Source organism: Tiliqua scincoides, chromosome 4, assembly GCF_035046505.1.
Source record: "Tiliqua scincoides isolate rTilSci1 chromosome 4, rTilSci1.hap2, whole genome shotgun sequence".
Classification (NCBI taxonomy): Eukaryota; Metazoa; Chordata; class Lepidosauria; order Squamata; family Scincidae; genus Tiliqua; species Tiliqua scincoides.
The window spans coordinates 104,742,138-104,814,226 of record NC_089824.1 but is presented as its reverse complement, the minus strand read 5'-3'; the positions used below and the strand labels follow the sequence as shown (position 1 = coordinate 104,814,226).

At 42.6% G+C, this 72,089-nt stretch overlaps 5 protein-coding genes and 3 pseudogenes across 5 annotated transcripts; all 8 read right to left on the bottom strand.

Annotated features, from left to right (window-relative positions):
• Positions 1-12,695: 12,695 nt before the first annotated feature.
• On the bottom strand, positions 12,696-15,080 carry LOC136648387 (protocadherin alpha-3-like). The gene has a single exon (XM_066624495.1). The coding sequence runs from the start codon at positions 15,078-15,080 to the stop codon at positions 12,696-12,698; it is 2,385 nt and encodes a 794-aa protein (XP_066480592.1).
• Positions 15,081-18,518: 3,438 nt separating this feature from the next.
• LOC136648386 (protocadherin alpha-5 pseudogene) lies at positions 18,519-22,851 on the bottom strand (annotated as a pseudogene).
• On the bottom strand, positions 19,331-19,450 carry LOC136649794 (5S ribosomal RNA; annotated as a pseudogene).
• Positions 22,852-28,621: 5,770 nt separating the features above from the next.
• On the bottom strand, positions 28,622-31,055 carry LOC136648385 (protocadherin alpha-8-like; annotated as a pseudogene).
• Positions 31,056-40,102: 9,047 nt separating this feature from the next.
• On the bottom strand, positions 40,103-44,930 carry LOC136648384 (protocadherin alpha-3-like). The gene is made up of 2 exons (XM_066624493.1): positions 42,585-44,930; positions 40,103-40,159 (listed from the first exon to the last, which is right to left on the bottom strand). Exons 1-2 carry the CDS (start codon positions 44,928-44,930, stop codon positions 40,103-40,105), a joined length of 2,403 nt encoding a protein of 800 aa, XP_066480590.1.
• A 3,668-nt stretch (positions 44,931-48,598) lies between these two features.
• LOC136648383 (protocadherin alpha-5-like) lies at positions 48,599-50,977 on the bottom strand. Its single transcript, XM_066624492.1, has one exon. The coding sequence runs from the start codon at positions 50,975-50,977 to the stop codon at positions 48,599-48,601; it is 2,379 nt and encodes a 792-aa protein (XP_066480589.1).
• Positions 50,978-58,251: 7,274 nt separating this feature from the next.
• LOC136648382 (protocadherin alpha-5-like) lies at positions 58,252-60,669 on the bottom strand. Its single transcript, XM_066624491.1, has one exon. It carries the CDS (start codon positions 60,667-60,669, stop codon positions 58,252-58,254), a length of 2,418 nt encoding a protein of 805 aa, XP_066480588.1.
• A 5,834-nt stretch (positions 60,670-66,503) lies between these two features.
• On the bottom strand, positions 66,504-68,891 carry LOC136648381 (protocadherin alpha-3-like). Its single transcript, XM_066624490.1, has one exon. It carries the CDS (start codon positions 68,889-68,891, stop codon positions 66,504-66,506), a length of 2,388 nt encoding a protein of 795 aa, XP_066480587.1.
• Between the last annotated feature and the right edge of the window lie 3,198 nt (positions 68,892-72,089).

Here is a 72,089-nt window from a genome sequence, read left to right as displayed (position 1 = left end):
CCGCTTCTCCTGCTCCTGAAATCACACCGGGAAGGAGCCGCTTGTCCTGGGAGATCAACCACACCGGTGAAGCTCCGGGCAGAAGGCGGCAATGGGACGCAGGAGGGGCCGTCGTCGCCCCAGCCAGTCTCTTGGCTGGAACAGCAAGTCCAGAGTGGGTCGCGCCGCCTCTGGATGCACAACCGAGCATCTCACAGGATAGCAGCGCTTTTCAAAGGACTCTGGTGGGGAGGCACTGCCTCACCTCCCTCAACACCTCCCTCTTCCTTTTCAGGCTCAGTTCAAGGTACCAACAGCCCAGCCCCTGGGCATGTCTACTCAGATGTAAGTCCTATTGTGTTCAGTGGGGCTTACTCCCAGGTAAGTGTGCACTGGACTGCAGCCTGAGTTAAGGTACCTTGAAAGCTATTCATGACTCGGGAAATGTATATAGTCTAAGAACCACTTTCTCTCCTATGTACTCCACTCTGCTCAAGATCTGAGGTTGTGCTCCAGCTGTCGGTGTTCCATCTCCCACTGACTTTGTTAGGTAAGTACAAGGGGCAGAGGCTTTTCCATGATGGCACCCACATTATGCAATGCTTACCTCAGTTGATCCTCTCTTTCACTCACACCCCTCTGCCTTATTTTTGTTTGGTTTGCTGCCTTGTGCAAATACTTTTCAGGAAAGCCTGGGGCAGAAGTTGATGGAGTCTGGATTTCTTTGTATTTGCTTTGATAAGCAGTTGATTCCCTTTTGTATCACTACTTCTCTTACTATTTCTATTTTTTTCATTTTTTGTTCTTTAATTATTAATTATTGCAATTTTTACTATATTTATTTATATTTATTTATTTATATTTACATTATTGTATTTTATTATTTACATATATTTACTTATTTGCATTTATATCCTACCTTTCACCTGAACAGATCCCAAGATCCTAATAGATCCCAACAAATGGACTTAGGCTGCATTCCTATACACATTTACCTGGGAGTAAGTCCTATTGATCACAATGGGATTAACATCTGTGAAGACATGTCTAGGATTCTAATGTTAAAAAAGCAAGGCAATGCAATACAATCAAATGCAAATCCAAAAACCACAACAACAGAGATTAGGGGAGGTTGCAATAAACAGCAGCTATTCTTCTCCAAGAGCTCAAATGTCCAGAACAAAAGATGAGATTTCAGTGGCCTCTTAAAGGCAGAGTAAGGAGTGTCCCATACTGTGCACGGCAGGGATTATCTGTATCCTTTTAAATAAGCCACTTTTCACTTTTATGAAGAAAAGCAAAGTTTCCTGAAGTAAAATAAAAAATTCTGGAGATAGGAGTTTGGTCACAGCTAGAGGATGCTTCTCTTATGTTTGTAAGTGAAAATGCATGTTCAAGATCACTGAAGACAATTAAAAAATAATTAAACTTATGATATCCTGATTATGTGCTCTTGCTGTGTATATGTAAAACATATTGGTAGACAGGAGATTTCAGCTTTCTAGAAAAAAAGTACCTCTCCTCCATGGAGGTAAAAAGATGAAGAAGTTCACCCGGAAGCAGAACACATCCTTCTGAACCATCTTAGTAATTGAGCCACAACTAGTACCCAAGACCGTCCTCTGGAAAGACCACTGAAACAGGACTTCTGTGCACTGAAGTGAAAGTGAGCAACATCCTTCCATGAAGCTACACTTCAAAGCAGTGAGCATATTAAGACGTTAACTCAAAAACCAGCCAGAATGCCAGAAATAACTAAATCCTTGCAAGTTTAATTCTGGTCTCCAGTTATCTCACAAAATGCTTTAGCTTGCCAGTATTATTCTGATGTGATTTTCAGCACCAAAGCGCTACATTAAAATACTGAAGTAACGTGTACCACATTATGAAGATTACAGGTATTCAATAACAATGACATGGAGATCTTTTCTTACACTGCTTCTTGCCCCCTCCAAGCTGCTCGTGATATACTGCCCTTGAGAGGAAGAGTCGTAACCCAGGGCTAGTGTTTTATATGAAGAATGTGCCAGATTCAGATTTCTGCATTTCCAGTTAAGTGTCCTGGTTGGGGTGATATGCTAGCCTCCAACACCCTGGACTGGAAAAGGAAGATGGGGATGGAACAGAAGAGGAGGTGTAGAGGAGAAATGGTGAGCTACAGTGTCGATGCTATAACCCCTCTCTCCTTTTCTCCATGCTTCTTCCACTCTGCCCATAAGAAGAGCCCTGATGGATCAGGCCAAGGGACCAGCTTTCTATACCTCTCACAGTGGTTGTTCCCACCACATGCCTCAGGGAGCGCCCAAAACAACATGATACCTGTATCCTTGCATCTGGCATTCAGAGATAGGCTACCTCTAAAACCCAGAGGTTGCATATAGTCTTTTCAGGGAGGAAGAGGAGGAGCAGTGGCAGCAAGTGGGTAGATGGAGGTGGGTGCTTTTCACCAACCTGCTGCCTTAGGTGGCTGCATTAGTCAACCTCAATTATGGGTGAACCCTGGCTTAACAAGTAAAGACTTTGTTTGAGTCCCTGGAAAGCTTCTGCCAATATTTTAAACCAATACTGAGGCTAGATGACCAAATTACCTGCTTTGTATGTTTTTTGGTATGTAAAATAAGACACATATATATCAAATGCAGCATGATTTTTCCCACTATCACAAAAAGATGGGTTGTGAAGCTGAGGTTTGGACTGGTCTATGAAACAGTTGTAGTAGTGGATCAACAAGGTGGAATGAGAAAAAAGAAAGCATATTCTTATGAGGCAGCTGCAGACTGATGGGCAACCCAATCCTGAGCTGCCTGGGGTGCCCAGCCTCGGTGGCACCGAGAATGGCTGCCACCGCATCGTGTGTGCCCCAGGCTACCGATTTTCATCCCCTTCTCCCAGGTAAGGTAAGCAGCCCTACAATGGGGCTACTCACTGTAAAGGCACTCGTATAGGGTGCCAAGCCCTCCACGAGCACCTTGAATCCTGCAGAGACCCACTTCCTGCCTCCCCGCTCTCTTCCCCGCCTCCCCGGCATGCCTCCCCTGCCTCCTCTCCGCCCCCCGCCCCAGAATGCCTCCTCCCCGCCCCGCTTACCATGCCACGACACAGTGGTCCAGGAGACCACCAAGCCGCAGAGGCTGGGCACCTGCCCCTCACTAGCCCAACGCTGGGCTAGCACAGGTGCAAGCCTGGTGGTGAGGCTCGCGAACATGCCTTATGGCACTTTTGCGACAGTGCTTAGCGGCACAAAGCCATGCTACCAAGCACAGGATTGGGCTCTAAATGGCAAATGTTACAAATAGGCATCTGAGAAGAGAAAGGGAGATTGATCTAACAGAAAACAACCCAAAACTTTAAAAGAGTTTATGTACCTGTCAAAAGAGTTTATGTACCTGTCACTGAGAATTATCTATCTCTTCTCATCAGCATTAGCCCGCAAATTCAGTAAATGCTCCTTGGTCTTGGGTAAGAAGCACCACCAGGAGTTAAAGTGAATTAATAACTCCAGATGAAAAGATCTAGATCTGTTCTTTTGCATCAGAAGTCCCAATGCCTTTCTACCTCCTGAGATGTCTGAATCACTCTGAGAAACTTTGATCATGTGTGACAAAAGCCTGAGAAATGCAGGCCTTCATTGGAACTCCCATGCAAAGCAAGCAAATTTACTCATGGTTAAGGAAAATTTACTCATGGTTTCACTCAACAAATTTACTCATGATTAAGGAAAAGGAAAATGCATGTGCAAGATGAAGGCACTGGAACAGAACTAGCATGTGCAGGCTGATTGACAGGTAGACATGGCAAATAAAGACAAAGCTTGCCAAAGCAGTAACACTGCAAGAAGAGAGTATGTCTCCAGCATTCAGAAATCCTGGAAAGAAGCAGCAGGCTTCTGATCTGCTGTTCCAAGACAGCCTGGATGTTGACTGGGGAGAGTCTCTTGCTTCCGGGACTTCGTCACAAACAAAAGCAAGTCAAAAGACAAAGTGGGAGTCAACCATCTTCTTATTCAAAGACATCAAAAGGCTAGCACAAAGGATGGGATAACAATTTCTAGCTAGCCCAAGTTCTCCTTCCTTGAATTATTCAGTGTAAATTAGATATGTAGATAAATGAATTGTATGCATGTTTCCTACAAAAAAATCTCACATCCAATAAGATTATAATTTTAATAGGATGTTCTTAGAAAGTGTTTGTTCTAAGTTCTGCATTCTATGAAATAAGCCAGTGGTTCCCAAACTTTCTCAGCTGGCAGCTTCCTTGACCTACTGGGCCATTGGCTGTGACTCTCCATTAGGGTTACAATCCTATGCATTGAATAGAGAGGTGAGTTTTTCACATGGCTCCCCAGGGAGCCATGGCTCCCAGTTTGGAGACCAATGAATTAAGCCAATGAGACTTCTGGACCCCAGTACGGAGCTACCAAGCTTATTCTCATGGCTCAGCCATTAAGGCAAATATAGCATTATGTAGCTACATTGTACTACCATGCTTTGCACTGACAGAACATGAAAATTGGAATCCACACAGTGGAAGAGAAATATTCATATTAATTATATGTGTATGCATATTCACCATTGCAGACCCTAAATTACTACAGACAGGCATACAGTGAAGATTTCTCGACATACAGAAAAATATGGCATTTGAATACTGCTCTGTCACCATGGAACGAATGTACCAAAGGCAATAAAGGACAAGGAGGACACTTTCACATGCTATTGTAGATTGTATCAGAGTTCATGTTAAAAACAATTAGGAGAAACTGCTTGATAACATGGAAAAGGAATAAAGAGAAAAGGGATGGCACTGAGCCATGTGACCAAATATACCCAGATGAGAAATTAATTTCAAAGAACACTGGAATTATGGAATGAAAAGAAAACATATTGATTGACTTTGTTTCGGGGGAGTTATTATATGTGGCTGCTTTTCCACAGATGCTGTATAGGCTTTGTGATTTGCAACACCTTTATGACCCATTTTGTCAATAAATATGGGCACAATCCTGAGTCACCCTTGGGCCAGCACAAGTCCCTTGTGCCAGCCCGAGAGAGTTGCACCTCTTTGTGAATTGGCTGGGCCAGATGTGGCCTCCGCACTGAAGCAGATTGGTAAGTTCATGCCGGCCTCTCTAGGCTGGCGTGGGGGAATGGGGGGTAGAATGGGGGCATTCTGGGGTGGGGTGAGGGCAGGATGGTGGGTGGGATGGCCCAGGAAGGGAGTTGGCTCTTGGACTGGATCCCGTTCCCTGCCCAGGTGGCCTTACACTGGCTGCTTGGATTTGTGCCAGAAATTTTGCTGGCACAATTTGCTGGCACAAATATGAGCAGCTCCATAGGGCTGACTGGGACCTTACTCCACGTTTTGCCCCAGCCCGCATATTCTTAGCAGAAATATTGCAATTTTTCCTTTTTCAGAATAATGGATTTTTTAGGTAGTATTTTAAAATAATATTAAGGGCAGTTGCACCTAGAGCAGGGGTCAAACATGTTTCATACCAAGGGCCAAACAGCTTTCATGGTGCCTGCTGAGGGCCGGAAGTGATGTCATTAGGCAGGAAATGATGTCATTGAACAGGTCATAACCAAAATAAGCACTTTTTCTCACTTAGGAACTCATTAGCTGCGAATGACAGAAGAGAAAATACACAAATCTTGATCATATTTCAAGATATGGGAGAGTCCAATTTTCATGTGGGCTGCCCTTATAGCAGTAACACCTCAGCACTGCTCAGCAGCTGAGAGCCTGAGGGCCGGATAGAAAGCTTCCGTGGGCCGCATCTGGCCCCCGGGCCTTATGTTTGGCATCCCTGTTCTACAGCATGAATTAGATTGTATAATTTTTTAAATTGTGAGCCCTTTGGGAATAGGGAACTATTCACTGATTTATTTTACTATGTAAACCACGTTGTGAAACAGTCCTGTTGAAAAACAGGTATATAAATATTCTTAATAGCGATAATAGATCTAACATTTGATGATAGTAATATTAATTCATAGCATTTTTGCTATTACAATTGTCTGAATTACTACTATCCAGACAATTGTAGTATTACTATTACTACTGCAATATTACCACTATTACTACTACAACTACTGTCCCCTCCAAGATTTCAGAGATGAAGATATTGTCATACCTGCAACACCATCAAGCATTGCTATCCAAACTTGACCTCCACACACACACACACACACACACACACACACACACACACAGCTCCATCAATTGCTTACCCCACACCAATGTAACATCTAAGACAGTGTTGGTTTAAAAATATCCTTTGAAACAACATTGCCCTACAATATTTTGTCAACAATTCAAAATTGGCCTCAATGATGTGTGAAATTTGTATGCACATTACACAGCACATTTACATACACAGACTCTCCTGCTTGTCCCAGGGGAGGGAGCTAAATCCTGAAAACTGATGAGACATTTCCTAAAGGCAAAAATAGAAACAGTGATTTACTAGGGAACTGGTACCACAAAATAGGGACAATTGGAGCTAAACAAGTCACACTCACAGAACTTGGAAAAGTGCTTTCAAATGCTGCCTAATATGGAACATCCCCAGATATTTGGTCCACAGATTCTGCCAAGGATATACAACAGTCCCTCTGTACAACACAGACTCTGACTCCTCTATTATGGAGTCAATCACTTTTATGACTTCCTAGCTTAATCCTTTTATAACACTGTTGGCCAACCTTTCATGTTCCCAAGCCACTAATTAATTTCAGAAACCTTTGTGCAATGAAGACTAAGCACTGAACCCAGAACCTGAATGCAGAATTCCACTGCAATTTGAGCTCAGCTCAAGTATCATATCTACAGGGAGAAGATGATCACACAAAAATATGTATGAAAACACTATTCCTATTGGAGGTAAAAAAAAGTATTGTAGAAATGATTACTGATTCAGCAGAGGAACAAACAATGCATACTTTGCTTCCAAAAATATACAGACTAGAAAAAGAAAAACATTAAAAGAGCACTCGATAAGGTAAAAGCGAGCAGCATGTGGGCAGACCCCACAGTGACACTGATACCTGGGTATAATCACAAGGCCTGATGCTGACCTGGAATAAACTAGATGTTGGAAGAGCAACAGCATTCGAGCTAGGTCTGTACAATAGGGGTGGTGGATATACAACATATGTGCTCATCTTCACCAGCAGGGGGTGGTTACCTCTTAGCACTGGCACTGAGCTCCTGCACTTCGCTCTGGGTGTAATAAACTTGCCATAACGCACATGCTATAAACACATTTATGGCACCCTCAAAGTAGAGAGCACCAGGCCAGAACCAGTCGGTGCTGAGCCCAGTGCCGGACAGACGCCACCTGGAGCAAAGTCAGTGGTGTGGGCTTTCAAGGTGGGGGGAGGAGTTCTGAGTAAGGGGAGGAACCAGCCTGGGATGGGGATGGGACCAGCAGAGCCCTGCTCCACTGGTTCCTGTCCTCCATGTCTGACTGCAAAGCCTGACACAGAGGTTCTCTCATTTGCACTGGCAAAATAGCTGGCACAGACAAGAGAAGCCCCATTGCAGGACCTGGGGCTTTCCCCCAAGGAGACCTCCAGCAGCTTCCCAGCACCCGTGGGATACAGCGGTCACTGTTTTGGCACTGCTGTTCCTCCAGCCACCGGGAAGGATAGGATTGGGCTGCCCATTCCCAGTTTAAAGGTTTGTGGGTTGTTAATCCTACCTTGACATTAGACTTCTCATGAGCTTATTTTCCTGTTTTCTTATAGGTCTCCCTGCCTAAACAGCCATGACCAGTTGTTTCTCCTGCTCTTATTTTGCAGCATGTATACAGAACACTTTGTGGAACTCAGCTTCCCTCTGATTGTGTTCGGTTTTCCACAGCTCTGCTAACACTGGACAAGTTAATGAGAAGGTTAATTGTGAAGTTCAATATCACCCATCTTTGTTGATTGGGAGACTATATATACTGAGATCAATAGAGAGAGCTAGTTAACTAGTGTTTGTTTTATAAGGGGATTTTTCTAGCAATAGATAAAAGTTCCCAGTTGCCTTACCTGACTAAACTAAATCACATTCATTTCATCCAACAGTAACAAATAACTCAGATACAATGCTAGCCTAGGGTTTTGCATGACAAATATCTGGAAAACCTTAAAAGATAAACCAATACTCAGTGTTCTAATAATTGGCTGAAGATTGGATACTACCTGAAATGTTTCTTATTCAAGACAACGTAACACACACAAATTTTGAAGCACATTACCAGATGCCAGAAGAACCGAAAAGGAATGTCAGAAATGCAAAGATGTCAGAAACTGTGGAACATAAAATTGCAGAATATGATACCCCAGTAAATCTGAATTATTTCTCAAACAAAACTGCAAAAATTGTATACAGGCCCTTAGTAGAAAAATAATGACTACTTCCTACTGAATCTGCTATGTATTATAAATGTGCTCTTATCTAGTCAGCTCAGTTCAATTTACTTGTTTTAAACTATTGTTTATCAAAGGCAAGAAAGGAAGCCATCTTCAAAAAAAAAAAAGGGGGGGGGTGTTTCCATGCTATAATCCCACATCCTGCTGCACAGAAATAAATTTGCATTTTTTTCTCAGTCCTCAATGGTAAACAAAGGCTTTTTAAATGCTATAGATTTGGTTTGATTTGATAAACAGATCAGAATTGGGTCAGTCCAATTCTGCTTAACTCCTGCTGCACCATGCAGCCACACCAATGGGGTTTACACTGCATCTTGCAGGGGAGTTTCAGGTCCTGGAGGCTTTCTTGAGATAAGGAAACATTTGTTACCTTGCCCTGGACAAACTTCTGCTGCTACAGTGGTCTTCTTGAATTTGCACCAGCTACTTTGCTGGCACAAATCGCAGTGGACCTGGGTTGGTGGATCGAAGCTGGGAAGGGAGATAGGATATTGGCAGCGTCCTGCTGCCAGTACTGCCCTCTTCCTAGCCTCAATCTAGCCCCCTCTTCCCCGCAGTCTCCTCTCCATTCCTCACCCTCCCTTACCTGTTCCACACATCCCCCACCTCTTGCCAACTGACTGTGCTGTCTTGCCAGTGCTAGGATTCATTGGTGGGCCACTGGAGCATGGCCCTAATTGCTTATCACCAGGCCATGTCATCTTTTGCAGCACCAATAAAGCACGCTGTGCCACAAGTTTCAGTGGCACAGCAGGCCATTAGGCTTGGACCTACATTTTGCCAAAAACATTTCTACCAGCAAACCTACAAAGAATTCCAACTAAGGGCGCAATTTTAACCAATATTCCAGCACTGACCTGGCTGCAATGCATGGTAAGGTAACAAACATGTCCTTACTTTGAGAAAGTACCCCTTGACTGCCTCCCACTGCAGGATGCAGTGCACGCTACATTGGCACAGCTATGCCAGTGCTGGAAAGTTGGTTAGGATTGCGCCCTGAGAGTACTAGAGGCTTCACACAATTGATAATATCTTCTACTATCTGCTAACAGAGGCCCCAACACCTATTTACAGGACTTTTCACATCTTTCTTTCCAGATTGATTGTGGGCATAGTCTGAATCTAGAGAGATATAAAAGCCTTCATGTAGCAAAATATTCTTGTTGTTCAGACAATTGTCCAGGGTGTGTTTGTATTTCAAAATTGGTACTGATACAAGCATTATACAGCGTGTACTTGAGTTGAAATATCTGGAGCTCAATCACTATTCTCGGCATAGCTAAAGGGTGCTGTGGTATATGAGTAAAATGATCTTTCAAATAATCTTGAATTGTTTCAATTTTTGTTAAATCAGTCACATCGCATAATTCTGCACCATAAATGAGGTGTGAAATTATTTTGCCCAGCAAAGATCTTTAACACTGTGGGCAATGTTTATTACCGCATGGGTTGATTTAAAAGCATGGAACTGTATAGCCACCAGCTCACAAGTTGAAGAACTATTCCTCACTAAACTGAATCCCTAGTGTTCTTAACTTGTTCAATATTTTCAACATCAAACTTCCTCTTGGTTTTTCCCCCAAAATTATTGTTTTTCATTTTTCTTCGGTTTCACACCTCTCTTACAATACATTTTCCAAATCAGTCTGTAACTTTTATATATATTTAACATATTTTTATGCTGCTTCCACCCCCAGTATTTGGGGTGCTTAAGGAGTCTTATAGTAAAAACTGTAAAACAATCATATACGAGATAAATAAAATCGTACAAATAAAAACAATGTCATGAAATAATACAACGGCCATAGTGTATATCACAGATCAATAAAATGCAGATACAAACAGCAAAGGCAATTTAAAAAAACAAAACCAGAAGCTAAACAAAACTTAGAAGGAAAAGCAAGGCAGAGAAGTTTTTAGCCCCCACCAGAAGGCTAAAACCAGAAGCCCCCACCAGAATATGTACAATGTAAATAAGGCCCTAAATCAGCTTAACTGAGCTGGAAGCTTGTAGTCTGCTATTGAAGCTTGGAAGTATTGAGGACATTTAAGATAATGTATTATCTCGTTCATATGAAAGTTAAGAAAGGAGTCAAAACACAGTTCAAATTTCCCTGTTAGTGGGAAAATAGCTGGGCAGTTGCCCACTTAAATCCACTCTAAGGGCCCAACAACATGTTACACACAATTGCATGCAAGAAACCCCAAAAAGACAGCTATTTCTAAAGATAAACCAATTGTTAAGAAAAGGAGGAAAATGCATATAAGCCCACCACTTCTCTTTTCTACATTGTCCCTTAACCTTATTGGCCACACAGCTGACTTCCAAATACGTTTGTTACTGCAAACATGCATTTTGAACACCATGAGAGAGAAAGCAGTAGTCTGAGGAGAAGAATTCAGAGCAAAAAAAGATTGATTGGGAAAATAATTGAGTACTTTTATTTCCCCAGCACACTACTTCTCCACTCTAGATCACCCCTCCTGAAGTCTCTTTGATTTAAAGGCTGTGGCAGATTAAAGGCCCCCAGTGCTGTGTAAGAATGAGAGGTGGGATGGAGATGGAGAATGGGAAGAACAGGTTGGGAAGGGAGGGGAAACAGGGAAGAGACTGGATGGAATGGGCGTGAATCCAGGCCTGGAAGGGGGCGGTATCAACGGTAATGACACCACTATCTTATCCTCCTTCAGGGACCACTCAAACTTGGTGCAAGTATGAGTAGACCAATTCTGACACCAGTGGCTTACCCCCATAGTAAGTACTAATACATGTTACTAAACATTTACTTACATACTTAACATAGTAACAAATGTTCCCTTACCCAGATAATATCTCCAAGACCCGAGCACACACTCAAGTGGTGTGGCTGCATCAGAGGGGGAGGGAATGGATGGGATTGGGCTGCATGCCTTGCACATTCATGTCATCTATACAAGTCATCTCAGCAATATTCCAAACCTTAGAGAACTGCTTCTTTAATCAGTTTCCACCAGTACTTGGCCACTAACATTTTTGCAGCTGGTAATAAGTTCAAGGTAAGCCCCAAATGATTCTATAACGCATGATCTCTCAGATGAACCAACAAAGTTACCAATGGTTATAACAGGACATAATAGCCAAAAATAAGAGTTCTAGATAGAGGTGGTTGAAAACAGTTTTATTTTTCATGGATTTTGGTGTTTTTCAAAGTTAGAAGTGCAGAAAGTAGTGTTATGTGTTTTCATTCCAAGAATGCATTTTTATAAATTAGAATTATAAATTATATTTACTTTAAAAGTGTACTAGGTAGGCGATATAGGTAGTATAATGTCAGCAGATGCAGCCACATGCATGTAGAGATGTTAGGAAATATATACAGGTATTAGAAAATGGTTTTTTGTCATAGATTTCAGGATTTATTTTTTTTTTTACAAAAATGAGAAGTGCAGAAAGCGGTGTTATGTGTTTTTATTTCATCATCACCACAAAAAACCCACCCCTAGTTATAGAATAAATCATTTTCTCCCCAAAACATTTTATTTCAACTCAGTGCTATCAGACATGTACAAAACCTGTTTTTTTTACACAGTCCACCAACTACAATCATTACAAACTTTGCTGATTTGATATGAAGGCAGATACCACTGGTACAAAAATTTAGTGGTTCTCCTACTTATCACACACCACTTCTAGTTAGGTGATTACCATGCAGAAAGAAACTTTTAAGAAAAATCTCTTCTAAGATGCTTTATGAAAAGAAGGCACAGATTTTTAATTTAGATAATGTCTAAGATTAAGGCCCAATCTGCCATTCTCTATCTCTTCCCTGTTATGCCTTTCCCTGCCACATTCAACCCCCTTCCCGCCTTCCTTCCACCCCCTGCACAGCCTTACCTGCACCAGCAGGCATCCAGAATCCATCTTCCTGCACAACCAGCCATTCGCCGCTTGCCATAAAGGGATTTACACCACCAGAATATGTGTTCCAGAACAGTAAAGGCCCTTTAGGATTGGTCTATTAATATACCCTGGCAGGGGGTGGGGAGGGATCCTCATTTTCGCAACAAAAAGTCACACATCTTCTAACAGGCAAAGTATCTATTGGTTTTGTGTCCAAGAATATACCATAGTAACAAGGTTAACTTTCCCTTACAAAGGAAAATGAAGAACACAAAATTAATCATAATAACCCTCAAAGGCACTCTCTAGAGCCATCAGGAAATTCAATCCCTAAAGATAATCGCAAGGTAAACATTCATTTTGCAACCCAACAAACCAATGCAATGGGGAAAACTAAAGTACACAAAATTCATTCTTCAGCTCACCTGACCAGATGCATTTGGGACCAGCTCCTTCCCATTCTGCACTTCCCCATTCTCTGCAAAGACAGGAATGTTGGGGCTGAAAACCATGAGATCATTCTTGGCACTGGCTTCGCCACTCACTCCTGCAAGGATGTGGCTGTGACGATTGGAATATGACCAGCTGCCCACTTCACTGGCACAAACCAGTGTGGCTGTGCCAGGACCATACATCATTGCCTCCTTGGGCTGACACTGGCATCGCAGGGCCACATATACGATGATCACCAGCAGAAACAAGCTGGACACTGAGCAGATGGCAATAATCAGGTAGACATTGGCGTTGTTCACTAAGCGCCCTGAGCTCACTCCTGATCTGGGAAGGTGGACATCAGTGTGAACGGCCTGGGCATTTGCTACCAGCGACAAACTAAATGTTGCTGTGGATGACAACACCGGCTTGCCGTGATCCTTCACTAGAATTAGCAGATTTTGGCTGCTACTGCCCTCTGCCTCATCCAGAGCACGTGTGGTACTGATCTCACCACTGTACAACCCCACCCGCCAAGGGCCACTTGTTGCCTCAAGCAGTTCATAGCGCAGCCATGCATTGTAGCCTGAATCAGCATCCAAGGCATGGATCTTGCCCAACATGTGCCCAGCTGCCACAGGGACCACCAAAAGAGTGGGGGCATCTTCTACTGGTACAGATACTGCAGGTGAGTTGTCATTTTCATCCACCACAAAGACTTGAATTGTCACGTTGCCACACAGGGAGGGTAGCCCAGCATCCTTGGCCCTCACTTGAAACTCCAGAAGCTTCATCTCCTCATAGTCCAAAGGCTGCAAGACATAGAGCTTCCCACTCTCTGAGTGCACTGAGATGTAGCTCGACAGCGGCCAGAGCTTCTCATCCAGCCAGTAGCTGACCAGGGCATTCTCCACCATGTCTGGGTCTGAGGCAGACACAGTGAAGATGTGAGCACCAGGTGGGTTGTTCTCTTTCACAAACACTGTGTAAGTGGGCTGTGCAAAAGTCGGTGCATTGTCATTTATGTCACTGATGGGCACAACCAGGCTGCTGCTTGATGACAGCGGTGGATCCCCTTGATCTTGTGCCATAACAACCAACCCATAGTGCGCCACCTGCTCCCGATCTAGGGAGTCAGCCAGCACTAGCGAGTAATAATTCTTGAAAGTAGACACCAGCTTGAAGGGGATACCAGGAGGCCACAGGGAGCAGCTCACTTGTCCATTGGCCCCAGAATCTCTGTCTGAAATGCTAAGAAGGGCCACCACTGTCCCTGGTGGAGAATCCTCTGGCACTGGGACTGATAAGGATGAGACCGACACTTCTGGAGCATTGTCATTCACATCTAACACCTCAATCAGAATTTTGCAGTGTCCTTTCATTGGCGGGGTGCCTTTGTCTGTTGCTTCCACTCCAACTTCACCCAATTTTATGCTTTCAAAATCAAGTTCTCCTTTTAATTTGATTTGTCCAGTACTTGGATCTAAATTAATCAAGGCACCTAAATTGTGTGGATGAATAGTTCGAATTGAATATGTAATGTCCTTGTTAATTCCCTCATCAAGATCGGTTGCATTGAGAGTGATTATTAAGGTTCCATTTTTTGCATTTTCAAAAAGTCTTACTTTATAGACAGACTGATTAAAAACTGGTGCATTGTCATTCACATCTAACACACTGATCACCAACTGAGCAGTGCCAGTTTGTGCTGGCTTGCCTCCATCAGTGGCTGTGAGTAATAAATTATATACATGAGCTAACTCTCTATCGAGAGATTTCTTTAATACGAGTACTAAAGACTCACCGTGCTCCTCGTTGTTTTGAACATCCAAGGTGAAATATTCATTTGGACTGATTTTGTAGTTGAGGTGAGAATTTGAACCAATATCATCATCAGAGGCTCCCTCTAGTGGGAAAGATGAGCCCGGAAGTCTAGATTCTGCAATAATCAGGTTTTGCTCAGCAGCTGGGAATATTGGAGCATTGTCATTTATATCCTTGATCTCCACTTCCACATGGAAGACTCTCAAAGGTTTATCCAGGATCATCTCCAGATGAATGCTGCATACAGGAATCTTGGTGCACAGCTCCTCTCGGTCTATCCGGGAATTAACAAATAGAATTCCATTCTGCACATTCACCTCCATATAATCCCCACGTCCTTGGGACACCATCCGGAACATCCGAGGCATGAGTTCATCCACCTCTAGCCCTAGATCCTGTGCAACGCGGCCCACAAAGGTGCCATGCTGGGATTCTTCTGGAACCGAGTAATGCAGCTGTCCACTCCCCATTTCCCAGACTCCAAGGATCAGAATCAATTGCAGCAGCCAGCTCTTCACCAGGGGGCATTGGTGCAAAACAACCATAGTAACGGTAGGTTCAATTCCTGTTTTAAAAAATTAGATCCACCATCCAGGGTTGGCATTAAACAGTAAGAAGCAATCTATTGTTACGCTGCAATATCCATGCCATCATCTTGAGCTTCTCACAGTCTTTTGCTCCTACTGTAGTGCTGGGAGGGGCTTTGATCTTTGTCTGAACTGAACATTTTGATTTTAAGTGGGTAGCGACATCTTGTGACAATTGGTAAAAATGCCATAGAGATTTTCATTTTTGATTTTTCCCTATTTGCTAAATTCATTTCATAAGTTTATTCTGAAATATGTATCCAGTTTGATATTATTTTCTAATCTTTTTTTTTCCCAAAGTTACCCTGTATGTCTCAAATTATTATTTTTTTTTTTCAAAACCCAATCAACAGATTAGGCATATTAAATTTTTTTAGTCAAAATAAATGTAGATCAATGTACATTGGCTCCCAAAGAGTTGCGTACTGAGGAACCCAAGTTAACATTGCAAAGATATACCACTTATTTCAGAAGCTCCCATAATGAATACATGCATTGGCTCGGTCATGTCGTGAGAATGGATGATGGCCGGATCCCAAAGGATCTCCTCTATGGAGAACTCGTGCAAGGAAAGCGCCCTACAGGTAGACCACAGCTGTGATACAAGGACATCTGCAAGAGGGATCTGAAGGCCTTAGGAGTGGACCTCAACAAGTGGGAAACCCTGGCCTCTGAGTGGCCCGCTTGGAGGCAGGCTGTGCAGTATGGCCTTTCCCAGTTTGAAGAGACACTTGGCCAACAGTCTGAGGCAAAGAGGCAAAGAAGGAAGGCCCATAGCCAGGGAGACAGACCAGGGACAGACTGCACTTGCTCCCAGTGTGGAAGGGATTGTCACTCCCGAATTGGCCTTTTCAGCCACACTAGACGCTGTTCCAGAACCACCTTTCGGAGCGCGATACCATAGTCTTTCGAAACTGAAGGTTGCCAACATCATCAATCATAATGAATACCTATGATAATGTGCCATCAGTTTCTATTCCTTCACTATATAATTTCAAAGAACCAAATGTACATTCCTTTTGACTTACAACCCAAAATCAGGACCATAAAGTCCACCAAACTGCATAACTAGCGGTTGAAGTCCATATTATAGAACATTCAACATGTTTTTTTAAACAGAAAATGTTGCTCTTATGTGAAGATGATTTTAGAAAATAAATTGTCATCTTTTGAATACAAATGCATAATTTGTATTTTAAAACCATAATTTTAAAACCATCAGAGTTATCTTTGCAGGGATAATTTTGAATAGTTGTTGATTATGTAGGTTATCCATGAAAAGTAAAAACATAGTTTTGCTCTACTTTAAAAAATGATGATTTTTAAAAAAAACGTGTAACATGTCTCGATGTGATTTATTTGATATTTGTTGAGAACATTTATTATAACCAATAGATAATAAATTACTTCTTTAGTTTTGCAATGCAAAAAGTGTGTTTATGCCCCCACAACACCAATTTTTAAAATGTTTTTCATAAAACAAAGATTCGACAGCACATTTTAAATAGTATATTGATCTTTAAGGATCTTTAGTTTATTAAAATCAGGTGACTAATTAGATAAAATTAGATAAAATTCATTAATCACAAAATTCATCAAAAACTATGGCTTGACAGCCATAGTTTTACTTTCATTTCAAGTAACTATTTCAAACAGAACTTTTTGTATTTATGTATGCCAAAGATGTAATCTTGTATAGATTTACATTCATTTTATTACCAGGATCAAGGAAGTTGCTTCAAGATGGCTTAAGAAAACTGGAGCTTTTATACAAGAATTTTAAGAAAAGGAATACAGGTGGGCCCTTGGTATCTACGGGGAACAGTTCCAGGATCCCCATGGATACTGAAACCTGCAGGTCTCATGCCCTCTAAACCTCTGGAGGATGTTTTGAGGGCTGGGGAGATTGCGTGCAGCCCTCCAAAGGCCTTTAAAGCAGTTTTTACAATAAACCAGAAGAGACCTTCTAAGGCCCACAGAGGCCACTTCAGAATGCTCTCCACAGTGTATACAGCTGTGATCCGGTCGCCTCTAGAAGGTCCATGTTGTGCCAAACCCACAGAATCAGGACCTGCAAAGAGTGACATCCACGGTCCCAGATCCATTGTATTCCCAAGAAGCAACTGGAAGAATCAATGAATTCATGAACTGACAGGTATAGAAAAGAGGTAGAATTATAGAATGATATCCTTATATACTGAACTGGAAGTTGGGTGAATTTATTCAACCAGATAAGCTGGCACAGCAAACTGTCATAGATGAAAAATAAATAGATTGGACCAAAAAGCAAACAAACAAAAGAACACCTCAGAAAACTTTGCTGGATCAGGCAAAAGGTCTATCTAGTCTAGCATTCTGCTTCCCATAGTGGCCCATCAGCTATCTCTAGGAAGCCAACAACCAGGAAAAAGAGGCATATTTGTCTCCATCATTGCTCCTCTGCCAGGGCTGGCTTTAACCCAAATGGACCAATTGCTGCCAAATTGGACCCACCTAAGGGTCCAATCTTATTCAATTTTCCAGGACCGGTGTAGTCATGCCATTGGGATGTGCACTGCATCCTGTAGTGGGGAGGCAGTCACAGAGGCCACCTCAAGGTATAGGAACATTTGTTCCCTTACCTTGAGGCTGCATTTCGGTTGCACCAGTGCTGGAAAGTTGGATAGGATTGGGCCCTAATGGGGCCCTAAACTAGAGTAAAAATAAAAATAAAATTAATATTTTTATTAAATAATTTCACAGTCATTAAAACCAGTGATTTTGTAACTATTTACTTTTCAAAAGTAATGCACACATTTTATTCATTTACTTGCATCTATGCAATCTGATATTAAAATATACTTAGATCCATTTGGTTCATACCCACATGCACTTTTTAAGCACACGTTCATTGCTTTCCATTTTACCATATAAATTTAAAAGTCTATAATCAATTTTATATCTCTAAGATTCTACAGACCTTGGCTGTGAACCTGGGGCCTTGAAAAAAAAAAATGTTTCCAGTTGGGTGCCACAGCTCCGAAGGCTGGCCCAGTCCCCTGCAACTGGTATTCAGACACATACTGCCACTGAACTAGGATGTAGTGACTAGTAGTCATCATGACTAGTACCCATGGATAGGTCTATTAATTTGCCCAGTCCTGCCCAAAACTGTGCAGGAAAGTAGCCGGCACCACGTTTTGTGACAATGAATTCCACAGGCAAATTACGAGCTCTTTGAAGAGGTACCTCCTTTTCTTTCAGCCTAATTTCTGGTTCATCAATTTCTTTGGATAACTCCTGGTTCTGTTTCTCTCCATGCGTGCTCATATCATGTATAATCCTATAAGCAGATGTGCAATTAGAGTGGAACTTGAGAGGAGCATGCTACACCATGAGGGGGTGCATGACGGCCACTCAGGCTCTGCCATATTTATGTAGAAGGTGCTGGTAGCTTCCTGCCCTCAGCTCCTTCACAGGATGGGTGGCACAAAGCAGCTGCAGTGAGTGCCTCTCCTCCAGGGAGAACCAGGAAGTGACTGTCTTGAGGAGGAAGGCAGTCATTTCTGGTTTTTCCCTGGAGGAGGAAGTGCTGGCAGCTTTGCGCTGCCCTTCAAGAAGAGTCTTCACAGGACAAGGAACGGACAGTATGAAGCAGCTGCAGCTCGTGTGTCATCGGAATACCCCTGCAATGCCTCCCCTGCCGTCTCCAGACCCCTGCACCAGCAGCCCGCTGCCAATGCATATTTACCCTCCGCCAGCGCTGCTGGAGCTGTATTTGGCCTCTGCAAGTCCGGTGCAAGTCCTCCCAACTTGCCTGGGGCCTTATGGCACTTTTGCGACACCAGGAGGCTGGCATTGGAGACTTGCACCAGCCCAGGGCGTTCTTTGGATTGCGTCCTAACTTTATTATGTTTTCCTGTAATTTACCTGGAATAAATATAAAACTGACCAGCTTGTCATTTCCTGAATCCCTTCTTCAAATATCAGTGTAACATTGGCGACCTTCCAGTTTTGTTAAAAGATTAACTTTCACATTTGGGTACTCAAAAACTCTTAGGTGGGTGTCATCTGTACCCAGTGATTTGCTTATTTTTAATTCAACAATATCCTCTAGAACCCTATCCCTTGCCATTTCTATTTGATTCAGTTCTTTAAACTCCCTCCCTTAGGTTGATTCAGGCATGGATAATGGTTGGCCAGCTTCAGTCTCTAAAGACTATGGTATAAGCCTACAGCACCCGGTATTCCCAGGCGGTCTCCCATCCAAGTACTAACCAGGCCTAACCCTGCTTAGCTTCTGAGATCAGATGAGATCGGGCATGTGCAGGGTAACGGTTGCTGCATACTATGGTGATGATAGATGCAAAGAATTCATTCAACTTCTCCACAATCCCCATATCCTCTTTAACCTTACTTTTTATTCCTTCAGAATCTGTCTAGCCACCTCATTGCCTGCTTCTGATGACTTTAAAGAAGTTTTTATTGTTTACCTTGATGTGTTTAGCCATGCATGCCTCGTATTCTATAACTCTCCTTGACACATACTGTACAGAGCAAAGTTGTAGTGCTAATTGAATCATGGCTCTCTGCCAGAATATGTATATCCAATATAAATGTATTAATCTGCCAAGATATAAATATAGTCACTTTGGAACTGCAAACTGCAGTTTGGAGAACAGTCCTGGCCAGTAAGGTTATGTGGTAGTCATAAATGACCAGCATCAATGAGCAGTGACTGAGGAGTAAACACCTTTATCAGTGGACACTGTGCAATGGTATGGATGCCAAGATTATCAGCCCTTGTCAGTGCAAGCAGCTGCCTTCAAGGTGCTGATTTCACTACCACTGAGGAGGAACAAGAAGAAGCCGCAAGAAACAGAGAGATGAAGAAAGGAACAGCAAGGGATGGAGGAATGGAAAGAAAAGGTGGTGGCTCCCCCAGGAAGGGGGAACTGATTTCTCTTAAAATACATGGAAGAGTGCATTAAATTAAAGCCTACATACCCCACAGATGCACTAATGCAAAAGTGCATTAAATTAAAGCCTACATACCCCACAGATCAACTACACAGGAAGAGCTGCAATCAGAAAAATCATATTATTTTGAGTTCTCTTCAATAAGAAAAGCTGAGCACGATCAACACCACCATACTACCATATTCTAACTGAAAATCTACCAAAGATTATGAATGTAAACCAAACATTCACTTGTAAGTAGGCATTGTTTGCTTTGCTTTTGGAGAAAAGGGCAGAATGAAAGGAATTCAACATATTAAATTTCTGACTACGTATTGAGAAGTACAGAGGTCAAAATTAACCCTGAGCATGATATACATGAAAGTTTCCCCACCCCATCTAATAACATAATTTGTTTCTGTATTCCCTGCCAAAAGGAATAAACCAATAAAAAAACATGTAAAAGATCCTGTTGTCAATTCATGCAACTTACCTGACCAGCTGAATTTGGTCCTGGATCCTTTATGCTTCCTGTCTCCCCATTCTCCATACAGTGTGGGATATTGGGGCTGAAAACCATAAGGTCACTCTTGGTACCAACTTCTCCATTCACGTTTGCCAGGATGTGACTGTGGCGGTTTGAATACGACCAGCTGCCCACTTCACTGGCACATACCAGTGTCGCTGTGCCAGGGCCATACACTATTGGCTCCTTCACCTGGCACCGACATCGCAGGGCCACATACAAGATGACTGCCAGCAGAAACAAGCTGGACACTGAGCAGATGGCAATGATCAAGTAGATATTGACAGTGTCCACCAGTGGCTTTGGGCTCCCTCCCATCTTGGAAAAGTGAGCATCAGTATGGCCAGTCTGGGAACTTGCAACCAGTGACACACTCACAGTAGCTGTGGCTGAAAGGGCTGGTTTGCCATGGTCCTTCACTAAAACCAGCAGCCTTTGACTGCTACTGCCCTCTGTCTCATCCAGACCACGTGTGGTGCTAATCTCACCACTGTAAAGTCCTACCCTCCAAGAGCCACTACTTCCTTCATGCAACTCATAGCGCAGCCATGCATTATAGCCCGAATCAGCATCTAAGGCATGGATCTTGCCCACCACATGGCCAGCAGCCACAGGGACAACCAGCAAGATGGGAGCTTCGTTTGGTTCAGACACTGCAGGAACATTGTCATTTTCATCCACCACGAAGATCTGAACTGTCACATTGCCACACAAGGAAGGCAGTCCAGCATCTTTAGCATTCACCTGGAATTCTAGAAGTTTCAACTCCTCATAGTCCAAGGGCTGCAAGGCATAGAGCTTCCCACTCTCTGAGTGCACTGAGATGTAGCTTGACAGAGGCCACAGCTTCTCATCCAGCCAGTAGGTAATAAGGCCATTCTCGGCCACGTCTGGGTCTGAGGCAGACACTGTGAAGATGTGAGCACCAGGTGGATTGTTCTCCTTCACAAAGACTGTGTAAGAGGGCTGTGTGAAAGCAGGTACGTTGTCATTCACATCACTGATTGGCACCACCAAGTTGCTGGTGGTTGATAGTGATGGAGCACCTTGGTCTTGAGCTGTCACCACCAGCCTATATTCAGCCACTTGTTCCCTGTCTAAAGGTTCAGCAAGCACTAGTGAATAGTAATTCTTGAAGGTAGACACCAGTTTGAAGGGGGGCCCAGATGGCCACAGGGAGCTGCTCACTTGTCCATTGGCACCAGTGTCGCTGTCTGAGATACTGATCAGGGCCACCACCATTCCCAGTGGGGAATCCTCTGGAATGGGCGTCAACAGGGACATCACTGAAATCTCTGGAGCATTATCATTCTCATCCAGAACCTCAATCAAAACCTTACAGTGTCCTGATAATGGGGGATTACCTCTATCCCTTGCCTCAACTTGTATTTCATAAAAATTTATGTCTTCAAAGTCCATTTTTCCTCTCAGGTGAATCTCCCCAGTCTTTTGATCAAGGATAAATGTTTCTTTTCCATTTGGAGGAGAAAACATGCTTGATGTGTATGAAAGTTCCTTATTTGTTCCCTCATCTAAATCTGTTGCATTGAGCTTAATTATTAGTAACCCTTCCACTGAGTTTTCTAATAATTGGACTTTGTAAACAGACTGGTTAAACACAGGAGGGTTATCATTTGCATCCAGCACTTTGATCACCAGTTGGACTGTACCTGTCAGCTGAGGCTGACCTCCATCAGTGGCTGTGAGTAATAAATGATGGACATTACATTCTTCTCTATCGAGAGATTTCTTTAAAACAAGGAATAAAGATGCACTGTGTTCCTGGTTTTCCTTTACCTCTAGACCGAAGTGTAAATTTGGGCTAAGTTTATAGTTCAGCAGGGCGTTTGCAGTGATATCTGCATCGGAGGCTCCCTCTAGAGGGAAGCGTGTATCACGAATGCTAGATTCTGCAATGGAAAAATGCTTCTCCATAAAAGGGAAAAGGGGGGCATTATCATTAATGTCTGTAATCTCCACCTCCACATGGAAAACCTGCAAGGGTTTATCCACAAGTGCCTCCAGATTGATAATACATATAACACTCTTGGCACATAACTCCTCCCTGTCTATCCTGGAATTCACAAACAGAATCCCATTCTGCACATTTACCTCAAAATAGTCCCCATGTCCTTTGGACACCATCCGGAACAGCCGTGGCACCAGGTCACCTACCTCCAGCCCCAGATCCTGAGCAATACGGCCCACAAAAGTGCCATGCTGGGATTCCTCTGGCACAGAATAATGGAGTTGGCTGCTCCCCATTTCCCAGGCTGTGTGAAGCAGAATCAGCTGCAGCAGCCATCTCTTTACACAATCCACCTTCCAAGCAAGCATGGCAAACTGAAACACAAAACCCGGCTGTGTCTTGTCTTTTGTATATATCCTGTTCCTTGAAAAGCAGAATCTAGGAAGCTCATCCAAATATGTGTCTGTGGAATCGGCTGAATCAATTTAAATGATGTTGCATCTGGTATCTGATATCCTCATTGTGGAACTGACAGGTAAGATTTTCTGGCACATTTGAGGGAGGAGCTCAGAATGGTCTGTCATCCTTAACTATTTTCTTAGGGAACAGTGACCCCTAGTGACTGAATTTTGAAAAGCGGAACCAGACTATTACATTTATATTTTTACATACAGTTGATTTTATACACTTTTCCTTTTGAGGAAAGTCCTTAGCTTCCATTTTTCTTTGCTTTGGTCCTTTATTTATTTAGCTATTTGAATAGTTTCCATTAACTTCGCTTCATTGTGGAATCTTCAGTTAATTGCTCTATGTCCTTCATGCCAGTTAGATACTGTCATTGTTTTCATTCTTCAACTGGATGTTTCCAATTTCCATAAACACTTTCAGAAAGCAAAAAATTATTGGATACCTTCCTCAATTCAAGTCCATTCTGCTTCTTCAGAAGATGCACACAGTGTTGAAAGAGCCCATGTCCTTTTCCAACCTTTATTCTGGTGGAAGATAATTTTCAAGAATGTTGAAAAGTTGTCATCTTTCCATTCCTCAGATCAAATGCTAAGAATAGGAGCAGTACGCAAGGAAACAGTTAATCACAGGACAGCGATCAATTATAAATCTGTGGTTATTTTTGTCATCTCACATACCTGGTATTCTTTACCCAGCCTCCCTTTGCATGTGATCTAGTGTTACTTTCTGATGTTCACAAGTAAAAATGAGTTGTACATAAAGGCTCCATCTTATCAACTCATTGCGGGAAGGAGTGGCTACTTTGTCTTCTCTGTGTTGTCTCTTTCCACTTTCTCGCAGGAAAAAAGAGACTAATTTTTTAACCCATCTCTGCCCAGCCTACAGGTGTACACATGTGACCCCTGTTGCGTATATGCAACGTTGGGCAGAAATTGCTTCATTGAAATGTGGTTGACTGGTTTCAGTGGATTTCACACTGGAGGTATTATTGAGGTATATAAGAGTGAAGAGCTTGTGCCAAAGAACTGTAGCATGATATTAAGAGATAGCAATGTGCGTGGTAGGTATAAAATAGCATGTCCTTTTTATGACCCCCTTGACCAGTTTCTATGCATTTGTCAGGATATAATTGTGGGCCATGTTTATGGCTTGAATATACAACAAGATTCAAGGTTCAACAAGGAAGAGACAAAGATTCCCAGGAGCAAACAGCTTCATTAGATCCCCAAGTTATTCCTTAGAATTTTTAATAGGATCACAATCGGTTCAATGTGTCAGTCTAATTCCAATAGAACAGGTGAAAGCAATCAGACTTACTCCAACAGAGCATGAGCAGAGGGACTGCTATCCCTTAAAACAGTGGTTCCCAAACTTTTTTGACTGGTGGCTGCTTTGACCTACTGGGCCATTGGCTGCAGCTCCCCATCTGGGCTACAATCCTATACATTGTATAGGGTGGTGGGTTTTTCGTGAGGATTCCACTGCTCCCCTGGTTGGTTTCTGCAGCTCCCTGGGGAGCCATGGCTCACAGTTTGGGAACCACTGCCTTAAAAGATTCATTCCTGGTCTGTGATGATGGCAGAGAAGAATGCAAAGTTGAGAGTTCGCTGGTGGCCTGAAGTATAAAGGAGAAAGTGATTTCAGGGAAGTTTTTCCTTCCAGGGGAAGAGGAGGAATTGGGTGCTTGTGTATCCCTTCCCCTCACCTTTCCACCAAGCCTGAGGCTCTATTAAAGGCATGCTGCACGATATGTAAAGGTAAAGTTGGGGGCTTATCCTTTGTGACAGGCTGAGCAATGGAGGCCCCTTTCCCCCAACCTCCACAGGACCCAGTGCACACAAAATCAAACTTAGAGTGAATAAACTGCCACACTAGAAAATATCTCTGAGGTAAGGAAAAAAGTATAGATATACAGTCTGCTTCTACTCCCAGGTAGCCTGGACACCCCACCCCCCATTTAAAAACACTCCCATGTTTCAGAAATTGCTATCACCTTATCACTACCTGCCATATCTGGGAGAATATTACCACACTCTGTTAAGGTTTCAGCTTCTTTTGTTTTCTAAATAAGTTAAGAATCAGGTTCCACTGCAAGCAGGAATCTCCACTGTGGTAAATGTAATGAGGCATTAAATGATCTGTTATGGAACAATCTTGTTTGGGATGGTTCAGTCCTACTGCATGGAGCTCTTTTTCTGTTCTAGTTCTGGGCATAGAGGCAAGTGACAAGGCAGGTTGCTAGTTGACTGCATTCCTGTGGACTGTTCTCAATAACGAGCTATTGCAAACAAGCCTCTGCTGAGTGCTGACCTGAGCGGCAGAACCTACTGGGGCAAAGGTGACCCCATGAATACCCTACCCCACAGCCACAGGCCAAGAGAGAACATTATATCCATGGAAAGCACATCCAGGCCATGCACAGCTTGAATTGAGGCACAAATTGTGCTACCACCACTGCCACCATCACCCAAAAAGCCACAGTTGCAGCAATCCAGCCCCCCACCCCATCGACTCACTCCTTCCACACATGGTCCCTTTACACAAAACAGGAAGAACAGGACATGCTGGGAGCGCTCACAGTACGTTCTGCACTTCAAGTTGTTTAAAAAGACCACATAAAAAAAGAAGTAAGGTAGGAAGCCAGATTGCTGTCTTTGAATCTTCTTCTTGCTCATTTTTAGCAGGGGGAAGCATATCGAAGTTGCTCAGTCTGCAGCAGGATGGAGAAAGGCAGCAGGAGACTCAGGGTGCCTTTCAACCTGAGTCTAATAATGCAACTCACCATTCAATGCAAGTAGCATCATCTGATTCATCCACATCACATTGTAAATTATCTAGACAAAGGTTCAAACTAGATATGTCTGCAGATGTGTGCTTTTGACTCAATTTTATTTTTTTTTGGTGGTCTTTTTAAACATGGGGTTTGTGTAGAATAGATCAAAATTGGAGGAATAAGGAGCACCTTATAATATAAAAAAAAGTTCCCACAGAAAACAAATAGATGGATTCCTCTCATGTCAGCCATGTGCTCCTGGCTCCTAGCATGCCAAACAATCCAAGTGGGCCATTTGACACAGGCAGGACATTGAAAATCAACTTCTATGCACATAATTATTTATCCTTGTCATTTTGTGATGAGAATGTAAATAAATATGTTCAAAACAACCAGTACATCACAATGTGAAATCTATGTCATGAAATACTTCTTTTTGATCAGCAAATTTCCTATGAATTTCATAAAAATGACATATTCATGAATTAAAATGTAATGGTCCTGGCCCAAAAGCACAAGCATGCAGGAGCTAAGGTTGTGGATATATAGCCCTGGTTTTAAAATGCTAGAATCCTGCCATTTGGTGGGGAAAGTGAATGAGGTAAACTTATGGCCCAATCCTATGGATCACTTTATTTGTTTATATTTATACAGGTATTTATATACGGCCTTTCTTTGGTCGTCAGATTTCTCCTCAGACTTTAATTCAAGGCGGTTTACATAGGCAGGCTGTTCTAAACCTTACAATTGAATAGTTCTAGTCTTTCATAGAACTCCTCATTCCAGCTGGATTCCTTCCCGGTCTGGCCTCTCTCTGGCCCTTCCCCTCCCACGCTCCACTTGACGGCAACTCCTCTCTGCCACCGAGGGTCAGCTCATCAGTATATCAGCATGTCGTCAGTTCTCGGGTACTTCCAGTTGTTTTGAACTGGCAGCCTCAGATCTTCAGGCATACAAGGCAGCAGCTCTTATGGCAGATCTGTTGCCTTAAGTCACTTTGCAATAGCAGCTCTTGTCACGCCATTGTGGTGGGCTATGGTGCAGTCAGCGGAGACATTCAGCTGAGACATTCTGTGCATGCGCCAGAGCCACCTGGATGCTCTGCCGGTACACGTAAAGTAGCAGAGGGAGCAGTTTGTGGGCACTTCACAGAAGGATTGAGGGAGTGGCCCAAACAGGGGGCAGTCCACGGGTGGGAGGGGATTTTCTCGGTGGCACTCATGCATGCCAGATCCTATTTTACTTTCCCATCTCAGATCCTTCCTCTCCTCAGACTTATGCTAGCAAAATAGCTGACGTGTCTGAGAAGACACATTAGCAACCAGGCAGCTTCCTGGGAGGTAAGTAAAATGTACTTTTACTTATCTCTCATTGGCTGTCTGACAGACTCCCCAACCAAAGGATGCAGAGCATGCTCCATTGGTTGGCACTGCGTGCTATGGACTGGCGAGGGAAAGGATTGGTCTATCCATCCCTCCCAAACAGCCAATTAGTAGGGTTCCAGCTTCTGAAATTTTAAGGATTCCAGCTTCTGGAAGTGTAAGAATATACATCCCAAGGCTTGTATGGAAAGCTCTTACTGTATAAGATCATCGATTTTCAACACTTGATTTTTAAAAAGTAAACATCGAACCTTTTATGTATAGAGATAGAAGGAAAAGCACTTAAGAAAATCCGGTCTACTGTTCATTAAAATGTCAACCTCCTTCTGACTTCTAGTGTTTGATCAGCGAGTCCAAAAGCTGATAAGCACAAGGCACATATTTATTAAATTAAACATTTAACATTTAAATAATTACTATGAAGACTACTTGTATTTAAGGTTTGCAGATCTGTAATCTGGATACATACTATACAATTATCACTTTTCACTCAAGAACAAAACAACCCGATTTTCAACATATTCATGTCACAATTTCCTAGAAACTGGGGTAGTTCACAAAGCACCAGTTTCCTATGTTATTTCCAGGAAAACTACACCAGTTGGTTTCCCCATTCTGCTGCACTTGCTCCCAGTGTAGAAGGGATTGTCACTCCTGAATCGGCCTTTTCAGCCACACTAGACGCTGTTCCAGAACCACCATTCAGAGCGCGATACCATAGTCTTTCGAGACTGAAGGTTGCCAACAACCCAAATGAGCAGGGAGGCTACATGCATTGACATGTCTGGTGCAGCTGCCAAAAGTGCAAACATTTTGGCAGCAAATATATTTCTGTATGTTTTTAAGTCATCAGATCTGCAATATCCCACCATTTTGACTACTCAGTTGACTACACTGATGTAATGTTTTCACAAAATAACATGACAATGCCATTATTTTTATGGAATCATAACTTAAAACATGCTGAAACATGGAGTCTGATTAAGGGTGCAATCCTAACCAACTTTCCAGGTAAGGGCAATGCAACTCTGAGGTAAGGGAACAAACATTGCCTTACCTTGAGGAGGGCCTCCGTGACTGCCCCCCAACTGCAGGATGCAGCACATGCCCCACTGGCACAGCTATGCCAGTGCTGGAAAATTGGTTAGGATTGCACCCTAAATTCCATTGATGAATCTATGATTGTACAAAATATAGTTGCTCTTTGTCATGCAGAAACTCTCACATCAAATTACAGATGGAATGGGATTGGTGATCCAATTCCCCATAAACATGCAATCCTTTTCTAGCTTACACTGCCCGCCAATAAATCTATTTTGTTTTCAGATCTGTACGTACTGACTGATTTGTCATTATTCTTCTATAATAAAGATTAACACATCTGGACTAATCCTAAATTGACAGAATAGAGATATGGTGCTGAAATAAGTAGAAAGAAATGTGTCATTTCAAGGATTCTAAGAATTTCATGTGACTCACCTCTCCTGATGAGTTTGGGATCAGCTCCTTTCCATTCCTGACCTCTCCATTCTCGGCAAAGATGGGAATGTTAGGGCTGAAAACCATGAGGTCATTTTTGGCATTGGCCTCACCACTTACTCCTGCCAGGATATGGCTATGACGATTTGAATACGACCAGCTACCCACTTCACTGGCACATACCAACGTAGCTGTACCTGGACCATACATAACTGCCTCCTTCGCCTGGTTCTTACATCGCAGGGCCACATATAATATGATCGCAAGGAGGAATAAGCTAGAAACTGAACAAATTGCGATGATCAGGTAGACATTGACATTGTCCACCAGGGGTTTTGGGCCCCCTCCTGTCCTAGAAAGGTGGCTGTCAGTTTTAATGGCCTGGGTCTTTGCCACCAGTGACACACTTAGCGTGGCGGTAGATGAGAGTGCTGGCTTGCCATGGTCCTTCACTAAAACCAGCAGCCTTTGACTGTTACTGCCCTCTGCCTCATCCAGGGCACGAGTAGTGCTAATCTCACCACTGTAAAGTCCTACTCTCCAAGGGCCGCTGTTTCCATCATGCAGCTCATAGCGCAGCCATGCGTTGTAGCCTGAGTCGGCATCTAAGGCATGGATCTTGCCCACCATATGTCCAGCTCCCAGGGGGACCACCAAAATAGTGGCAGCATCATCAGCTAGTGCAGATACTACAGGTGCATTGTCATTTTCATCCACCACAAAGACTTGCACTGTCACATTGCCACACAGGGAGGGCAGCCCAGCATCCCTTGCACTCACTTGGAACTCCAGCAGCTTCAGCTCCTCATAGTCCAAGGGCTGCAAGGCATAGAGCTTCCCACTCTCCGAGTGCACCGAGATATAGCTTGACAGTGGCCAAAGTTTCTCATCCAGCCAGTAGGTAATAAGGCCATTCTCAGCCACATCTGGGTCTGAGGCAGACACAGTGAAGATGTGAGCACCTGGGGGGTTGTTCTCCTTCACAAAGACTGTGTAGGAAGGCTGTGCAAAAGTGGGAGTGTTGTCATTTACATCACTGATTGGTACCAGTAGACTGCTGGTAGCAGACAGTTGTGGCTCTCCTTGATCTTGGGCCATCACTATCAACCTGTACTCAGACAACAACTCTCGATCCACAGGCTCAGCCAAAGTCAGTGAGTAGTAATTCTTGAACGTGGACACCAGTTTGAAGGGTAGCCCGTGAGGCCACAGGAAACAACTCACTTGCCCATTGGCTCCAGAGTCCCCATCTGAGACACTAATGAGGGCCACCACTGTTCCTGGTGGGGAGTCCTCTGGCACAGGCACAGACAGAGAAGTCACTGACACTTCTGGAACGTTGTCATTCATATCTAACACCTCAATGAGAACTTTACAATGCCCAGACAAAGGTGGGCTGCCTTTATCTTCCGCAACAATTTGAAGTTCATATACATTAATATCTTCAAAATCCACTTTTTCAATAACTCTGACTTCCCCAGTATAGGAATTTACACTAAAAATCTTGGTGAAAACACGAGGTACATTATTACTAAAAAAATAGGAGATTTCTTTATTAATTCCTTCATCTGTGACTGAATGTCATCTGTGACTGAATGTCTGTGGCATTCAGTTTAATAACTAACGTTCCATTGGCTGCATTTTCTCGCAACTTCACTCTGTAAAGTGAATGGTTAAAAGCAGGAGAATTGTCATTTGCATCCAACACATTGATCACCAGCTGGACGGTGCCGGTGAGCTTCAACTTCCCCCCATCAGTGGCTGTGAGTACAAGATGATGCACAGGATTCTCCTCTCTATCCAGTGGATTTTTTAGAATAAGCACTGGAGATTTATTCTGCTCCTCATCACTTCCTGAATCAAGAATGAAATGGTCATTCAGACTGAGTTTGTAGGTAAGCAGGGCATTGGCACCTGTATCTGCATCAGAGGCACCTGCCAGTGGGAAAAGAGAACCTGGGAGTCTTGATTCTGGAATGGCTAAATTTTGTTCATTTACTGAAAAAATGGGAGCATTATCATTTATGTCCTTGATCTCCACCTCCACGTGGAAGACCCTGAGAGGTTTATCCACAATCACTTCCAGATGAACAGAGCACACCGGGTTCTTGCTGCAAAGCTCCTCCCTGTCTATCCGAGAATTAACAAATAAAATCCCATTCTGCACATTTACCTCAAAATAATCCTTGCGTCCTTTGGACACCATCCGGAACAGACGAGGTACCAGCTCACTCACTTCCAGCCCCAGATCCTGGGCTACGCGGCCCACAAATGTGCCATGCTGGGATTCCTCAGGCACAGAATAATGAAGCTGGCCGGTCCCCACCTCCCAGGCTGCGTGGAGAAGAGCCAGCTGCAGCAGCCGCCTTGCCACAGAATCCCATTGCCAGGCATCCATTGCAAACGCAGGCAGAAAGCCCAGCTGTGTCTTTTCTTTATGGAAAATCCCTTTCCACAGAGGAGTGAAGAGAAGAATCCAAGAAATTCATCCAAGGTAGTGGACATGAAATCATCTGAATCTGCTCCAGTGATGTTGCATCTGTCTTGTGATATTCCTCTTGCTGTAGATCTGACAGGCAGGGTTTTCAGTCACTTTGAGGGAGGAGCTCTGAATTTTCTCTGTCCTCCAATATTTCCTTAGCCAACAGTGACCCCTTGTGACTGAAATTTGAAATGAGCAGCCAACTATTACATTCTCCGCTTTGATCAACTGTTTCCAATACTGTATTGTTTTTCCATCGTTTCAAATTATTATTTCTAAAATATTTAAAGTGATACGCATAGATTGCAAAATGACACAAGCTTGACTGTAGGTTTATAATCCAATAGACATAATACAAAAGAAAAAAAGGAATGGGAGGGGAATAGCCAATTCAGGTACCTACATCTTCAAATTCCATAATGACCAGATGGAAGGTATTTTGTTTTGTTGTCTGAACATCCTACATGAATTCACTTTAGATTCTTATTGAAGACAATCCTAACAAAGATAGAGTAACTTCACTCATTATGATTTCTAAGGTGATCACCTAAGATTATTTAGGTAAACTATTACTTAAATAAACTCTTAAATTAACACCTAATTATTTTAAAAGATTATTTAAGTAAGTGAAATCTAACACATGAATTTCACCCACTCATTTGCCAATACTAATCAAGCACATAGGAAACCAGAATTAGTTGTGTATCCCTGATAAGTATACATTTGCAGGCAAATTTGGAGTTGTTGACATAACATGTGAAAGCACCTGAAATTGTTCTGTTTGTTCTATATTGATCATGGAAAAGCCATATACTGTCATGATTCCTCTTCTGAACTGTATTTAGCCTTTGGTTCATTCTCTCCTTGGTGTCCCCAGTCAGCCAACCAGCTCAAATTTTGCAGTTGTCCAATCTATGATGTTGGGCCACCTAAATTATTTGTATATACTGTGGATAAGGCAGGCCACAGGTTCTGCATCTGTGGATTTGTCAAACCGCAGTTGCCGACCCCATAACTAGAGGGCCTCAGAGGACCTCTGGACACAACAGTAAGTGCCTTCCAGTTACCTCTGGGAGATCTTCTGAGGTGCGGGAAAGCCATGTCTCCAAGGGCCTCAGAAGACCTGCAAGAGTCTTCTGAAACACACTTCTAGTTTTTCCAACACGTGCTCTCCATGGATTTGATTATCAGCAAAATTTGATATACGCTTGGGGTGTCCTGGAATGGATCATCACAGATATCAGGGCCCACTGTAATGTTTGTTTACTGCTTTTCTGTCCCATTCAAGGTATAATCAAGACAACTTACCCAAGAAAACATATACATTTACAACAAATAACATGACAATATATACTTCTAATTAACTAGAAACACAGCAGCAACCAAAGCAGAGCAATCATAAAAGTACAGGAAAAGAGCATACTTATGAACGAAAGCCCAAACAAACAGAAAAGTCTTTACTAATCTTATAAAGAGCCAACTGGACCTCAGAGGTAATGTCCCCTTACCTTGAGGTCCCCTCCAGCCTGTTCAATTCACACTTAGAATGCAGTGCGGTTCCACTGGCCCCGCTGCATTGGCACAGGTTAGAACTGGGTTGCCTATCCTGAACCGGACAAACAGGGAAACATCTCTGTGGTCACCTCCTGTAACAACTAATTGCCCCCTACTGCAGTGTTTCTTAAAAAGTGGGTCAGGATCCACTAGGTGGCTCACGAGCCAATTTCAGGCAGGTCCCCAGTCATTTCAATGTTTTATTTTTAATATTAGACTTGATGCTACTGTGGCACGTGACGGCATTTGGGGAAATGTTATAGATCTATACTTTTAACAGGCTACTATGTATATGCTTTTAACAATGATAGTCAATTAAGACTTACTCCTGGGTAAGTGTGGGTAGGATTGCAGCCCAGGATTGTTTAAAATTTCCCTGCTTGATGACATCACTTCCGGCGGGTCCTGACAGATTCTCATTCTACAAAGTGGGTCCCAGTGCTAAAGGTATGAGAACCACTGCCCTACAGTGTTCTGCTTGGCTCTGCTGTTCCATGGTTTGAAACAGAGTGGGAGAGTAGGGCACAGCACAGAAGCTGGGAAAAGCTCCTCCAGGTATCTCCCACTTTCCTTTTCCCATCCTGCTATGCTGTGCTACTTCAGAACAGGCTGACGGAGGCAGGAGGAGAAAACTGGAAAGTAGCAATGGCCCAGCAGTAAGGGTTGCCACTGCTTCTGCCACTGTCTCCTCCTCTTTCTAGATTAAATAGTTATTTAAAGATTCAACCACAAGTTTTTCAAAAGCCAGCAAAAATGACTTTCAAGGCTTTCAATATATTATATGGGGTGAATAGGAAATAAGGTAAAGAGAGGAGATAGTCCTGCACAAGTCCAAAGTAAAGATTCTACAGGTGAGCAGCATAGGGGAATGACATCAGGAAGGTGAATGCCACATTTTTTAAAAACTCACTGCACTATATAAGGATATTTCAGGAGGAGGAAAAGGAAGAAGGACACCACTCTTCAGACCTACCTCCTAATACAAGTAGTACCTGGCCGACAGCTGCACAGTGTTTTGTTTTTCCTAACTATACCACTTTCAAGCATTTCCTGAGGACCTCTTGGTGTTTCTACCTCACCAAGATGTTGCTTGCATCTTTAACCCAGGGGTACAAGACATTAAAGAGAGCTACCATGTTCATAACTTAAGTCTGTCCTCTGGCATGATGCGATCTTAGGGTCAAACTAGACATGCATGCAAATATGTGCTTCTCAGCATTTAATTTTTTACCTTTTTAAAATAAAAAGCACAGAAAGGGTGATGCAAATGGCCTGAAACTAAAGGGAGGCTTCAGCCCATAGTAACTGCAATGGTTGCAAGACTGATTGCACTTCACCCCCCAAGTGATTTTTATAGTTTAAGTTTAAATCAAAAATATCTATTGGCCCCATACTATTTCTTTAAAAAAAAAAAAGAAATTAAAGTGTGCATATCAAGTTTGACTCTTAAACCGATTACTATCTCTCAACCAACTCCCCTTCCCATCTGCAAATTATGGGGATAAATTGACCCAACATACAGGTTTGTTGCAAGAATTACTGATGTAAAATGTGTGAAGTGCTTTCAACACTGTGAAATACTAAAAATTGAATGGAACTGTATTGAGAGGTTAACTATGTCACATCCATTGTAGGTATGGCTTGAAACTATGTTATTTCTTGGCAAAAGCAAAGGAAGGAAAGGGAAAAGAAAGGTGGAATAAAAGGAAATTTTATTCCATGTTGAGAAAAACTGACAAATATTATGAATATTTCAAAGATTATTACCTTCTGTGAGCTACTTAAAACATTAAATCCCAAAATGGATTTCATTAAGATTTCACTGGAAATTCCAGCTTACTCAAGTATAGGCAGTTCTCAGTTCATGCAGTCTTAATTTAACCATTTTCAAAATGGAGCAATTTGCAAATTAAAATAGGAAGTCTCAATTTATGCTGGCAGTTTTTGAAATAACACTGTCAATTAGCTGCTAATGAGCAAACCTATTAGATGCTGGCAGCTTTCTGTGGGGAGGAGAGTCTTCTCAAAAGCCAGTAGATAAAAAAATAGAGAAAGAAAATGTGTTCACATAACATAGAACTGCTGTTTATCACTTTCTCAGTTTCTTTACTGGCATCTTTATTTTCATACATTATTGCTTTCTCAGGGCCCAAACCTATGGAGAGTGCGCCAGCCCTAGCATCGGTGCTCTATCAGTATTGGTGGCATCGGCCCCATCATTGGTGCTCTGCTGGCCGACGCTGGGCTAGCACCAGTAGAGTACCGGAGCTCCGCTGCTCCGCGGTCATGCGGACCGCTGAGCAGCAGAGAGGTAGGTTTGGGTGTGGGCAGAGGTGGGGAGGAGGCATTCCGGGGTAAGGGGAGGAGGAGGAGGGAGGGTAGTGAGAGTGTGGGGAGGAGGTGTTCCGGAGGAAGGAGCAGGGCAGGAGGGACCTGAATCCAGAGCCTCTGTGTCGGGCTGGTTGCCCGACACAGGAGCTCTTCATTTTATGCCAACCTTCGGGTCGACATAGAATTGAGTTAACTCCATTGCGGGGCTACTTACTTTACCTGGGGGAAGGAGACAAAAGTCCCCTTCTCCCGACGAGGAGGCGGTGGCTACCTGGCACACACTGGATGTGGCAACAGCCAATTTCAGCACCGCTGCAGCCCCATACGCCCAGCAGCTCAGGATTGGGCTGCCCACCATCAACATTAATAGCCACTCCCAACCCCAATAGCCTCCCTCCTCAACACTTCCTCTATGCCATCTTAGGCAAGCGTAAGTCACAGTCATCAGCATTAGTGTTAAATGAGTTTTCCTCAATATATACAAGTTACATTGGTTCCTATGAGAAAAATGTTTTTCATTAATATATTTTTAATATATGCAAATGAATTAAGAGCTCCCTGTACATAAAGTTATACTATGAGAACCTAGTAGGGGAGAAGCAGGTAAGGAAATATATAAAACTGAATAAGATTTTGGAACTGAATATTATAGTCCAAAATTTTATGAAGGGAAAATTTAATTCTAAAGCTCATGAATTAATTTTCATATTATTTAAACCATTTGGAGATTCCTGATATATGGATAGAAGCAAAAATTATGTTAATTTCTCTATTAGATAAAGACTGGGGGGAAACGTAATAATTTAGGCAGATATCCCTTCTAAATCTTGATCATAACATTTTGACAAGTAAAATAGCATGAACATCAGCTTACAAGATTATATTCATAGGGACCAGTTAGGTTTTCTGAATGCAGATAACTTACTGAAAATATTACAAAAGTGATTAATGGAAATAATTCACCTTGTATATCCAAAATCATTTTGGATATTATATTCTACATTATATTCTGTCAGTACGGAGAAGGCATCTGACAAAATAGAGTGCCCTTTAATTCAAGAAGTAATGAAGGCATTAGAATTTGGTCTTAATATGAATGAAAATTGAATTGATTTTCTGCAGACTTTCTGCAAAATAACTGAACAGGCAACACTCAAAATTTTATAGACTGGCAGCGCACTTCTATGCATGCCTACTCAAAAATCTCATTGAATTCACTAGAACTTACTCCCAGGAAAATACATTTACAACTGCAATCTAATTGTCTGAAAGTAAACACCATTGAACTCAATGGGACTGTCTTCTGAGTAAACATGAAGAGGATTGTATTGTTAGATGTAAAACAGTATAAACCTATGCATGTCCACTGCAAGGTTAGCCCCATTATATTCAATGGGACTTACACCCAGGGAAGTGTGTATAGGATTACAGCCTAAGACAAGGTTCCTCCTCCTGCCCCCACCTTTTTTCCCTGTCTGCACCACCGCACTGCTGGCTAGGGAGGGATTCGAACCTCCAACCTTGTGTTCCATAGTCCAGCACTCTCTCCATTAGGCTATAGGAAAGCCTATTGTTAAAGTGTTCAGAACTAATATACAGTATAAGGTCTTGAGCCCAGCTGGTGGCTATCAGTGCCTCAAGTATTAGTTCCAAACACTTTGAGCCTAAGAACTCTTATGGCTCAGTAGCTAAAGTGCTGGTCTGTGGGTTCAAATCCCTATGAGGAATAAATTTATTTATTTATTTATTTTTTAGGTGGGGAGGTGCTCCATGGCTGCAAAATATAAAGGTTGGTTGCCAGTTGCCAAAAGCAGGGCCAGTTGAGGCTGCAAAACTCCTCAAAGTTCAGTCCTAGGCAGGCTCTTTTTTGACCTTTTTTTTTTTTTTTTAAGTCCCAGGTAGGACTTAACCCTCAGCCTCCAGCAGGGGGCTCACTCCAGGAGCTTAACTGTGGGTTCTAGTACATTATAACTCTTAGAAATGTGTTATTTACAGCTACCTTTAATCTAAGTTATGTCATTTTTCTTGCTATATTACTCTCATATGCCACTTTAATCATTACATTATTAACTTGCAAATACTGTCAAAGCCTGCAATCCTATATAGACTTACTTCGGAGTGAACATGCTTAGGATTATCCTGAAAACCAGTTTGCCAATTTTTTGTTGTAATTCATTAAACCTTAAAAATAATCTTTCACTATAGTGGGTGGGGGAGGGTGGTTCAGGTCTGGGAGGGGTGTAGGGATAGCAGCAGTTCAGATCCTATCCCCCATCCTGGGCCTAAAAGGGCCCTACAAAGGGCTATTCAGTTCTTTGCCTGTGATTTAGCTGGTGTGGATCTGAGTAGACCCACAGGAGCTGCTGGGGGACAAGGGAACAAATGTTCCCTTACCTTGAGGTAACCAACAGCTGCCTCCCTGCCCACAGGATACAGAAGTGGCCATTTTGATGTGGCACAGGCAGTCCAGTAGGAATGGACTGCCCAAGTTTTAAATTTCTTGTCTTGTATCCTCATCAATACATAGCCCAACAGCTTCTGGTTTCATTGCATTAACTGTCTATGCAGAGAGACTTTCCAATTTTGTTAAAAACCACTATAGTTTCTCAAGGCATGTGTCCAGTTTCATAAAAAATGATGACATCACCAGCACATAGGAGCTCATTTATGCTCTGTTTGTTGTGGTCCAGTATAGTCCTTTAACATTATCAACTTTCTGTATTGCTAAGCTAAGCCATGGCTTCTATTCATACATTTAATAACAGAAGAGATATTCAACAGCCCTGTCAAACTTGTCTATTCAGTAGTAAATTTTTTAGCAATTTCCATTCACTACTGTTTTTGCCACAGAATGATCATACACTAGATCCATCCAAGAATTTTAAAAAATCTCCCAGTTCAAACATCCTCAATATAACTTTATAATGAAATACCACCTAATTTTATCAAATGCCTTTTCTGAAATATCTATGATGTTCATAAGACTTTTTAGCCAAAATCCTATACACCAGTGGTTCTCACACTTTTAGCAACAGGACCCACATTTTAGAATGAAAATCTGTCAGGACCCACTGGAAGTGATGTCATGACCAGAAGTGACATCATCAAACTGGAAAAGTTTTAACCCTACACTGCAATCCTACTCACACTTACCTAGGAGCAAGTCCCATTTACTATCATCACTAGCATATACATAGTAGCCTATTAAAAGTACAGATCTATAACATTTCCCCAAATGCAGTCACGTACCATGGAAGCATCCAGTCTAATATATTAAAAAATAAAAAATAGAAATGAACGGGGACCCACCTGAAATTGGCTCATGACTACGGGTGGGTCCCGACCCACCGTTTGAGAAACACTGATGTACACACTTACCTGATAGTACATGCCACAGAACACTGTCAGGTTTACTTCTGAGTAGACATGGGTGACAGCTTTTTAAAAATGCCATTCTACTGTATCAAAAGCCTTTGCAGCATCTAGAAACACCAGAATTATTTTCATATTATATGCTAATATGATTGAATTATATAGCCTTATGTGTTGTCTAATAGCATTCTACATGGAACACAGCATGTCCGTCATATATACTGAGAAGTAGTCTTTCACAGGCTGCAATCCTAACCTAACTTTCCTGAGAGTAAACCCCGTTGAACAAAATAGGACTTACTTCTGAGTAGACCTCATTAGGATTGTGCCCTGAACAAACTGAAGAACAGATGTCAATATAATTCACCTATAAAAAGCAAAGAGAGCTATATGACCCTGTGTGGTACCCTGGGTTTAGGATAGCTATCATTATCACCTTGAATCTAATATTTTACTTGCCAGTAAAGAGTCAATAATAACGCTACTCAATGATTCTTGCTACTCTAGAAGCCAAGATACATATAAGCAATTTCTAATACTCAGAAATCTACACTTATTCCATATTAATTAAATATATTGATTTTTAAATGTTCAATGCCATATTTCAGTGTCAGAATTTTCATTGTGGTTTCTGACCAGAATCCACTGGGAAGTAATGTACTAGGCTAATGTATTAACATGAGATAGCCCAGTTCAAATACTCCTACTGCAGTAAGACCTGCTGGGTACCCTTGGACCAATCAATCTCCCAGTCTCATCTCCCTCACAAGGAGGGAGTCCATTAATCCAGTCTCCCCTTCCTCAAGCTTTCATCCTTCTGCTACCCACACCAAACTCTCCCTTCATCAGGTGCTTTTATGCCTGAGGGCCCTATTGCCTTCCAGTGGCTGCAGCTGTGCAGCACACGCTGCAGGATGCCCAGGCCTTACCCTTAAAGGGGCCACTGCTGATATCACATCTACCTCTTTGCCAGATCTTCCTCGATTCCAATACAGCATGTAGATACTTTGTTTACAATGTTCAAAGTACTTCACATACACTCTCCAATTGTACCATTTGGGACAACTCTATATGGCAGGTCAGCATATTATCCCCATATTGAGTGTTTGTGCTAAGAGAGAACTACTTGGTTAAATTTGCCTTGTGAGTCCATTGTAGGAGTGAGATCTCAGTTGGGGACTTCCTGACCCTTGATCTCTTAGCCACTATTAATAGAGCAGTAGTAAAATATTTCTGCTAACATCATTTTAAAATCAATAAAACAAAAGCCAACTATGCCACATCAACTCTCAACACACAGCTTTCTTGCTTGCTTTTACTGGAGCCTCAGATAATTCTTTACACCCTGCAAAACCCCTTCCACATTATAACTATAAAATGATTAATACCACATAAATCCTATCACCTGCATGAGATGGAACCAAATTATAAAGCTGGTAAGGCTTCTTGAGACATACTGCATCCAAAAATAAAGCTATTACTGACAGATGCCCCAATTATACCACAATTCCACAACGCGTTGCTAATTGTGAGTAAGCTGCTTCCTGCATTACAAAGATGACCCACAACAATTTGGTGACTGAGCCAGAACTTTCAAATTCTCCTCCCACCTCTGCCCTGTGCAATGAATGAAATAGACAATATTCTGTCCTTGAAGGTACCTAGGGGAAGAGAATAACACTGCTGATGGAGTATTTCATGTGATGTCAGTTGACCAGAAAAACTTTCTTGACTTTCTCATGTGCCATTATCAACAAGTATATCTGCAGGAATGGGTAAGTTATGTTTTTCAATGATAAACAGAATTATCTGCTAATTATTGCAGATCAGTGTTTCTCAAACTTTGAGGGAGCTCCCTCAGTAAGTCTTTGTGGGGGAGGGGCTAGGGCAGCAACGCAATCCCCAGGATTGGGGGGCAAAGGGGGAATGCTTTCACTTACTTTATGTACCTTTGCACACTAATCTTTTGCATAAAGTATAGATCAACTTTAATTAGTCTGCAGAATCCTCTTCTGTCTTAACATGCAAACGTCCAGTGGAGTTCAATGCCATGCAACCTCCCAGAAACATATCTTTCCTCTTTTAAAATGTTTTAAATATCTAGTCAGGAGTGTTATCCTGTGTACCCCAAAAGTGTACACATCACTTATCCACACTGGATAGGATTTGCATATGGAGACGACAAAGTACAACTTGTATATGTACAACTTGTAATCCATGAAACCCAACATAGCCTACCAACACAATATATGAATTGTGGTCTGCTAAACAAAGTTTCAGGCAAGTGACAGAAACTGAAGATTTATCAAGCCACTGGTGGGCCAGCAGTATTAAAACTGCCTCGCCTTGCTGTGGTTTTCCCAATTTTCATATATACCCCTGTGCGCTACTTACAGTATAAAAAAGCTTCAATTAGTTTTCAATTAAAGCTTTTTTAATACTGCAAACAGCATCTGGTGACACACAGTCCAGATGGGAACCATGGCAGAGGATGATGGCTGTCTTGAAGTGCTTATTTCTGGTCATGACTGCTTAATGACATTACTTCCAGCAGGCATCATGAATGCTATTTGGCCCTCTGTATGAAATGAGTTTGACACCCCTGGTCTAAAGCAAAGCACTCTTCCAAAGATCCTACGGTGCTTGACATTTTGCAGTGAAAGCTTCTGAGCATGTGCGGAAACTCAATTCCCAATAGGAAATCTAGCAACTGAACTTTTATCCCTCCTGGCTCACTGACCAAGAGAATAAATGAGCTACAGTTCACAAAGTTCCCATAAGGAACAGAAGCTGAGTCTCACCAGAAGCTAAAACTGCAAACAGGATTACAGAATAAGCCTTTTGCTTTTGCTACCTTTCTCAACTCTTCTCGAATGCCATTTTCTCTCTCCCATCACCTCTTCCCCTTCTTACCCTGGGAAGAGCAAGAAAGAGGAAGAAAAGAAAGTGGCAGCAAGGTAAATGTAATGGTGGACAAGATCTGAACTTTTCTGTGTTCTGGAGAGCTCTTGGAGCGAGCCTAAGCTTTCTCTGAGAGTTCTCCAACAAACTTGGAAAGTACAAGTCCATTCCAAATTAAGATGGGCAGAATAATTAAAACCAAAGGAAAAAAAGTCTAGAACAGGAGGCCATTTGCAGCCCTCAGGATCCCCCAATCTGGCACACAAGGAGCCCCCAGTCTCCAATGAGCCTCTGGCCTGTTGGAGACTGTTGGAGCCCACACTGGCCCCAGACTGCCTGTTGTGACCACCAGACACAAGCTGTGGGCAGAGTTAGAGCAAGGCCTTTTATAGTCTCCATGTGTTTTCTGCTTTTCTCTGGGCATTAGTTTAATCCCCCCCCCCCATTGCCTCCATGTCTTCATGTGTTTCTGACTTGGTTTGTATGTTTTCACTGTGCAAGAGGTGTGTGGCCAAACAGTTCATAGTTCTCATTTGGTTCTAAGTGCCTGTATTACAGTTCTCATGTGTATTATAAATAAGCTCAGTAAAATTCATTAATTCATGTAAGTTCTGTCTCTGACATATTCATTTATGTAAAGTTATTCAAATTTATTCAAGTTTTTCCTTTCCCCCCAGCCCCCAACACAGTGTCAGAGAGATGAGGTGGCCCTGTGCCAAAATGTTTGCCTACCCCTGGTCTAGAAGAAAAGGAAGCTGGTAGATCATCCATGAATGACTGACAGAATGATCTGAATATCCTTCTTTCACAGAAGAGTGATTCTAACAAGCAACTATTAAAGCGTTATCTTATCAGGCCACAATGTCCCACTCGCATAGAACAATATTTGATGATTACAAATTGTGCCTAGATAATTATATAGCTTAATTGTAATTATATCAAGTGTCTGGTCAAGTTCATCACAAAGAGGAGCTATAAAAGAGAATGCACAATAATGTCCGTCCGTCCCCCATCCCGTCCCGTCCCCCCCAAAAAACATTTTATATTGTTTCACAAGGAAAACAAATTCCTGTACTAAGTCTTAAGTTGGGCATCCATTTTTTATAACATAGCACAACAGAAAAAATAAAAGAAAAACTCTTTCGTGGAACTTACATGCCCAGATGCAATGGAGGCCATATCCTTCCCATTTCAAACCTCTCCATTGTCCACAAAAACAGGAATATTTGCAAATCACAAAAACAAGCATGACAATCTGAAGAATCTTAAGAGTCCCATATGACTTACCTCACCAGCTGAATTTGGAACACGTTCTGTTGCATTTCCAACTTCCCCATTCACTGCAAAGACAGGAACATTGGGACTGAAAACCATGAGGTCACTCTTCGCACCAGCTTCCCCAGCTACACCTCCCAGGAGATGGCTGTGACGATTCGAATACGACCAGGTACCCACTTCACTGGCACACACTAGAGTGGTTGTGCCAGGACCGTACATCACTGCTTCCTTGGGTTGACATCGGCATTGTAGGGCCACATACACAACAATTGCGAGAAGGAACAGGCTGGACACTGAGCAGATAGCAACGATCAGATAAATGTTTGTGTTGTCTGCAAGTGACTTTGGGCTTCCTCCTGTCCGAGAAAGATGGGCATCAGTGTGACTAGACTGAGCATTTACCACCAGCGACACAGTCAGTGTAGCTGTGGTTGATAACATTGGCTTGCCATGATCCTTCACCAACACTAGCACACTGTGGCTGACACCGTCACCTTCTGCCGCATCCAAGGCACGTGTGGTACTGATCTCCCCACTGTATAATCCCACCTGCCAAGGGCCACTTGTTGCCTCATGTAGCTCATAGTGAAGCCATGCATTATAACCAGAATCGGAATCTAGTGCATGGATCTTGCCCACCATCTGCCCAGCCACCACAGGGACTACCAGCAAGATGGGAGACTCCTTTGGCCCAGATACTCTTGGGGAGTTGTCATTCTCATCCACCACAAAGACTTGCACCATCACATTGCTGCTCAAGGAGGGCAGCCCAGCATCCTTGGCACTCACTTGGAATTCCAGTAGCTTCAGTTCCTCATAATCCAAAGGCTGCAAAGCATAAACCTTTCCACTTTCCGAGTGCACTGAGATATAGCTTGACAATGGCCAGAGCTTCTCATCCATCCCATAGCTGATCAAGGCATTCTCAGCCATGTCTGGGTCTGATGCAAGTACTGTGAATATGTGAGCCCCTGGTGGGTTATTCTCTTTCACAAAGACTGTGTAGGTGGGCTGCGCAAAAGTGGGCGCATTGTCATTCACATCACCAATGGACACTACGAAGCTGCTGCTGGATGACAGTGATGGAACGCCTTGGTCTTCAGCTCTCACCACCAGCTTATATTCAGCCACTTGCTCCCGGTCCAGAGGTGCATCTAGCACCACTGAGTAGTAATTCTTGAAGGTAGACACCAGCTTGAAGGGGAGCCCAGGAGGCTGTAGCGAGCATCTCAGTTGTCCATTGGTGCCAGAATCCCCATCCAACACACTGATCAGGGCCACCACTGTCTCAAGAGGAGAATCCTCTGGCACTGACTCTAACAGGGATGTCACTGACACCTCTGGGATGTTATCATTCATGTCCATTATTTCTATTATGACATTGCAGTGGCCAAGCAGAGGAGGGTTTCCTTTGTCTTTTGCCTCAATTTCAAAATCATACAGACTAATGTCTTCATAATCCACTTTTCCTTTTACCCTGATCTCACCTGTTTCAGCACCTATGCTAAATGTATTTTTTACACTGGAAGAAACATGCTTGCTGAATGAGTAGGAGATTTCCTTATTGATTCCCTCATCTGAATCTGCTGCATGGAGCTGAATAACCAACATTCCATCCTCTGCGTTTTCTAATAACTTCACTCTATACACAGACTGATTGAATACAGGTGTATTATCATTTGCATCCATCACAGTGATCTCCAGGTTGACTGTGCCTGTGAGTGCTGGCTGACCCCCATCAGTAGCTGTTAGCACAAGATGATGTACAGGGATTTCCTCTCTGTCCAGAGGTTTCTTTGACACAAGCACTAACGATTTACTGTGCTTGTCATTCATTTTCTCTTCAACAGCAAAATATTCAGTGGAACTGAGTTTGTATTTCAACTGAGCATTAACACCAACATCGGCATCAGAGGCTCCCTCTACAGGGAAACGGGCACCTGGCTGGGTGGTCTCTGCAACAGACAAAATCTCCTCACTTGCAGAGAAAACAGGGGCATTATCATTTACGTCTGTGATCTCTACTTCCACATGGAAGAGCCTTAAGGGCTTATCCAGGACCACCTCCAGATGAATGGTGCACATGGGGCTCTGAGAACACAGCTCCTCCCTGTCTATCCTTGAATTCACAAACAAGATCCCATTCTGCACATTTACCTCTAAATAATCCCTGTAGTCCTTAGAAACCATCCGGAACATCCGAGGCACCAGCTCTCCTACCTCCAGCTCCAGATCCTGGGCGATGCGGCCAACAAAGGTGCCATGCTGGGATTCCTCTTGCACAGAATAATGGAGCTGGCCGCTCCCCATCTCCCAGGCTGTGTGGAGCAGAATCAGCTGAAACAGCAGCTGCATCATCACCTGGAAATCCCCTTGGAGGACAGGCACGACAATTGCAAGTACAGTACTCTTGTTCTGCTGTAAATTATCTTGTTATAATTGAGCAAATGATGAGTGATCTGGACAGAAAAGAGCCTTTTTTCACATCCAGGATCAGAGGTTTCAGATGTAGTCAGTGGCAGGCAGAATTTTGATCCAGTCAAAAGGAGGAGCTCAGTCCTCCAGAAAATGTCTTGTTAGTCAATGGCTCCCCCATGTGTTACATGAAAGCATTTTCTTCTAAGCAGTAGACTAGATTTATTCTTCTGGTCAATCCAAACTTAAATGTATGTTTTCTCACAAACTAAGTACTTTTGGAACTCTAGGATGCTTCAGGTGCACAAAATAGTAAGGAAAAGGCATTCTGCTAAGTAATTATTAAAAATACAAAGTTGTATTTCTTAAAGATACAGACAACTATTTTCTAATAATCCTTTTTCTATTTACATAGTTTATAGAGCCTTCAGTATGACATATTCAGAACAGAAATTCACACATGTCTCTTATTTTTCTAGTCATCAACTTTTCAAGACAAAATGTTAAAAGTTTCCTGATATCTCTCCTTGGGAGACATGTTTTGATATGTGCATGATGGTAACATATCTTTTTGGAGGACATTTTCACTCTGAACTTTTTTACACTTGGGACATAATGAATCAATAAGTGTGACTGAGTTCTTCAATGCTGCATTTCACCTGTGTGAAGAACCTCCATTAGCCATTTTCACAGGAATATTTTTAAAAATAAAAAGGCAAAATAAGGTGGATGTTTTAATAACCTTATGTATTGCAATAGTATGTTAATTCCTTAAAAGTCTGAATGTCATGCTGATAAGGAAAGAAATACTTTTGAATTTGGTACCCATGTTGTATATTGAATTAACAGGACTTACTTCTATTGAATTGGAAATGCAGTGTACAAAGATATACACAAAGGGTCATTTATAATCATTTTAACATAAATATTTCCAACTGGGCTATTCTAGATATCAATTTTTCTGGTTCTATTATTGAAAGCCAGTGAGCTATAGGGATCAGAGTGTTGAGCTGACCATGACAACACTTCAAGCTCCACTTCCAAAGGTGCCATTTTGAAAGTTGTAGCATGTAGAAAAGACTATCCAGAATGGAAACACACCTAATAAAGCAACTTTATGAATGCTCCTAAATATCCAGCAGTCTAAATTTTTTTCCCAACACCATGAATAAGTAATGAATGCAGTTTGAAAGAACACATCATGTTGAGAATCTACTCAACAGGCTGCACGTGAGAAATCTATCAATAGTGACAGAATTCTCAGAAAATGTATTTTTAAGTCAAGGTGAGCATGACTACAGGCAGACTGCACTTGAAGATGTGTAAGTTTTTAAAAGATGATTATTAGAACTTACACATCTTTGAGTGTGTAACATACAGAAGGGGCAGCCAATGGTTGGCAACCTTCAGTCTTGAAAGACTATGGTATAAGCCTACAGCACCTGGTATTCCCAGGTGGTCTCCCATCCAAATACTAACCAGGCCTGACCCTGCTTAGCTTCTGAGATCAGACAAGATAACACATCTGCAGGGTAACAGTTGCTGCTTAGGCAATAGCCAAAAGCTTAATGAAAGAGTCACATACAATAAACTTCAGATGTTTGAGAGCCGCAAGAGAGATGCTTGAGTGCCATGATATTTAAGAAGCATTTACATTATTATATATATTTATTCACCATAAACATTAAACTTACGTTTTATTCCAGTGGACTCTCAGTTTATACCTAGTAAACAATCTTAAAACTTGAAAAATTCTTATTTACCTTTTTACATTAATTGTGATGCAAAATGGAGCTCAGTCAACATATTTCAGAGAGCTGCACATTATATGTCAAAGAGCATCATGTAGCTCACAAGCCATGGTTTGACCACCCCTGATATATAGCTTTCACCCTAGGTCAAGAGATAGGGGTGTCAAGGGTAAGAGGTTCATGCTACTTTTGAAAGTAGGGAAATCTCTCATTTCCAAGACAGGAGCAGCGTGGAGGACTTGCCCCAAACAGCAATGGCCTTTGCTATTCCTCAGAGTCAAGGGCAATGCAGCACCTTTTCTCCTCCTCCTCCTGGGGCAGGGAGGGATGGTAGGCTTCTGCTGGTTCCTATCCTAACCAGGCTTCTGCCTGGTTCCTATCATCCTCCCTCAGCTGCTTCCCACCATACTCCACATCATGAGCCTCCTGTTGCTCTTTTGGAGGCCAAGGGGCTTGGAAGACTCCACTCCTTCCTGTACTCCTTCTGAGAGGTCCTCATCCCTGAACCCCCTCAGGCTCATTTCCCCTCCCTCCCTGATGATAGCAGGGGTTGATCCCTCTCTCTCCAGCCTGCCTGCTGCATCACACAGAGAACAGAGTGGTAGCCAGAAGTTACATGGAGTGGCCACTTCTGGGCATGACATGAGCCAAGTTGTCAATGGGAGCAGTGGCAGATGCTTAGTCAGGCTTCACACAGGGTTGATGGCAGCCAAGCCAGGTGGCCCAAGCAAGGGGTCATCTCCCCCTGCGTATGCTCACTTGGAAACCCAGGAAGACCCTAGCAAGTCCAGGGCTGGATAAAACATGGTCACAAGGGATTGCCAGAATATGTTAGGGGAGAAGATAACACAGATTTGTTAAATTAATAAAATATTCGGTAGTTTAGAACAGCCCACCCAAGCAAAAGGCATTGTTGAAGTGTATTTGACAATACATTACGATCTTCTTAATTTTACTAAGAAAAACAAACTCACTGCTAAAGAATATACACAGGTTCTCAGTGACTCTTCGTATCTCCTTCACAATGCTGAACACATTTACTTGGAGCCACCATCAACATTAATAGGACAATAAATTCACTGAAAAATTACACTGATGACACAAAGGACTTAAACAGTTCCCCATAAAAAGTGAAACCTATTAATGAAAAAGGGTCTGTATTACACAGGTAGCACTATCCCAATGAGAATATTATTTCAAAATTCAGATTATTTTATAAATGTACAGACCAATTCAATGCATAAATCTTATTGGTTTCCATGAGTCTTCAAAGTAAGTAATGTAGCCTAAGAAAGTCACAATTGAAGTAATATTTAACAAAGAAGATTATTGTCTTGGGCCCAAATCTTAACCAACTTTCCTGCACTGGCATAGCTGTGCCAATGGGACGTGAGCTGCATCCTGCAGTTGGGTGTCACTCACAGAGTCCTCCTCAAAGTAAGGGAATGTTTGTTCCCTTACCTCGGAGCTGCATTGCCCTTATGTTGGTGCTGGAAAGTGGGTTAGGACTGCGCCTATAGTTTCTCAACTGTGTTGTTAACATGTCTATACAGACCTAAAGTGGTTGATCACTCATTCCCCTTCTCAAGGAAGAGCAGTTCAGAAAGGGGGTTACGGTTCTCTAACAAATAATTCTCAGCATTCTCCGAAAACGATATTTCCTAAGATCCTTGGGGGAATCCATACCAGTTATAAGTTCAGGTGTGCATATCCTGAATTGCACTTATGAAGAAAAATAACTGTAAATGAACGAAATAGGGTCAACTAAAATAATTTCACATTCAGTACTGAATTATTAGGACAAATTATTGTTCAGTGCTTCAGAAATTGCATGATTCCTGAAGAGAAAAACTAGCATCAATTACTAACCGTCGCACAGAGCAGGTCCAGCTGTTTTCCATTCTCAGCAGAAGCAGGAACATTGGGGCTGAAAACCATGAGGTCACTCTTAGCTCCGGCTTCCCCACTCACACCCGCCAGGATGTGGCTGTGGCGGTTTGAATATGACCAACTGCCCACTTCACTTGCACAAACCAATGTAGCTGTGCCAGGGCCGTACACCATTGCTTTCTTGTCCTGGCACTGGCATCGCAGGGCCACATACAAGATGATCACCAACACAAACAAGCTGGAGACTGAACAGATGGCTATGATCAAGTAGATATTGATATTGGCGTTGTCCACCAGAGGCTTTGAGCTGTCACCTGTTCTAGGAAGGCGGGCATCTGTTTTGAGAGCCTGACTACTTGTCACCAGTGATACACTCAGTGTGGCTGTTGCTGAGAGTGGAGGCTTACCATGATCTTTCACCAGAACCAACAATCGTTGGCTGCTACTCCCCTCAGCTTCATCCACAGTGCGTGTTGTACTGATCTCACCACTGTGCAGACCAACCCTCCAAAGGCTACTACTGGTTGCCTCATGCAGCTCATAGCGCAGCCATGCATTGTAGCCTGAGTCAGCATCTAAAGCATGGATCTTGCCCACCATATGTCCAGCTGCCAGAGGGACCACCAAAATAGTGGCAGCATCATCAGCTAGTGCAGATACTGCAGGTGCATTGTCATTTTCATCCACCACAAAGACTTGTACTGTCACATTGCCGCACAGGGAGGGCAGCCCAGCATCTTTAGCATTCACCTGGAACTCCAGAAGCTTCAACTCCTCATAGTCCAAGGGCTGCAAAGCATAAAGCTTCCCACTCTCTGAGTGCACTGAGATATAGCTTGATAGCGGCCAGGGCTTCTCATCCAGCCAATAGCTGACCAAGGAGTTCTCAGCTACATCTGGGTCTGACGCAGATACAGTGAAGATGTGCGCACCAGGTGGATTGTTCTCCTTCACAAAAACTGTGTAGGTGGGCTGTGCAAAAGTGGGTGCGTTGTCATTCACATCACTGATGGGCACCACCAGGCTGCTGCTGGTTGACAGCGATGGCTCGCCTTGGTCTTTGGCTATCACGATCACCCCATACTCCTCCACCCGTTCCCGATCCAAAGTCTCAGCGACCACTAATGAATAGTAGTTCTTGAACGTGGACATTAGTTTGAAGGGGAGCCCGGGAGGCCACAGGGAAGAACTTACTTGCCCATTGGCTCCAGAGTCTCTGTCTGAAACACTGATCAAGGCCACCACTGTCCCTAGTAGAGCATCCTCAGGCACTGGCACAGACACAGATGAGATTGCCACCTCTGGAACATTGTCATTCATGTCCAGCACTTCAATGACAACTTGGCAATGCCCAGACAAGGGAAGAGTGCCTTTATCTTCTGCCACAATGTGCAGATCAAATACATTAACAGCTTCAAAATCCACTCTTCCATTAACTTGTATTTCCCCTGTGTTGGAATTTATCCTAAAAACATTTTGGAAATGTAGTGGCACATGATTACTAAATGAGTAGGAGATTTCCTTATTCATCCCTGCATCTAAATCAGTGGCACTCAGTTTAATCACTAATGTCCCATTAGCTGCATTTTCCAGTAATGACACTTTGTAAACGGACTGGTTAAAAACAGGAGGGTTATCATTTGCATCCAACACATTGATCAACAGCTGGACTGTGCCTGTGAGCTCTGGTTTTCCTCCATCAGTGGCCGTGAGCAATAAATGATGCACAGGGGTCTCTTCCCTGTCCAATGGCTTTTTCAAAATAATTGCTAAGGGTTTATTGCGTTGATCAGCTGTTTGCTGCTCTACCACAAAGTATTCATTGGGCCTGAGCTTATAGGTTAGCAGAGCGTTGGTCCCCATGTCTGCATCAGATGCTCCCTCTAATGGGAATCTGGTGCCAGGTGCTGTTATAACTTCTGCTATGCTCAGGATTTGTTCACTTGCAGAGAAAAGAGGGGCATTGTCATTTATGTCTCTGATCTCCACCTCTACGTGGAAGACTCTCAGGGGTTTATCCACAATCACCTCCAGGTGAATGGCACAATCAGCATTCCTGCCACACAGCTCCTCCCTGTCTATCCGGGAATTCACAAACAAGATCCCATTCTGCACATTTACCTCAAAGTAGTCCCCACGTCCTTTGGAGACCATCCGGAACATCCGAGGCACTAGCTCTCCTACCTCCAGTCCCAGATCCTGGGCAACACGGCCCACAAAAGTGCCATGCTGAGATTCTTCCGGCACAGAATAATGGAGCTGGCCGCTCCCCATTTCCCAGGCTGTATGGAGAAGAACCAGTTGCAGCAGGCGCCTTGTCACACAATCTGTTTTCCAAGCAACCATTGTAAATGCAGATTCCAAATCCATCAGTGACTTGTCCTTTTTGTATATCCCTTTCTTTAAAGGAGTGAAGATCAAAATCCAAGGATCTCATCCAAACTGATGCTTGTTAAATCATCTGAATAGATTCCAGTAGCATTGTATTCTCTGTTTGGTACAGCGACTGTGATGTGACAGTCAGGGTTTCTAGACATGGTGAGGGAGGAGCTCTGACTTTTTAATACTCTCATATATTATCTTAGGCAACAGTGACCCCTAGTGACTGAATCTTGAAACTGAGATGCCGATGATAACATTCTATAAGTTGCTTGTTATCATTGCTCTTTCATTTTAACTGACACACTTTTACTTTCAAATGAAGTTTTTTCTCATGGGTCAGTTTATTTCACTGCTCTACACTTGACCATATCTGATATATGTGACTGCTTGTGAACTCGCAACATTCCAAACCATTGCAACAAGTAGTATGAAAGTTCTGTTAGTTATGTTAAATCTTTGAATCGCAGATCTCCATCTGATGTTGAAATGATGCCATTCTTGATGCTTTTGAAATGAATACAAATCATTTTATTTTTAAAAGCTTCAAACACAAAAGTCCATGTATATCTCAAAAGTAACGTGGCCTGTCATTCCAAACAGCAGAGGTATTCTCCTATCTCACTAAGGGCTAAACTGCATGTCATTAAACTAAATGCATAACATGACCTGATAGGGTGTTCATTTTATTTAATAAACAGCACATGGGAACCCTGAAAAACATGATGAAGCCATGGGGGAGGGAGGGAGGGAGGAGGGCTACCCCACTGTGGTTTTGAGGCTGATCAGGCCACCATCACCCCACACTTTTTTCTTCCCTAAAAATGGCACTTGGAAGATCAAAGTCAGGCAGGACCAAAGTCTGGAAGTCTCCCACGTCCTATAAACAAATAAATTTATTTATACAAATAAATAAAATTAAACCCCTACTGAACCTTGTTATATCTTTAGGTTAATGTGTAATTTGGCTTCATATTAGTTACTTCTGATGTACTGCAAACTCATTTCTTGTGGTCTGCATACTAGGGACCTGGAGAAGAGTACTTAATGCCACTTGATGAGTGTATAGGGGATCTAGTACACACTAGACATTACATAAAAGTTAACAGTCCTGACACCACAGGCTGTAACCTTGGGCAGAATGATGGCAGAGGAATGAGGTGCTTGACTCTTCCTACTCTGTCCATTTCTCTGTACAAAATCACAATCACCAAATCTGCTTTTGAACTGCAGGAATAAATATGTGGGTAACAGGATCTTTCCCTTTGCAGATGGAAACATAAATGATAAGGTATCAGATACCACTGATACAGTATCTTATAATGATTCTCTTTTGTGTTAGCACAAGAGGCACAAAAAGTATATGTAGGATTTCTCATGTTTGTAGGGACTGCGAAACATGACTTCTGATCCACCACCTTGATAATTTTTGATAAGGCTGGATATTTATCCCAGAAATAAAAATAATTAAAACTAGTTTTCTGTCCTAATTTAGTCAACATTATTCATGTTTTGGGGTAGACTGTATTTCTTATAGAAATAGGAATTGAACTGTGCCTGAAAACAAAGGCTGGGAAGATATTTGAATGGGAAATAAAATAGAAGTGCACAAAACACACACACACACACACACACACACACACACACACACACAGAGTGCCTTGCACAAATTAAGGAGACCCACAAACCCACACCCACACCTGAGACTGTTTCTTTACAACAGACATTATTTAAACTACAAAGTATTTGAAAGAACACTGTATTTTAGAATTAACTTAGGTACTGTCTTTACATAAAACTTACTCAGCCCACTTTACTGAACTGCAAACACTGCTACCTTGTAGCGAAACCTTTTCCACACTTGTAAAAGGTTACTGAGGAATCACAAAGCAACATAAAAGAAAGAAACCCATAATAGTATTCCCCTCTTCCTTTCCTAGTGTTTATTGAGAGTAGGGATCATGGGGGATGGATTAGATCAGGGGTGCTCAATAGGTGGATTGCGATCTACCGGTAGATTGCGAGGCAAAATGAGTAGATCGCGGAGTGCCGACCCCCCCCTTCAGGTGCCTCTGGGAGGAAATGCCAGGAGTAAGGCCCATTGTACTCAATGGGGCTCACTCCCAGGTAAGTGTGGCTAGGATTGCAGCCTCAGAGCCTAATCCTAGGCATGTCTACTCAGGAGTAAGTCCTGTTATACTCATTGGGGCTCAAGGTACACCAACATACATTGTACACATAAATGTTATATGTTATGATGGCGCGAACATTGTAAAAAAAACTCTGGTAGATCTCCGGGCCTTGCTGGGTTTCAAAGTAGCTCTCGAGCCAAAAAAAAGTGCGAGCACCCCTGGATTAGATTCTTAAATGTCGAACGTTGTTTCATTTCTGCTTGTCTCTGAAAGTGAGACCTTTTCAGAATGGAAGCTTGCTTTTTGCTGAAATGCTTGCTTGCTTGCTTGAGAATAATATTTTTCTCTCCAAGTCATTATGGGCCCAATCCTATCCAGTTTTCCAGTGCCGGTGCAGCTGTGCCAATGGGGCCTGCACTGCATCCAGTGGTGGGGAGGCACACAGAGGCCTCCTCAAAGTAAGGGAGCATTTCTTCCCTGACCTTGGGGCTGCATTGCAGCTGCACCAGTGCTGGAAAGTTAGATAGAATTGGATCCTATGTCTTTTAATTTTCTACCTTTTACTTTGTTAGAAATTTAAGTTTATTCCAGGCTTGCTGCTAACTTCCTGCCCAAATGGATCCAGGATGAAAAGTTCTGAAAATATTATCTGAGAGCAAAATATTAGGTCTATACAAACATTGCAAGCAAATGATAGCTAAGAAGGTGCATATTAACTTTCTACTATGGTTAGTAATTGATAGTAAGAGTCATAAAAGACAATGAACACTTTTCAGGGCAACTTCAATTTAAAAATCATAATGCAGGTACTTCCCCCCCCCCCTCTGCAGATTTGGTATCCAAAGATTCAGTTATCCACATATCTGGGGGACATGCACCCTCATGCTCATTAAAGTACCTTTGTTTCCTTTAAGAGTGCTGGAACCGTGAGTGCTTCTTCCTGAACAAGGAACATTCTTGCTTAATCGAATGTGCAGGCAACTAGCTTGCATACTAGATGGAGTCTAACAGGACATTAACAGGATAGTTCCTGCTTCCTGTTAACATTCTGTTAGTCTCCTTTTAGCATACAGGCTAGTTGCCTGCACATTCTGCTAAGCAGGAATGTTCCTTGATAAACAAGAAACACCTGTGCTTCCAATGCTACTAAACAAAAAACAAAGATACAGCAATGGGCTTGGAGGGCACAGGGGCTACTATTAAGATAGGGCTCCCCCATCTCCATGGTTTCCATATCCGGAGGAGGGGGGCAAACGGAACTGCTGAGAATATCAGGGGGCGCCTGTATAAACTGTGATAGTTTTACATTCCAATTATTCTCATGAATGGTATGTAAACGCATTCCATATGTAAATGTCAATTGCATTTGGGATATATTTCTACCCATTAGTGTATTTTTATTCACAGAAAATAAATGGCAAATGGTGCCTGGCTATATTTTGGGCATGTTGTGTAACAAAAACATTGGTGACAATGTTGTCGGCAAAGTTGCAGAACCACTAACTTGCAGATTTTTGCAAGAGATACACTTTTGGATTGGTAAAACAAGAGACTAGGCTGATATTGCCAGCATTTTTTCTATCTGATCTTAGATGGATTCTCTTTTGTATTTCCTAAGGACAACAAAAGCTGGTACTTTTAAGGTTAAACTGCCCCTCCATTTCCATTCATAAAATATTATTGTTTTGAAGAGCACCTGAAATACATTTCAACAACACTGTCATGCAGATTTGCTTAAACTGTTGTTATGGTTTGTTCTAGAAATGCTCAAGAAGTAGTAAAGCAGAGTTTTGTTCTAAAAGATGCCATGTTTTACTCTTGTCTGTGTTTATCTCAAACAAGAAACATACTGAAGTAACAACACTGTAGATATTAGGACCCTAATCCCTTTAAGACCTTGAGCTGCCAGAACTAGCATTTCAGAAGCAGAAGTTGCTTTATTGTAGGGCAAAGCTGGGCCACTGTTATGCCCTGCCAAGCCATTGCCACAAATTACATAGGCACAGTCCAGCACAGGTGTGTCAAACATAAGACCCGGGGGTCAGATGTGGCCCGCAGAAGCTTTTTATCTGGCCTTCAGGCTCTCAGCTGCTGAGCAACGCTGAGGTCTCACTGCTGAAAGGGTGACCTGCATGATAATTGTGTATTTGTGTATTTTCTTTCTGTCATTTGCAGCTAATGAGTTCCTACACAAGAACAGAGTGCTTATTTCTGGTTCTGACCTATTTAATGACATCACTTCCTGCCAAATGACACCATCACTTTCAGCCCTCAGCAGGCATAATGAATGATATTCGGTATGAAATGAGTTTGACACCCCTGGTCTAGCACCTTGTTATAATATTTATTATATTTTTTTAATTATTAATCATCATTGTGGTATATACCTTCTAGACTGACATAGATTGACACAATATAATTTAAAAATTTATTCCCAAATGCAAACTATTGGAAGGTTATTAAAAAAAAGGTACCACTCTACTCAGTCAAAAGCCTTTTCAGCATCTACAAATATTAGAGCTTGGTACTTCTTTTTCTCAATCTTACTTTTGTTAACTACATTCACAGCCTCTCTATAGAGCAGAAATATATAGCAATTAGCATGGATAATAAAGAAAAAAATTGTAAACCTGGATTAACAACAGTATTCATTTGGAAGAATCAACAAATGCTAGATCAATAAACCCTTCTTAATGATATTAACACTCCATTCCAGTTGGTTGGACTTTGTGGATTAGGTCCAGGAGGGGGACGGGTTCAGTGGCAGTGCCAATGCTAAATCATGACCTTCATCCCAGGCCTGATCAGCCTGCATGGATCAATGTGGACTTGTACCAGCAATATTGGGTCCTTATTTGACCCAAATTGATATCAGCTTCAGGTTGACCTGTTGCAGCTGCCAGGGCTTCTCCAGGGGGAGAAATGTCCCCTTACCCTGAGAAGACCTCCAGCAGCCAACAAAATCTCCCATGGGATGCAGCATAGCCCATGCTATGCATCACTGCTGCATCACCACATGGGGACTTAGGAAGGACTGAGCGATAATGCTGCCTTTTGGAGCACTGTCTACATTCCATTTACTTTTCTTTACCCATCCTTTAGGGTACCTCCTACCTTGCTTAAGGGAGAAATGAACAACATATTAAATCTTACATCCTTAGCATTGCAAATTTCTCTAGAGGAGCCTCCCGCGGTAGCACGGGAGGCGCAGGATTCGGCGATCACCCTTTTCAGTGCCGCCAAGCCTGGGTGCTCCGGGCAGCTCAGGATTGGGCTGTGACACAGTTCTAGTTTCCTTTAAAGGGCTATGCACATGCTAAGATTGTAAGCTTTTGGAACAGAGGTACAACTCTAGAGGAGAGCCCCAAAATTTAATTTCACCAACCCATCTTTGATACCTCAATTATTTTGGATATAAGCATGATGGAAATGTTTTTTTTAAGATCATAGCCAATGGAAAGTAAAACAGTACCAGTCAACTGATACCCTAAATTCAGCAATGAAAAGAACAAAGCAGGGGAAGAAAGCTGACCAATCAAAAGCACTCAGTTCTGACTTCAAAAATGAAACAACACATCCATAATAAACATTTAGATTAAATTTTACTTTCTAGAAATTTTCCTTTAGGTCATATCCAGAGTTATACTTTGATGAATGAAAGTGTGCTCTATACAGGCACTGTCTGAGAAAAGGAGTGTTCTGCTCTCACAAAGGACCCATTCCTGGAGTAGGGGGCCTTTGGTTCATGGATAGTCCTTCTGCTTACAAAAGTGTTGCTCTGGATGTGGTCTTCCATCTCTACAGAATAATAAAATAGTGCAAAACCCTGTAGTATTACACTGCAAGCATCTGAGTCTAGGTGCATTTTGTTACACCCCAGGGTGTATTTTCTGATGCAATGCTCAGAGCAGAAGTACTACCAGCCATCACTTAATTAATGTTTCATCTATGGATTTTTTAAAAAGACATATCAGTTCAGCATTGTACAGATACTGAGCTCCTCGTTCTACTGAAAAAAGCTCAAAAAAGATTGAAACTGACATGCCCAAAATATTTCCTTTACAGAAATAATTAAGAACCCAATCCTGAGGTCCGTGGCACAGCTCTGCAGTGCAGACCTCAGTTGCAAACGTGACGTAAGGCATGTTTACAGGGCTTACCGCTGGGCTCCCGCTGGAGCTAGCCCAGTGCCAACTAGCACTGGGCTAGCACCCGACAGTTGCCCAGGTTCCACAGCTCTGCAGTCCCCTGGACTGCCGGGCTGTGGAACGGGAGGTGGGGGCGTGGTTGGGGCAAGGAGGAAGCGTTCCGGGGAGGGGAAGGCGTGGCTGGAGGCGTGGGGGAGGCATGTTGGGGAAGGGAGAGGCGGATCCGTGGAGCCAAGCTCCGCAGGATCCAAGGCGCTCGGGCAGGTCTGCTCGCCCTACACAAGTGCCTTTACTTTAGCGCCGCTAAAGTGAGTAGCCCCATTGCGGGACTGCATTACTTACTTGGGGGAATGGGACAAATGTCCCCTTCTCCCAAGGAGCCTCCCACAGTAGCACTGGAGGCGCAGGGTCCGGCAGCAGCCCTCCATGGAGCCGCTGGGTCTGGGAGCTCTGGGCAGCTGAGTATTGGGCTGCTCGTCAGCCAAGGTTGTTACATAGGCATATGCCTTCATTTATCCAAAAAGCATAGACCCCTGTTCTTCTACAAAAGAGTTGAAATCCCCTTCCCATTTCTACAATATTCTCACTGGAAGTCAACCCAAGGTTATTGAGTATGAATAAAAACAATACTTTTTAAGCAGTGCAGGACCCATGTCTTTATCATGGAGGGAAGGTTAGAGGATGGTATTCATTAAAAAAAAAAATTGTGAAGTACAAGACAATGATGTACCCCAGGGGTGCTCAGACTTTCAACTTTAGGGATGCTCGACCTTTAACAAGTGTATAGAAGAGAGAATTTCAGCAGGTGCAACTTGTCATCCCACAGATGACAAGCTGCACCTGCTAAAATTATCTCTCCTACACAAGTTTAAAGGTCCAGGGTCCCTAAAGTTGAAAGTATGAGCACCCCTGATGTACCCAATACTCCAATAACAAAACAAAATTTGCAAATCACAAAGACTTACAAGTATGTCAGTCTGACGGATATTAAGGGTCTCATGTGACTCACCTCACCAGATGAATTTGGAACAAGTTCTGCTGCATTTCCTACCTCCCCATTCACTGCAAAGACAGGAACGTTGGGACTGAAAACCATGAGGTCGCTCTTCGCACCAGCTTCCCCAGCCACACCTCCCAAGATGTGGCTGTGGCGATTCGAATACGACCAGCTGCCCACTTCACTGGCACACACCAGCGTGGCTGTCCCAGGACCATACATCATTGCCTCCTTGGCCTGGCACTGGCATCGCAAGGCCACATACACAATGACGACAAGAAGGAACAGGCTGGACACTGAGCAGATGGCAATGATCAGATAAACATTGACACTCTCCACCAGAGGCTTTGGACTCCCTCCCGCTCTGGGAAGGTGGGCATCGGCCTGAACAGCCTGGGCATTTGACACAAGCGATACACTCAGTGTAGCTGTGGCTGACAACACAGGCTTACCATGGTCCTTCACCAGTACCAGGAGAGTCTTGCTGCTGCCTATAATCTCTGCTTCATCCACGGCATGTGTAGTGCTAATCTCACCACTGTAAAGTCCCACTCGCCATGGGCCACTACTTCCTTCATGCAGCTCATAGCGCAGCCATGCATTGTAGCCCGAGTCGGCATCCAAAGCACGGACCTTACCCACCATATGCCCAGCTGCCACAGGAACCACCAACAGGATGGGGGCATCCTTTGCTGGTGCAGATACTACAGGTGCGTTGTCATTTTCATCCACCACAAAGACTTGCACTGTCACATTGCCATACAAGGAGGGTAGCCCAGCATCCTTGGCACTCACTTGGAACTCCAGCAGCTTCGTCTCCTCATAGTCCAAGGGCTGCAGTGCATAGAGCTTCCCACTCTCTGATTGCACTGAGATGTAGCTTGACAGAGGCCACAGCTTCTCATCCAGCCAGTAACTGATCAGGCCATTCTCAGCCATATCTGGGTCTAAGGCAGACACAGTGAAGATGTGAGCACCTGGTGGGTTGTTTTCCTTTACAAACACTGTATAAGTGTGTTGGGCAAAAGTGGGTGCATTGTCATTCACATCACCAACAGGCACCACTAGGCTGCTACTAGCTGACAGCGATGGAGTTCCTTCATCCCGGACCATCACAACTAACACATATTCAGCCACCTGCTCCCGATCCAGGGGCTTCTCCAGCACCAGTGAGTAGTAATTCTTAAAGTTGGATATCAGCTTGAAGGGGAGCCCAGAAGGCCATATGGAACAGCTCACTTGTCCATTGGCTCCAGAGTCCCTATCTGAAACACTAATCAGGGCCACCATTGTCCCAGGTAGGGAGTCCTCCAGAACTGGCACTGACAAGGACTTTAGTGACAACTCAGGGGCATTGTCATTGATGTCTAGAATCTCTATCACAACTTTGCAATGTCCAGCTAGTGGAGGATTGCCTTTATCTTCTGCCACAACCTGAATTTCCCACAAATTAACATCTTCATAATCCAGGGGACCTGTAACCTTGATTTCACCAGTGCTCTTACTTATTTGGAAGATACGCTTAACTTTGTCAGAAACAAGGTTGCTAAAGTAATAAGCAATCTCCTTAAAAATTCCTTCATCCATATCTGTGGCATTGAGTGTAATCACGAGAGTCCCATTTGCTGCATTCTCCGGCAGCCTGATTCTGTAAACAGACTGATTGAATAATGGAGCATTATCATTTACATCCAGCACATTTATCACCAGCTGGATTGTTCCTGTGAGTTCAGGTTTGCCCCCATCTGTAGCTGTGAGTAATAAATGATGCACGGAGATATCTTCTCTGTCTAGAGGTTTTTTCAATTCAAGCCCAGCAGATTTACTGTGGTCTTCATTCGTTACTATATTCAGCTTGAAATAATCACTTGGACTGATCTTGTATGCTAACAGAGCATTGGTGCCAATATCTGCATCAGAGGCACTTTCTAGTGGGAAAGGAGAATGTGGCAATCGTGATTCTGCAATAACTAATTTTTGCTCACTGACAGAGAAAACAGGAGCATTGTCATTTATGTCTGCAATCTCCACTTCCACATGGAAGACCTTTAAGGGTTTATCGATGATCACCTCCAGATGAACGGAGCACAAAGGGCTCTTGGCACACAGCTCCTCCCTGTCTATTCGAGAATTAACGAACAAAATCCCATTCTGAACATTTACCCTGAAATACTCCCCATGGCCTTGGGATTCCATCCGGAAAAGCCGAGGCACCAGCTCACTCACCTCCAGTCCCAGATCCTGGGCAATGCGGCCCACGAAGGTGCCATGCTGGGATTCCTCTGGCACAGAATAATGGAGCTGGCCGCTCCCCACCTTCCAGGCTGTGTGGAGAAGAACCAGTTGCAGCAGCCGCCTCCTCACCAAGGAGACTATCCACATAATAACCATGAAGATGTAAAATTAGGATGCTTCTAAACTCTTTCCTTCAGCTAATGCAGATAGTCTCAGGAACACCAGGAAGTTGTATCCATGACAAATCTCTCTGGATGTTATCATCACATATGGATGCCTTCCGACATTTTTTTCTAAAGCATTTTTACGAGGTGACCAGAGAAAGCTGCCTTTTGAGGTTTCCAAGAAGATTATTTAGGCAATTGCGACACCCTGTGACTGACTCTGTTAAGTGCAGACAAAACCATGTTTCCACTTTTTGCTTGCTCTTTCAATGTTTGACATGGTTTCCTTTCAAGAATATAAGTTAATAGCACTGATAACTTCAGGTGAATAGAAGACCCCAAGAATCTACAGGAAAGAATTCAGTGTACCTTTATACATTATATATGTGATGGATTTTCCTCTTCATTTTTATTATACTAAATTTTAGGAGTGTGTTTATTAAATAGCTCTCATAAAACACAAAGCAACTAACATGTGGCTGATAACAGATTTACTGATTTACTAGTCAGATTTAAATCAGGTTGCCAATTTACTAGTAAACTGATGTTTTACCAATTTTTATTTTATTCAGTAGTTTTCCTCACAGTAACTTCTAACTTTTTAGGAAGAGGGTTTTTTCAAGAAAAAAGAATTGTTTTCATTCAAGAAAAATGAATTGCTTCTGATTCAGATTTCTTTTCAGAGGTTTTTTCAACTATTAACGTAGGCTGTCACCTAGAGCCAATTAAACAGGAGCACATAAGGAAAAATATAAATGCCAGTATAGTGGTTAGAATGTCACATTAGGATCAAAAAGACCGCAATTCAAATCCCACACAGCCATGGAACTCAGCAGTCACACTAACCTACTTCAAAAGGTCATATTGAGGATAAATGAATGAAGACTGTGTATTCTGCTCTGAAGTCCTTGGAGGAAGAATGAAATAAAAATATAATTAATAAATAATTCTGGGGATTGAGCAGCTTCCCTGGCATGGAGTGCATTCAGAGCTGTGCAACAGATGTGAACCAGATCTCAGGTGTCTGGCGTTTTCTGTACCTCAATTATTTCTAGTAGTGCTGGAGAAGGTGACACCAGTACATTGCAGTTTAATGATGCTGCCAAGTGTTTGTTTCTGTCAATTAAAATGATGCTTTTTATATTTTATGCTTTTATTTACATTGCGTTAATTTCACAAAAAAATAGTATTTACATAATAGTTAGTGGATTACAACCTAAACCTATTGTTTTCCACTGTAGATTCCACTGTATTATCTTCCACTGATCATTCTTTCAGTACTTTTAAATTACAATACCTCATACCTCCACCATATATTTAAAAAAAAAAAGTGTGGCAATAGGTTGATGAAACTTACCCTCTAGAACAGTGATTCTCACACATTTAGCCACTTTTTAGAATGAGAATCTGTCAGGACCCACCAGAAGTGATGTCATGGCTAGAAGTGACATCATCAAGCAGGAAAATTTTTAATAATCCCAGGCTGGAATCCTACCCACACTTACCCAGGAGTAAGAGCCCAATCCTATCCAATTTTCCAGCCCCGATGCAACCACAATGCAGCCCCATGGTAAGGGAACAAATGTTCCCGTACCTTAAGGATACCTCTGTGACTGCTGCCCCACTACAAGATGCAGTGCATGCCCCATTAGCACAGTTGCACCGGCACTGGAATATTGGATAGGATTGCGCCCTAAGTCCCATTGACTATATTAAAAGAATATACATAGTAGCTTGTTCAAAGTACAGGTCTGTAACATTTCCCCAAATGCAGTCACATACCATGGTAGCATCAATTCTAATATATTAAAAACAAAATATGGAAATGAATGGGGACCCACATGAAATTGGCTCATGACCCACCTAGTGGGTCCCAACCCACAGTTTGAGAAACACTGTTCTAGAAAATAAAACTGCTCTGATATATCATAACATCAGCAAGCATCACTTTGTATGGAGTTGTCTTCAAATTTAAACATTAAAGTAAGAATGGACAGATCGAGACCAGGGACTGAAAAAGACGAGGTATTCCCTTCCAGGCAAAAGTTCTTCAGCCACCTCTGGTGGCAGCCTCCTTACAAAAGGGAGCATTGAGAGAAAGAATCCAAGACAGCTCTTTCCCAAGGGAACAATAGGCAGGCCATAGGAAAAGTGCTTGCCTGTGTACATGTTCTGTACATCTCATCATATGCAAACACACTTTTCACATTATTTGTCCTATTCATGTGTACAGTTAGCAAATTGCTGGTGTAGTAATCCTATATGCGCATGCATCAACTCATGTGGTAAATGTGCTTATTTATATGTGAAGTGATTCATACAGAATAATTCTGGAGGTGGCGCTTTACCCATGGGTGCCATTAACATGTCTATTTTGTCTCTACTATTGCCAATTTTCCATCAATAATGAAAGGTTTAACTTGTCTGCCCATTTTTCTTAGACTTGTCAGTGAACAGGTCTAAGATGAAGTCAAATATTTAATACTTATATTCGATAATAAACTTTTTGTTTCATAGGAATTTTCTGAGTTTCTCAAAATCCATTTGGGGCCCAATCCTATCCAGATTTCCAGCACTGATGCAGCCCCAAAATAAGGAAATCAATGTTCCCCTACCTTGAGGAGATCTCTGATACCCCCCACCACAAGATGCAGTGCACACCCCGTTGGCACAGCTACACCTGTGCTGGAAATTTGGATAGAATTTGGCCCTTGATCTCTTAATTCAGGGTTTCTTAACCTTTTTATGATTACAGACCCCAATGGATTGCCCAATATGTCCTCATAACACCTTTGCCAGACTGTCAAAATCATCATCATCCCCAGTTCTGTTAGGTACCAGTACTACAAAAGACGTCAATGGCTTGATTTTACTTTATATATGAATACCTAGGAACATAAAGCCTCATTCTGTATCGATAATGGTGATAGTTAATAATGTAATCTAACAATAATGTGTGCAAATTCACGTTGATCCATGCAGGCGGATGAGGTCTGGAAAAGAGGTCAAGATTCTGACAATCCCACTCCCCTCTTAGGTCCAATACTTTCAACCTGTATTTTAATCTGAACCTGATAATAATTCCCCTCCTACCATCCCATTCCTCCATTCTCCCAGTGATATTCACAACCCTCCATCTTCCTTCCCTCCCACCCCACTTATAATGCTTTGTACTTCCTGAGTTAAGAGGGTCAATAACTGAAACAACAGCATAACCAACAAGTAACTTTGTAAATTTTGTATTTACTTTGTTCTTGTACTCATTCCTTGTACATCACCCTTGTATTAGTACAGTTTGAAGGCACTGGGCATGTTTAGTTTGGAAAAGAGACAGCTAAAAAGTGACATGATAACTATCTGAGGTGGTCATGCGGAAGACGGAGCAGATTTGTTCATGGTTGCTCCAGAGTTTAGAAGTAGGATAAATAGGCTTAAATTACAGAAAAGGAGATAAAACTTTTATGAAGAACTTCCTGATGGTAAGATCTGTTGGAACAGTTTGCTTCAGAAGGTGGTAGACTTTCCATGGCAGGAGGCCTTAAGCAGTGGATAACCATCTGTCAAGATTGCTGTAGCTGTGGCATGCTTGCCTTGGCAGGAGCTGGACCGATCTTGTAGATTCCTTCCAACTCTACAATTCTATGATCCCAGCACATTTTGGGAAAGAGTGGATAACCCTGTCTGGTGATTCCACTCTCCAGTGATTAAAAGGGCTCAGAATACATTCTATTTGTCATAATCCTGGCAGTTACATATTCTGTATTATTGTCTAATGGCCCAATCATATTGGGTCTTGCCGCCAGTGGAACATGCATTCCGCTGATTGCAACAGCCAAAAAAACAGCCATAAAGCACACTCTGGCAGCATGCCAGAGCATTGGCAGGAAGCCTGGAGCCTTTCTGCATACGTCAATGGAGTGTCAGCCACCTGCTGAGGAAGATAAGGTGGCAGGGGAGACAGAGAGGGGGCAGGACGGATGGAATGGGGGTAAAACTAGGCAGAGAAGAGGAGGAATGGGGCAGGGAGACTGCAAGAGGGGGTGGACCCAGCAGTGATGGCACACGCTGGATCCTATCCTCTCCAGCAGCAATCTCCTAGCCGCCTTTTTCTTTTTGGACTCTTCTTGTTTGAGACCCACTGAGAAGGCTTACAGAGGGGAAGGGTGGTTTAAATCCGTTTCCATTCTGAGGCCTCTCATTCTGCCCCCCACCGTCGCTAGATATAGTGCACGCTGTTTCAGCATGGCTGCACCGGTGGGGGAGGATAGGACTGGGCTGTAAATGTTTTCTCTAGCTCAAACTAAGAACTGCTCTAAAAAAGGCCATTCTAATCTATCAAAGGCCTTCTGAATACCAGCTAACATCAAAGTGGTTTGCACTGCTTCTCATTTTTGTTTTGCATTAATAATGATTCTTCAAATAGCATCAAATAAGCAATCACATTTACTAAATCAAGTCTGATCAAAATCTATACAAGAATGTAAACAGCTACCAAGAGAAGCCTTTAAGGATGTCAGGATCCTATACAGCAGTCTGCACTAAAAAGAAATGGATAAGAATCTTAGAAGGTAAGATGTGTTTCTTTGTTTATGTATAGCTTTCAATTATACATTATTCCAAGTATCAAAATCTTTTGTACAGTCATTACAGACTTCAGTGAGCACAGGTAAGGGAATTATCATTTTTTAAAGAAATTTTGTGGTAATCCTTCTAGATCAGGAAATTTATTAATATTCAACCCTTTAATAGTCTCTGTCACTATGGTAGTTTAACTTGCTAATCTAATAATTTCACAGCACAATCCTAAACATGTTTACTCAGAAGTTCCATTGTATTCAGTAGAGCTTACTCTCAGGTAAGCATGCACAGAACTGGAGTATAGACAATGCTGCCCACTTTCCTTCTCCCTCTTGCAGCAAGCTAATCATCTTGCCCCACCTCCATCCTGTCCCACCCACCACAAGACACAACCCCATCACTGGCAGCAGAGCAATTATTTGCAAATAGAAAATACAAAATTGATAAAGCAATACATGATTACATAAGTATCCAAAAGTCATGATATCATGGAAATGAACAGGTTCATTTATAATTAGTTAAAGAACTGGAAACAGTGTAAGAATAAATAGGCAATTTTTCCTGTGAAGTAAAATTGGAAGTGAGATTCTCAGATGATCTGCATTGGGACCAGTAGTTTTTGAATTCATAAATTATTTGGAGTTGGTGTAAACTGCAAGATGGACAAGTTTGCAGATGTCCAAACTATTCAGGGTGGTAAATAGCAAAGAAGATCCAAAAGGACCTCTCCAAAACAAACGCACATACATATAAGTTTCTAATTGCAGTAGTTAGTAAAGCATTTATATATTTTCAATTATTTTGGAAGTGAACCATATGCTTTAATTTTGGGAAGGATGAAGACAGCAATCAGTGATTTTGCAATACATACCCCAAATTCTGATATTCAAAAGTTTTTGCCTGTAACTTCAACAGTAATCTTCAGTCATGAAATATATAATTTACGATGGCTACAATTATGTATGATAAAATACATAATGTTCTGCCAAGCTGTTCTGCCTTATTGCCCCCCCTACAGTATGTATTATATATAGTCAGTAGTCTAGTAGCCTGTAAATGTGTTGTCACTGACCTAAGGCTGCAATCCTATGCATATTTAAACAATAGTAAGCTCCACTGCAGACAGTGAAATTTACTTCTAAATGTGTACAGAATTGCACTGTTCGTTTTTATTTTAGTCACAAGGAAAAATCTTTGTTTCAATAAAAATAATGGTTAAAAAAAACACCAAAATGTTTCTCAACATGCAGAACTCACCTGAACTGATGAATCACAAAGTATTTGCTCCTGTTTCTCACTGCCTGGAGGAGGAGGAATGTTGGGGCTGAAAGCTATAAGGTCACTCTTGATACCAGCTTCACCACTGACCCCTGCCAGGATATGGCTGTGACGATTTGAATACGACCAGCTCCCCACTTCACTGGCACATACAAGTGTAGCAGTACCAGGCCCATACATCATTGCTTCCTTTGCTTGGCTCTGACATCGCAAGGCCACGTATACTATGATCACCAGCAGGAACAGGCTAGACACTGAGCAGATGGCGATGATCAGATAGACATTAACATTGTCCACTGAAGGCTTCGGGCTCCCTCCTGTCCTGGGAAGATGAGCATCAGTGTGAGTAACCTGGGCACTTGTCACCAATGACACACTCAGTGTTGCAGTGACAGACAACATTGGCTTGCCATGGTCCTTCACCAGCACCAGTAAATTCTGGCCACTACCACTGCCATCTATCTCATCCATGACACGTGTTGTACTGATCTCACCGCTGTATAGCCCCACCCGCCAAGGGCCAGCGGTTGCCTCATGTAGCTCATAGCGCAACCATGCATTGTAACCTGAATCAGAATCCAGGGCACGTATCTTGCCTACTACCTGGCCAGCTTTCACTGGCAGCACAAGCAGGACAGGTGACTCTTCTGACAGCACTGACACTGCCGGTGCGTTGTCATTTTCATCAATTACAAAGACTTGCACTGTCACGTTGCCACTTAAGGAGGGCAGCCCAGCATCTTTAGCATTCACCTGGAACTCCAGCAGCTTCAACTCTTCATAGTCCAAGGGCTGCAAGGCATAGACCTTCCCACTTTCTGAATGCACAGAGATGTAGCTTGACAGTTGCCAGAGTTTCTCATCCAGCCAGTAGCTGACCAAGGAGTTCTCAGCTACATCTGGGTCGGAGGCAGATACAGTGAAGATGTGAGCACCAGGTGGGTTGTTTTCTTTTATGAAGACTGTGTAGGAGGGTTGTGAAAAAGTGGGCGCATTGTCATTCACATCGCCAATGGGTACCACCAGGTTGCTGGTGGCAGATAACGATGGAGCCCCTTGGTCTTGCACTGTCACAACTAGCCTGTACTCAGCCACCCTCTCTCGATCCAGGGGCTCAGCCACCTCTAGAGAATAGTAATTCTTGAAGTTGGACACTAGTTTGAAAGGGATCCTAGGGGGATGCAGGGAACAGCTCACTTGCCCATTGACCCCAGAATCCCTATCTGAGACACTGATCAGGGCCACCACCATCCCTGGTGGAGAGTCCTCTGGTACTGGTACTGACAGAGACTTCAACAATATCTCAGGAGTGTTGTCATTGACATCCAGTACTTCGATCACAACACTACAATATCCTGTCATTGGGTTGCTCCCTTTATCAGTAGCTTGCACCTGAATCTCATACTGATGGTTTTCCTCAAAGTCTAATTTTTCTCTTATTCTTATTTCCCCCGTAATGGAATCTAAGGCAAATGTGTTTTTTAATTTAGTGGGCACGTGGTTCTGAAATGAATATGTAATATCCTTATTGATTCCCTCATCCAAATCCGTAGCATTCAATTTAATCACCAATTTCCCACTCTGAACATCTTCAGCCATTTGGACTTTGTAAAGAGATTGATTAAAGGCAGGCGCATTGTCATTTTCATCCAGCACAGAAATCACCAGCTGTGCTGTGCCACTGAGCTCTGGTTTCCCCCCATCAGTGGCAGTCAGCAGCAAACGATGTACAGCCTTGACCTCTCTGTCTAAAGAAGTTTTCAAAAGAAGCCTTAATAATTGGCTTTCATCATGTTTCCTCTGAAGATCTAATGTAAAGAATTCACTGGGACTGAGAGTATAGGTGAGGTGAGAGTTCGGACCGATATCTGCATCAGAGGCTCCCTCCAGTGGGAAAAATGAGCCTGGTGTTCTCATTTCTGAAACAAAGACATTTTGTTCCTTTCGAGAAAACACTGGAGCATTATCATTTATGTCCTTGACCTCCACCTCTACATGAAAAACCCTCAGGGGTTTATCTATAATCACCTCCAGGTGAATGGAGCACAAAGGATTCTTGGCACACAGCACCTCCCTATCTATCCGAGAATTAACGAACAAGATTCCATTCTGGATATTTACCTCCAAATAGTTTCCATCACCTTGGGATTCCATCCGGAACATTCGAGGCATCAGTTCATCCACCTCCAGTCCCAGGTCCTGAGCAATGCGGCCCACAAAGGTGCCGTGCTGGGATTCCTCAAGCACAGAATAATGGAGCTGGCCATTCCCCATTTCCAAAGCAATGCAGAGAAAAAATAGCTGCAGCAACTGCCTTCTTGCTAGGCAGCACTGGAGGAAAACAACCATAGCAATGGAAGACTTGACTCCAGCTGTTAAAAATTAAATCCACACTCTTTCATTGACACTAAATGCTAGGAAACAGCCAACAATTATATTGCTATATCCATTCTGTCTTCTCAGTCTCGGTTCTTGCTGGACAGCTGGGAGGGGCTTTGGTCTTTCTCTCCAAAGAGCATTTCGATTTTCAGTGCGTAGCGACATCTTGTGACAATTGGTATAAATGCCATTAAAATGCTTTCTTCCTTTTTAATTTTTTTTAAAATTTCCCAGACTTTTAACAGTCATATTCTAGAATTAATATGCAACTTGCCAACATTATTTTCTAATATTGTTGCTTGAAAAGTAAACCTGTACACTTTAAACAATGAATCTGAATCATGTTTCGTAACTGAGAATTCATTCCACAGATTAGGTGTACATATTGACTTTAATTTATCAAAATAAAATTAGATCAAAACACTTTTGCTTCCACATAGATTGGTTACCCATGACAGAAGGCATATTTTGCTGGTAAGGTATTAGCCATATTTTTGAAACCCTTGATATTTGGCCATGTATTCATATTTGGGAAGGAGATGTAGCTCAGAGATAACGTAGAGTTCGTGTGTTACATGCAGAAGGTCCCCAGTTCCATTCCTGCCATTTCTAGGTAGGGCTGGGAAAGTCTGAAATACTGGTTTACCACTGCCATTCATTGTAGAAAACAATGACATAGGTGGACCAACAATCTGATCCAGTGTCAGGCACTTTCACATGTTTTTCCTTCACTGTGTATTTGCAAGAGATAAAAACAGCTAAGTCCCTGTCCATGTAACGCAGCAGTTGACACTCTCCCCATCAGCCTGTACAATCAAGACCACTGTCACAACGTATAGCAGACTGAGAGTATACACGTCACTAAACCACCTGCACAGCACACAGAATTTTATGTGATTCAAACAAAGCATTCAGGACACATTTTAAAAAGAACTAAGTAAAAGCCCTAGTTGAATTCCCAGGGGGAGATTGGAAATCCTTCCAGATTCCAAATATGGCAGACACATTCTGAGGAAAATTCATCTGCCAAGAAAGAAAAGGAGGGAGAGAAAATCCATATCCTATCTGTTGAAATTGATGGTTGGTCACAAAAGAAGGGGAATTGGTTGCAAAGAAGGAGGGGAGTTGGTCACAGGAGAAGACGCATGAGATGACATGGCAAGTTATCCTTCTTCAATGTGCCCAGTGCTGTCAAATGTAGCTAAATGTAGCTAATTGTGCTACATACTCAGTAAGTATGTTTGTTCTTTCAGGTCTTGCTCTCTAGAAATCTCAGATCCTCACACTATTTTAGATTTATTTGAGTTTTATTCCAATGCACTACTGTGAAGAACCATTTACCCATACAAGATGAATTTATGCTATCCAAGACACCACATGAAGGAAGCAAAGCTTTCATAGACAGAGTGCTACCAGAGCAATGCTCTAGAACTAGGTGATTTATGCAAGTCAGGCATTAAAAAAAATGAATGGAGAAGAAGGATACCCTAAAAAGGAATAGAAAAATCACAGAAGAGTAATCCAACAACTTTACACCATGGCAATATAAATGAACAGTTGCTCTCCTCTTGCTAAATGTAAGAGGACACCACGTTAAAAGGTGCCTCTTTGCCCACTTAGCAGGTTCACTTCTGGCACAGCTTAATATGAGTTGAATAAGGACTATATATGAGTTTTGTTGCAGCATAAGAGTTTTAAACTCTAAAATTCCTTGAAGCCATTTAAAATAGATTGAGTTAGGTTGACGATCTATAAAGATTACGTTCATATTAAACATATTAAAATTAGAATGAAAATGTTCCTGAAACTGGGAAATCAATGCTGAACAGCCTTACCTGTAAGCAGTACAGCAGTGTGGCCATCCAGCTATAATCAAAGCCCTGCACATCTGAACAAGGACGCCAGGAATAGCCCACAACTCCATGGCTGTGCTTTCTCTCTTGGTGCTCCAGAGATCAGCAATGACAATGATGTTATCGCTGAGGACTCCGGATTGCCCCTACACAGCCACTGAAGCTCTCTGTGCATTCAAAAAATCAGTAGGATCTTTGGTGCTGAAATGATACTACTATAAGCTATGCGGGTCTTTTGAATTAAGCAACATTTTCAAAATGATCTTGCATGTATTATTTCATTTGTCCACATTTGTGCAATCATTTGTCCATATTTTTCATTTAGTTCTTTCAAAATTTATCTTCAAAATATCAGATACATTACCATCATTCTTCAGTATCATACATTGTGCTGCATGATATTGTGATATCTATTGTGCCATGATGTGCACACAATGTCCTTCCACATAGGTCAATTTCTATGTAAAAGAATTAAATAGACCCGTATTTAACATCAGAAACAAGAGAAAATATTTTGACCTCTCAGAACACTTTCCTGCTGACCTGAAAGTCATTATTTTTTGACAAAGGTACTTCAAAAGAAGACCAGCATGAGACTATGGAATTAAAATTTATCAGTAAATTTGATTCTATCCAACGTGACTGTGTTACATTTGTGTCACAAACTACTGCTGTTGTGAATTGTCATGTGATTATCTCATACATTGAAACTTTACACAAAATTGTCTCTGTCTTGTACTTCTTGCATTTCCCAGCCTTTTGAATAATACTTCATGCATCTGATGGTGGGCATGAGATGAAAGCTGATGCCCATGAAAGTTCATGAAAGCTTATGCTACAATAATTGTATTAGTCTTTCAGGTGCCACAAAATTCTTTGTTGTAATATTTAAGTAACAAATTACTCAGTTAAGACAGCTAACCGATTAACAACCTGATCCTAATGGGCCAGCTTAACATGCATCCTGCCAGAGAAAGTGATATTCTGCCAGTATGACAAAGTCATCAGTGCAGAAGATTGACCTGCCAGCAATGAGCCTCCCTGCAGCAGTATAGGAAGCTATTGGCAGGGAAGCTGGTGGCAGCGGAGGGAGGGAATGGGGGGAGGGATAAGGGAATATGTGGGCTAGGAGGGGACAGAATGGTGGATGTAGCACATGATCAATTGGTGAGGCTGCACTGGCACCCTTGGGAAGCCATGGAAACCAGCCAGGGGAGCCACGGAATCCTCACAAAAAAATCCACCACCTAATACAGTGTGCAGGATTGTAGCCCTAATGGGGAGCTGTGGCCAGTGGCCCAGTAGGTCAAGGGAG

Bases quoted from the DNA above. Each gene is read 5' to 3' on its own strand.
- LOC136648387 (XM_066624495.1), bottom strand. From the start codon at position 15,080: ATGGTTGTTTTGCACCAATGCCCCCTGGTGAAGAGCTGGCTGCTGCAA.
- LOC136648384 (XM_066624493.1), bottom strand. From the start codon at position 44,930: ATGCAGCTGCTGTTTCAGCTGATTCTGCTCCACACAGCCTGGGAGATG. The intron at 40,160-42,584 runs GTAAGTCATATG...CCATTCCTGCAG, and splicing joins TTCCAAATTCAGCTGGTGAG to ATATACTTGTTGATAATGGC.
- LOC136648383 (XM_066624492.1), bottom strand. From the start codon at position 50,977: ATGGTTGCTTGGAAAACAGATTGTGTGACAAGGCGCCTGCTGCAACTG.
- LOC136648382 (XM_066624491.1), bottom strand. From the start codon at position 60,669: ATGTGGATAGTCTCCTTGGTGAGGAGGCGGCTGCTGCAACTGGTTCTT.
- LOC136648381 (XM_066624490.1), bottom strand. From the start codon at position 68,891: ATGGTTGTTTTCCTCCAGTGCTGCCTAGCAAGAAGGCAGTTGCTGCAG.